This window comes from Myxine glutinosa, chromosome 1 (assembly GCF_964187855.1).
Source record: "Myxine glutinosa chromosome 1, kmMyxGlut1.1, whole genome shotgun sequence".
Taxonomy (NCBI): Eukaryota; Metazoa; Chordata; class Myxini; order Myxiniformes; family Myxinidae; genus Myxine; species Myxine glutinosa.
This window is the reverse complement of record NC_136261.1, coordinates 228,323,836-228,380,787: the sequence shown is the minus strand read 5'-3', so window position 1 is coordinate 228,380,787 and position 56,952 is coordinate 228,323,836. Positions and strand designations below refer to the sequence as shown.

General features: G+C 44.6%; 1 protein-coding gene across 12 annotated transcripts; it reads right to left on the bottom strand.

The window, feature by feature from the left end:
* Positions 1 to 14,898: 14,898 nt before the first annotated feature.
* LOC137434760 (uncharacterized) lies at positions 14,899 to 50,936 on the bottom strand. Of its 12 annotated transcripts, XM_068127901.2 has the most exons (8): positions 50,508 to 50,874; positions 48,657 to 49,175; positions 44,936 to 45,067; positions 42,995 to 43,231; positions 22,343 to 22,610; positions 21,836 to 21,914; positions 21,291 to 21,317; positions 20,870 to 20,981 (listed from the first exon to the last, which is right to left on the bottom strand). In XM_068127901.2, the coding sequence occupies exons 2-6, from the start codon at positions 49,114 to 49,116 to the stop codon at positions 21,857 to 21,859; spliced, it is 1,155 nt and encodes a 384-aa protein (XP_067984002.1). In that variant the 5' UTR covers positions 49,117 to 49,175; positions 50,508 to 50,874; the 3' UTR covers positions 20,870 to 20,981; positions 21,291 to 21,317; positions 21,836 to 21,856. The 12 variants fall into 12 exon arrangements, with proteins under 12 accessions (XP_067983979.2, XP_067983986.2, XP_067983975.2 ...); XM_078784615.1 differs by lacking the exon at positions 22,343 to 22,610 and having other exon boundaries at positions 18,086 to 20,981; positions 21,836 to 21,949; positions 50,802 to 50,927; XM_078784609.1 differs by lacking the exon at positions 22,343 to 22,610 and having other exon boundaries at positions 18,086 to 20,981; positions 21,836 to 21,949; positions 50,662 to 50,893.
* Between the last annotated feature and the right edge of the window lie 6,016 nt (positions 50,937 to 56,952).

Sequence of the window (56,952 nt, the reverse complement as noted above, 5' to 3'; positions counted from 1 at the left end):
CCTCCCTCATTTTTGATCCAATCGAGGGGAAACTTCACAGACCTGTTCAGCATGTCAGTCTACTAAAATCTCATTTTGGAATATGCGATAGGGCACGTGGTTTGGCAGATATCGTTAATTAAACGAAATAAAATAAAATAAAATGGATATCTCTTGTTTATTCTAGAGTTCTCCTCAAGCCGCACCGCGTGCCCTCAGCCTCGTCTCGCGAACGTCAAAAGCGCGACACAGCGCGCTCTTTCGGGATGGGCGGAGCCAAGCCGAGCAACATATATATACACATCGATCATTGATCGTGAACCGGAAAATATAATAAATTACTGATATTTAGCAACTCGAAAGGTTCTTTATCAACAACTTATTTTCTCGTGCTTCTGCTGACCTGTCTGCAAGGTGTATAAATCGAAGTCCCGAGTGCAAATCACAGGTGAGCCTGTCCTGAGGTAATTAGCGATTGGGAACGATTCAGAACCTGTGGGTAAATAACCCTTGGTAATTTCCCCAACAGTTTTCCGGACGACAGACTGCTGGAAGGGGACATGTATTGCAGCGCAATACTCAGAATGCTTGTTTTTCAAGATATTCCGCTCACAAGGTTCAGACATACATGGCTGCGGCCATCTTGGATTTTAACGTGGGTTGCACCCACACACCAAATTAGAATTCGGTCCTTCACTTACGCACTCACGCACGTACGCACGAACGGACGCACGCACGGATGGACACACGGACGGACGCACACACGGACGGAGGGGAAAACCATAGTCCCTCTTTCGCTCCGCGGTGCGACGGGGGACAAAAAGCTCACTTTAATCCATTCTCAATTCAAGCTGTAACACAACAAAATGTGAACTAGAGCAATGCGACTGCAACACCAAGATGCCGCCGTGTAGTCCCTACCCATTACAACGAGTAGATGCCCTTGTTGACATCCTAAAAATAAACAAGTTTGATTTCAATCCCTTCAGCTGTTCTCAAGTATCACGGTAAGGTGTTTTTACCAGACATAACAAGTTTCACATCAATCGGTGAAGCGGTTTTGGAGAAGGTTTTTTTTTTGGAAATATCGGCCTTCAAGCTAATATGGCTGCCAAACCACGTGCGATTCTGCATTAGAACAGCCATTCGGACCAAAAAGCAATCAACATGTGCAGAAAACAAGCTTTTTCGTCAAAAACGCTTCTATTCAGAAAACAGAGCTGCGATTGCATGAATAATGTTGCTTGTGTAATGCCGATTGTTTTGGTTAGAACAAGCTAAATTCCACACGATTTGATGAAACACACATGTTTCTGCATAAGTATCATTATTCGGATCAAAAAATATGCAGAAAACAAGCCCTTTGGTCAAAAGTGCTTCGATTCAGAAAACATGGCTGAGATTGCATGAATAATGTTGCTTGTGTAATGTGGATTGTTTTGGTTAGTTGTTAGAACAAGCTAAATTCCACACGATTTAATGAAACACACATGTTTCTGCATAAGTATCGTTATTCGGATCAAAAAATGGGCAGAAACCAAGCCCTTTGGTCAAAAGTGCTTCTATTCTATTTGTTCTATTTGTATTTGTTCTGGGCCCTGTGCTTTTTCTTGTCTTTTTTTTTTTTTTTTGTATACTGAATCGAGGCTCGTGAAAGAGCTAACATTTATTTCACAAACAAATCAACCAGACAAACAAAATATACAAAAAGAGGGAGCGGAAGACAAGATGGGGAGAGAAGGGGAAGCACACAAACACAACATTTGAGAGCAGGGAGAAGTGTGGGAGGGAGAGGGCTTGGGGGGAGGAGGCGTGGGAAGGGGGGGGGGGGGTGGGAGAAGTATAAAACACAAGGGGACCGAAATTAGCGGGGGTAGAAAAGATCAAGGTTTTGGATGGGGGAGGATAAGAGATGGTGGTGAACAGCTGTTTTAAAGACCTGGAGGGTGGAGGGGATTGAAGAGAGTGAGGGAGTTTGTTCCAGAGGCGGGAGAAAAGAGGAATGAAGGAATGAAGGTGAGCAGAAAGTCTTGATTTTGGCAGTTTAACCATAAGAGGGTTGCAGGCAGATCTTGTGCGACCTGTAGGAATATTTGGGGGACAGAGCCCAGAGAGGGCTGGGGGAGCAAGGCCAGAGAGGAGTCGGTAGAAGACAGAAAGACCACCAACCTGCCTGCGGTGAGTGAGTGAAAGGCCCTTGGAGTTAGCTTCATCGCGGGACATTCCAATGATTCTGAACGCTTTGGTTTCAACAGCGTGAAGACGGGCTAGTCTTCATCAATGATCTCTCTGACTCTCTTGAAAATCCTCTCTATCTCTTTGCTGATGACTCCACTCTCGGCCATTCCATTTCTCATCCCTCAGATTGGCAGTCTGCAGCCTCCTCACTCTCTGCAGACCTGGACAAAATCACAGACTGGTCAAACAAGTGGAACATGTCTTTCAATCCTGACAAATCTCACACTCTTACGATGTCTCTCCGAAAAGACAGACTGGAAAACCCTCCCATCCGCTTTCTGAACAATCCTCTCGAAGAAGTTCTGTCACTCAAGCTTTTGGGTCTCACTATCTGCTATGATCTTTCCTGGGTAAACCACATTTCAAATCTGGCCTCCAAAGCCAGTCGCCGATTCGGCATCCTCCGTCGTGCAAAGTCCTTCATTGGCACACATGAGCTCCTCACCACATACAAGGCTTTCATCCACAGCTCAATGGAATACTGTTCCCCCCTCTGGGCCGGTGCTCCTGCCTCACACCTAGCTTGGCTTCACGCTGTTGAAACCAAAGCTTTCAGAATCATTGGAATCTCCCGCGATGAAGCTACCTCCGAGGACCTTTCACTCACTCACCGCAGGCAGGTTGGTGGTCTTTCTGTCTTCTACCGACTCCTCTCCGGCCTTGTTCCCCAGCTCTCTGTGCTCTGTCCCCCAAATATTCCTACAGTTCGCACAAGATCCGCTTGCAACCCTCTTATGGTTAAACTGCCAAAATCAAGACTCTCTGCTCACCTTCACTCCTCTTTTCTCCCGCATCTGGAACAAACTCCCTCACTCTCTTCAATCCCACTCCTCCCTCCAGGTCTTTAAAACAGCTGTTCACCACCATCTCTTATCTTCCCCCATCCAAAACCTTGATCTTTTCTACCCTTGCTAATTTACCCCAGATACACTTTTTTTGAAATTCCAACTTCTTTCCTGGAAGTCCTTGTGTTTTATACGTCTCACACCCCCACCCCCTTCCCATGCCTCCTCCCCCCAAGCCCTCTCCCTCCCACTGATCTCCCGATGTCCCTGCTCTCAAATGTTGTGTTTGTGTGCTTCCCCTTCTCTCCCCATCTTGTCTACCGCTCCCCTTATTATATAGCTCCCCTTATTATATACTTTGTGTGTCTGTTTTGATTTTTTTTTGTGTGATAAATGTTAGCTCTTTCACGAGCCTCGATCCTGTAAACAAACAAAAAAAAGTGAGATGTGCATGGAAGAAGTTTTGGGAACTGAGTGACGTGCTGACAAGGAGGGGAGTGTTGTTTGAGCTGAAGGGAAAGGCGTATGCTGCATGTGTGAGAAGTGTTATGATGAGCAGCAACGCAGGCTGGAAAGGGTGGAAAGGCGAATAGTTTGGTGGATGTGTGGAGTATCGTTGAGAGAAAACAAACAATAACAGGCATTTTAAGGCCATTTTCCCTGCTAGAGCGGGGGTTAGCCTTGCGGGCCCCATGACAATCTTCTTCAAATTGCAATGGTTCCCTTTTTGAGGCAATGTTTTTATGACCGGATGCCCTTCCTTACGCCAACCCTTTTTGTCGCCTCTTACGACACGCAGGGACACGGTGTACCTATTCTAAACCAGGGTACACACCGGGTAAATCGTTGAGAGAGGAAGACAAATGATGAATTGCGAAAGATGATGGGAATAGAGCCTATTATGAATTCTGTGAAGAGAAACATGTTGAGATGGTTTGGTCATGTGTTGAGGAAGGATGAAAGTGACTGGTTGAGAAGAGTGATGGAAATGAATGTAGAAGGAAGTAGAGGACGGGGAAGACAGAGAAAGACTTGGCTAACGGTGGTGTAAGAAGAAATGCGGGCAAGGGGGTTAACAAGGGTTGTGTTCATCTTTGTTCGTCTTTCATTAATCATCCACTTTCTAAACTCCCCTCCTGCCCCTCCCCTCCTAAACTCCCCCCTTGCCCCTCCACTCCTAAACTCCCCCCTTCCCCATCCCCTCCTGAACTCCCCCCTTGCCCCTCCCCTCCAAATCCCCCCCCCTTGCCCCTACACTCCTAAACCCCCCCCTTGCCCCTCCACTCCTAAACTCCCCCCTTGCCCCTACACTCCTAAACTCCCCCCTTGCCCCTCCCCTCCTAAACTCCTCCCTCACTCCTCTCCTTCAAAACTCCCACCCAACCCCTCCCATTCAAATCTCCTCCCATGCCATTCCTCTCCAATTCTCACTCCCCCCTCCTCCTCCTCAAAGCTTCCTCCTCCCCCACTTCGTCTCCCTTCTATCTCATACCTCCACCTCCCCCAACCTTCTACTTTCCTCTGCCCCCCCCTCAAACAACCCCTCACTGTGCCTCATGCCTTCACCATCAAACCTTTCGTTCTCCTCATCCTTCCCTTTCTTGTAACTCTTCTGTAATCTCTGACACACTATCAACTGCTCTCCCTACCTCCCCCTCTCATCCTTCATCTTACCCGACCTCTCCCCTCCCCTGTCCTGTACCCGATGCTCCCCCTCTCTCTTCATTAACGGTATGGACCTCAAACATCCAGGGCCTTCGCTCAAACCTGACTGATCTCTCCATACAGGTTGCTTCTGACAATCCAGTCTTGATCTGCTTAACAGAAACTTTCCTCCTTCAAGATGTCTCTGATTCCTTAATATCTCTTCCTGGTTACTCCCTCCTCTGGTATGATAGATCTGAGCCTCATCCTGGTGGTGGGGTGGCTATCTTTATCAAAAACTCTCTTCCTCACTCTCCTTGCACTGCCCTCTCTCCACCTCACCCCCAGGAGGGGGAGGTAGGGAGACCTCTGGCTATGGCTTCCTCTCCGCTCCCACCTTTTGTTCATATGTGTTCTGTACGGTCCTCCAAACAGTGATGACTCCATTTACATTTCACTGTCTGACAACATGGACCAACTTCTATCCACTCATCCCAACTCTATCTTCCTCATATGTGGCGACTTCAACTGTCATCATGCCAGCTGGTTGGGTGTGGGTTCATCTCTCGCCAGCCATGGCACCGCAGCAAAGGACTTCTGCGACTCACTGGGATTGACACAATCTCTCAATTTCCCGACCCGGATCTCAGCCAATGGTGTATCTTCTCTTCTAGACTTGGTTATGACAAACTTCCCTGCGAATGTCTGCTGCTCTTGTTCTGCCCCAATCGGTTCTTCTGATCATGTGCTTGTTAAAGTGGACATCTCTCTGGCCATTCTCATAGAGCCTCCTCAGCGTCGCCGAGTCTGGCATTTCACTCAGGCCGACTGGCACGGTCTTCAAGCAGCCATCAATCATCTGGACTGGTCTCCCATCTCCACTGCCTCTGACATCAATTCTTCCTGGGAATTCTTCCAAAGCAAACTGCTCTCTCTCATGCACAGATTTATCCCATCTCGTCTTCAGTTGTCTTACCCTTCCTCCCGTCCATGGTACACTGAATCTTGTGGTGAGGCAGTTGCCCTGAAACAACTTGCCTTTGCCTCTTGGAAGGCTAATCCAACTGAAGGCAATCTCAGTTCCTTCCACCAAGCTCGGAACAAGTGTGTGTCTACCCTCAGGACTGCCAGGAAGCACTATCTCTCCACACTCAAGAATGAACTCTCAAACCTGTCTCCTTCCTCCAAATACTGGTGCCGTCTGGTCAAATCCGTTTCTGGTGTTTGTTCCCCCCCCATCCCCTCCCTTACCTCGAATGGCTACACAGTTGACACTGCACGTGACAAAGCCGAATGCCTCAACTCTGTGTTTGCCTCAAAATCTTGTGTCCCAAACCCATCTATCTCTGTTCCCACCTTACCCAGTCGAACCCAACTGCTCCTGGACTCTGTGTCCTTCTCTCCTGACAAGGTGGAGGAGTTTTTGTCAAACCTCAACTCTGATTCTGCAACTGGACCAGACGGCATCAGCCCACGGGTCCTAAAATCCTGCTCTGCCGCTCTATCTCACCCTCTCTCTGTTCTTTTCACCCCCGTTTTTGCTCAAGGTCATCTGACAGCATCCTGGAAATCAGCAAAAATTACCACTTTACACAAAAAAGGTGCAAAAACAGATCCTTGCAACTACAGACCAATCAGCTGCTCCCAATTATCAGCAAAGTCATGGAATCCATCATTGCTTCGGATATCAAATCCTTCATCTTCTCCAATGGCTTGATCTCCGATCATCAATTTGGATTCAGACCAGGTCATTCTACTCTGGACATGCTGCTTCTGCTGTCTCAACAATGGATGGAGGTCCTCAATGCCAAACAGGAAATCAGAGCCGTCTCCCTTGACATATCACGTGCCTTCGATACGGTCTGGCACCCAGCTCTGCTCACCAAACTCTCCTCCTATGGTATCCATGGAAATCTCCATGCATGGCTTGTGGACTTCCTCTCTGGTTGTAGTCAACGTGTGGCCCTGAATGGATTTCTCTCATCTCTCCTTCCTGTTCAGGCTGGAGTTCCCCAAGGCAGTGTGCTGGGCCCTGTGCTTTTTCTGGTCTTTATCAATGATCTCTCCGACTCTCTGGAAAATCCTCTCTATCTCTTTGCTGATGACTCCACTCTCTGCCGCTCCATTCCTCTTCCCTCAGATCGGCAGTCTGCAGCCTCCTCACTCTCTGAAGACCTGGACAAAATCACAGACTGGTCAAACAAGTGGAACATGTCTTTCAATCCTGACAAATCTCACACTTTTTTCTTTTTTTTTGTATACTGAATCGAGGCTCGTGAAAGAGCTAACATTTACTTCACAAACAAATCAACCAGACAAACAAAATATATAAAAAGCGGGAGCGGAAAACAAGATGGGGAGAGAAGGTGAAGCACACAAACACAACATTTGAGAGCAGGGAGATGTGTGGAAGGGAGAGGGCTTGGGGGGAGGAGGCATGGGAAGGGGGGGGGGGGGGTGGAGGGAGAAGTATAAAACACAAGGACACCAATGACTTCCAGGACAGAAGTTGGTATTTCAAAAAAGTGGAATTGGGGTGAAATTAGCGGGGGTAGAAAAGATCAAGGTTTTGGATGGGGGAAGATAAGAGATGGTGGTGAACAGCTGTTTTAAAGACCTGGAGGGTGGAGTGGGATTGAAGAGAGTGAGGGAGTTTGTTCCAGAGGCGGGAGAAAAGAGGAATGAAGGAGTGAAGGTGAGCAGAGAGTCTTGATTTTGGCAGTTTGACCATAAGAGGGTTGCAGGCAGATCTTGTGCGACCTGTAGGAATATTTGCGGGACAGAGCCCAGAGAGAGCTGGGGGGGCAAGGCCAGAGAGGAGTCGGTAGAAGATGGAAAGACCACCAACCTGCCTGCGGTGAGTGAGTGAGAGGCCCTTGGAGTTAGCTTCATCGCGGGAGATTCCAATGATTCTGAATGCTTTGGTTTCAACAGCGTGAAGACGAGCTAGGTGTGAGGCAGGAGCACCAGCCCAGAGGGGAGAGCAGTATTCCATTGAGCTGCGGATGAAAGCCTTGTATGTGGTGAGGAGCTCAGGTGTGCCAAGGAAGGACTTCGCACGACGGAGGATGCCCAGTCGGCGACTGGCTTTGGAGGCCAGATTTGAAATGTGGTTTTCCCAGGAAAGATCATGGCAGATAGTGAGACCCAAAAGCTTGAGTGACAGAACTTCTTGGAGAGGATTATTCAGAAAGTGGATGGGAGGGTTGTCCAGTCGGTCTTTTCGGAGAGACATCGTAAGAGTGTGAGATTTGTCAGGATTGAAAGACATGTTCCACTTGTTTGCCCAGTCTGTGATTTTGTCCAGGTCTGCAGAGAGTGAGGAGGCAGCAGACTGCCGATCTGAGGGATGAAGAATGGAGCGACAGAGAGTAGAGTCATCAGCAAAGAGATACAGAGGATTTTCAAGAGAGTCAGAGAGATCATTGATGAAGACCAGAAAAAGGACAGGGCCTAGAACACTGCCTTGTGGAACTCCAGCCTGAACAGGAAGAGGAGATGAGAGAAACCCATTCAGGGCCAGAAACTCTTACTATGTCTCTCCGAAAAGATCGACTGGACAACCCTCCCATCTACTTTCTCAACAATCCTCTCCAAGAAGTTCTGTCGCTCAAGCTTTTGGGTCTCACTATCTGCCATGATCTTTCTTGGGAAAACCACATTTCCAAGCCGGCCTCCAAAGCCAGTCGCTGACTGGGCATCCTCCGTCGTGCAAAGTCCTTCCTCGGCACACCTGAGCTCCTCACCACATACAAGGCTCTCATCCGCAGCTCAATGGAATACTGTTCTCCCCTATGGACAGGTGCTCCTGCCTCACACCGAGCTCGGCTTCACGCTGTTGAAACCAAAGCTTTCAGAATCATTGGAATCTCCCGTGATGAAGCTATCTCCGAGGGCCTTTCATTCACTCACCGCAGACAGGTAGGTGGTCTTTCTGTCTTCTACCGACTCCTCTCCGGCCTTGCTCCCCCAGCTCTCTGTGCATTGTCCCCCAAATATTCCTACAGGTCGCACAAGATCTGCCAGCAACCCTCTGATGGTTAAACTGCCGAAATCTCGGCTCTCTGCTCACCTTCACTCTTTCATTCCTCTTTTCTCCCGCCTCTGGAACAAACTCCCACACTCCCTTCAATCCCACTCCTCCCTCCAGGTCTTTAAAACAGATGTTCACCACCATCTCTTATCTTTCCCCATCCAAAACCTTGATCTTTTCTACCCCCACTAATTCACCCCAGATCCACCTTGTTTGAAATTCCAACTTCTTTCCTGGAAGTCCTGGCAGTGTCCATGTTTTATACTTCTCCCACCCCCCCCCCCCCCCCAAAGCCCTCTCCGTCCCACAGATCTCTCGATGTCCGTGCTCTCAGATGTTGTGTTTGTGTTCCTCCCCCTCTTGCCCCATCTTGTCTACCGCTCCCCATGTTATATGTTTTATGTGTCGGTTTGTCTTTCTGTGTGATTAATGTTAACTCTTTCACGAGCCTCGATCTTGTATACAAAAAAAAAAAAAAAAAAAGGGGAGATGCAGAAACTAGGGCAAAATGGAGAAGATTGTCATGGGGCCCGCAACGCTAAGCCCCACACTAGCAGGGAAAATGGCCTTAAAATGCCTTTTGTTGTTGCAGCAGAATCTCCAGAGTGGTTTTTTGCATACCTCAAACGGGTCTCAAGGTGGGCTTTGTTGAGTAATGGCTTCCTTCTTGCAACTCTACAGGCCAGACTTGTGGAGTACTTGGGATATTGTTGTCACATGCACACAGTGACCAGTCTTTGCCAAAAAGGCCTGTAGCTCTTTCAAGTTGCCATTGGCCTCTTGGTGGCCTCTCTGATCAGTGTCCTCCTTGCTTGCTCATCCAGTTTGGAGGGACCACCTGATCTAGGCAGGGTCTTGGTGGTACCATACACCCACTTCTTAATGATTGTCTTGACTGTGCTCAGAGATATTAAAAGCCTTTGAAATATTTTTATACCCATGCACTAAACTGTGCCTTTCCACAACTTTGTCCTGTAGGTCTTTTGAAAGCTCCTTGGTGCTCGTGGCTGTCTTTGCTGTGAAATGCACTACCCAGGAGAGACAACCTATTGGAACAGCTGATTTTAATCTGGAATAATCAGAATCACTACAATTTAACACAGGTGGAGGCCAATTAACTTGGTGTGTGATTTTGAAGGTGATTAGTTACATCCGAGATAATTTACAATTGCTATTATAAGGGAGAGTGGACACTTATCCAAACAAGATATTCTAGTTTTGTATTTTGAATTAATTTTCTGAAATTTGTGGAATTTGTTTTTCACTTTGAAGTTGTGGGTTACAATGTGTAAATGAGGGTGGAAAAAGTCTGATTTAATGCATTTTAATTCCAGGCAATAAGGCAACAAAAGGTGAAAATTTTGAAAGGGGTGGACTTTTTATAGACCGATCTGATAAGGACGATCGTGCCCCCTTCGCCGATAGGCGGCGCTCTTGCGTCCGCCATTATTGGGAGGCGTCCCGATCCAAACTTTAACTCCAGCTGGCTGCGCCAGCACAACTATCATCGCGATCGTACATGAAAAGTGTCCGTGATAATCGTTCTCATGTGTTTTTCTATACGTGTGGAGTGGTCGTGGACACCTGGCACCTGAAGGCACACGATACAAACCCCGTTTTCGGCGATAAGATGATGGGAATGATGACGCCAAAGGCGCCTGGCACCTGGGGGTACCCGGTTTCCACTTCCACCTGCACCAAACCTATTTTGTTAGCAACCGCATACCCTATGCTACGCCATGCCGAGCCCACTTCCGCCTTAGCCCCGAGTTTCTCGACCACTACGATAACGACTCCTCTGACCGACCTGACTAGGTGCCCATCCCTTCATCGACTCCTCCATACGGCCAGGTCTTGGCAGCCGTACCACAGCCGCCCCACATGGATTCTTCCCTCAGAGTCCACCTCTGCCCGGGCCGGCCACCTCTGGCAACTACGGCTAGGCCCTGAGTGGCTGCTGCCGAGCCCCAAGTTCCTTGATCACTAGGGTCGCGACTCGTCTGGCAGACCCGACTGGGCCTCCGTCCCTTCGCGCGGGCTGCCTCACCGGCTCCTTATCGCTTAATCGACTCTTCCATACGGCCAGGTCATGGCGGGTGTATCACTGCCGCCCCGCATGGATTCTTCCCTCCGAGTCCACCTCTGCGTGGGCCACCACACCGGCTCCTCACCGGTCGTATAGCTCGGTGGACCGGTCGTATCGTCCACGATTCCATCTTCTCCGATGAATCCAACAAACAAATATATTTTGTATCGATATTCTTTCGGCAAAGTGAACTGAGACTGGTAACTGCATGTAATCTGAACGCTGGAGAGCAAGCCAAATGAAGCGGGCGTCTATAGAGGGCGCCCGTTCATTGAACCCTCCGTCGGATCGGTCTATAGGCTCTGTGTATTTATTGTACATATATACAGTCATGTGAAAAAGTAAGTACACCCCATGTAAAGTTTTGACTTTTTCAACATACAGCTATTTGATCTTCATTTCAACAATATTGACAGATAAAGGCGATATAACATAACAAATATCATGAAACATTTACATTTTGTAGTCCATTGTATAATTTCAATAAACATAAATGCAAATTTCGCATGTGGAAAAGGTAAGTACACCCTTGGCTCTAATAGGTGGTATTGCCCCCTTTGGCAGAAACAACCTCAAGTATTCGTTTCTTATAACTGTCTACCAGTCTCTGACATCGACTGGGAGAAATTTCTGCCCACTCCTCCATGCAGAATTCTTTCAGCTGTGCGATGTTTGAGCGGTTTCTTGCATGCACAGTTCGTTTCAAATCCCCGCACAACATCTCGATGGGATTTAGAACCGGGCTTTGACTTGGCCATTCCAGAACCCTCCATTTCTTTCTTTTCAGCCATTCCTTGGTGGATTTACTGGTATGTTGAGGGTCATTGTCATGTTGCAAGGTCCACCTTCGGTTGAGCTTCAACTTTCCGACAGATGGCCTCACATTATCCTCAAGCACACTCTGGTACAATGAAGAATTCATCGTGGATTCTATGATGGTGAGCTGCCCAGGCCCTGATGCAGCAAAGCTGCCCCAAACCATAATATTTCCACCACCATGCTTTACAGTTGGTATCAGGTTCTTGTGGTCAAATGCTGTCTTTGGTTTTTGCCAAACATGTCTTCTGGTACTGTTTGCAAAATAGCTCCACCTTTGACTCATCTGTCCAGAGCACATTGTTCCAGAAGTGCTGGTCTTTGCCGAGGTGTTCATTGACAAACTTTAGTCTTGCCCTGATGTTCTTTCTGGACAGCAAAGGTTTCCTCCTGGCACACCTCCCATGTCGATCAAATTTGTGCAGCCTCTTTCTAATGGTACACTCGTGCACTTTAACATCAACAGTGGCAAGAGCTACCTGTCGGTCCCGTGATGACATTCTGGGGTTCTTAGAGACTTCTTTCAGCATCTTGCGGTCTGCTCTCGGGCTGAACTTGCTGGGGCGGCCTGGCCTGAACGAGTTGGCAGTTGTTTGGAATCTTCTCCACTTGTAGATGATCTTCCGGAGTCGAATGATTGATTTCAAATTGTTTGGAGATCTTTTTAAATCCCTTCCCAGACTCTTAGGCATCGATAACCTTCTTTCTGAAGGCCTCAGAGAGCTCTTTTGATCTTGGAATGGTGACGCCACACACTTCAACAACAAAGAGCAAACCAAACTAAATGTCTGAGGTTTGAATAAGACAGGTTCCTCCAAGATCCTCTCTAACTAGTCTAGTAGGAAGACTAGGTCCCCCTGCACCCCCCGGAGATATACTTCTAATCAGTGTTTCTAGATTGGAAAAAATGTGTAGAAAATGACTAGCTATGGCCCCAAGCTGAAAAAATGTCCCACATACCATTTTTATGCAAATTACTGCTGCCATTATCAAAAAAAGACTAGGTCCCCCTGCACCCCCCGGAGATATACTTCTAATCAGTGTTTCTAGATTGGAAAAAATGTGTATAAAATGACTAGCTATGGCCCCAAGCTGAAAAAATGTCCCACATACCATTTTTATGCAAATTACTGCTGCCATTATCAAAAAAAGACTAGGTCCCCCTGCACCCCCCGGAGATATACTGAAACTGGCAGTGACTGGTGATTGAAATGCGGTGCCTTTTTGTGTTTCAGGTCGAGGTACGTGAACTCCCCACGATCTACAGCAACCAGGAAGAGACTGATACCAGGGTGGTTCTGTACCTCCATCATGCTGCTACCATCGGATACAAGAACGCTGTAGTCAGAACACCGGACACAGACATCCTCCTGATCCTGCTCCACCATGCCCACAACATCAAGCTGACGGTGTACCTGGATACAGGGTCAGGGAAGCATCGCCAACTTGTCAACGTCTCTGAGCTGGCAGAATCCCTGGGAGAGGACTACTGTGCCACTCTCCTGGGGTACTATGTGTTCAGCGGAGAAGACTGCACCAGTGCCTTCAAAGGGAAGGGAAAAGTCGGGCCCTTGAAAAAGCTGGAGAAGAATCCCAGGTTTCACAGGGCATTCGGTGAACTGGGTGACAACTGGGATGCCAACCCTGAGGTGGAGAGGCAGTTAGAAAAATTCACCTGTGTGATGTACGGCCAGAGTCGCGAGTCATCAGTGGACATTGTCCGTGCCAAGCTGCTACGAAAAATGGTGGGAGAGGACAAGACCCTCACATCCAAGTCCAAGGTTGATCTGGCTCGCCTTCCTCCATGCCAGTCTGCCCTGAAGCCGCACATCCAGCGTGTGAACCACCGCGTAGCATTGTACAAAAGAGCCGATCAACCTATCATCGAAAAGCCAAAACCTTATGAGGAGCAAGGATGGATAAGGACTGATGAAGGACTGTTGAAACCAATGTGGTCCAGTGGTCCCATCCTACCAACCTCACTGGTGGATCTTCTGAACACAGGAGAGCACGAAGAGGAGGAGGAAGAGGAAGGAGAAGAAGAGTTTGACTCTGACGATTTCGATGAAAATGATGATGACTGACTCAGTGTAGAATCACTAATGCTAATGATGTTTATCTAAAACAAGCAAGAGAAGAGTGGTCACATTGAGTGCTAGGACTATTTTGACAGTTGTAATATTTAGAAAAATAAAACTTTGTGTTAACGTCTGTGTAGACGGACCTTAATATGAGTCTATTATTTCGTAAAACTGTGATTATTTTGTAAATAAAGCACTAATTAGCATACTAGTATACCATAGACACATGTAATCATGTTATGAATAGTTCTATCATGATCTATGCCCTTCAAAACATGGGTCTAGACACCTTCATTTTTCAATTATCTGCAATATTGGCTGAGATATGTCAAAAATCGTTTTTTTGATAATGGCAGCAGTAATTTGCATAAAAATGGTATGTGGGACATTTTTTCAGCTTGGGGCCATAGCTAGTCATTTTCTACACATTTTTTCCAATCTAGAAACACTGATTAGAAGTATATCTCCGGGGGGTGCAGGGGGACCTAGTCTTTTTTTGATAATGGCAGCAGTAATTTGCATAAAAATGGTATGTGGGACATTTTTTCAGCTTGGGGCCATAGCTAGTCATTTTCTACACATTTTTTCCAATCTAGAAACACTGATTAGAAGTATATCTCCGGGGGGTGCAGGGGGACCTAGTCTTCCTACTAGACTAAACGATGTTCTAATCATTTGCACCTGAGCTGGTGCACCTGATTCTAATTTTATGTATTTGAAGTAGTGATAAATGTAGGGGTGTACTTACTTTTTCCACATGCAAAATTTGCATTTATGTTTATTTAAATTATATAATGGACTACAAAATGTAAATGTTTCATGATATTTGTTATATTATATCACCTTTATCAATATTGTTGAAATGAAGATCAAATAGCTGTATGTTGAAAATGTCAAAATTTTACATGGGGTGTACTTACTTTTTCACGTGACCGTATATATATATATATATATATATATATATATATATATATATATATATATATATATATATATATATATATATATATATATATATATATATTGTGCGGAAAGTGAATGTTGACTCGGTGCCAGGGTTCTGGTACAGGGTCACAGACTGAACATTATTTAAAATGTTAAATTATTGGGTAGACAGCAGGCGAATATGATGTTCCCAAATGCTAGAGAACAAGCTGGCCTGTTGCAGGACGGATGAATTGGTATTTTCCGACTAGTTTACATCGGCTAACACTTAAAACCTGCTTTACAACTGAAGAGACTCAAAATTGAAACCTTTTAATTTTGACCAGCTGACCAAAGGACCAGCACAAAACCTTTTAAAGCAACTTTAAAAGACAAAATTCACATTTTGAAAATCAAATGACAACAAATTATTGAACATTGCAAAATATGTGGTTTTGCATTTCATCTTTAAATGCTCAAGTATTATGGCTGAAAAAACGTCAAAACATAAGCAGCCAAAGCAACATAAGAATACCGCAGTCCATCTTCAACTATTTGGGTCTGCTTGTATCGACGTCTGATTGTGGACCCCTTTTAGGTGGTAAGTGAGGTAGTGTTTGAGCCGGAAAGAGACACCACAGTATGGGCAGCAAAAAGGCTTCTCTCCTGTATGTAGACTTCTGTGGCGTGCCAGGTTGCTCGAATCAGAAAATGTCTTGCCGCAGACCTCACAGTGATATGGCTTCCACCCTGTGTGAATGCGCGAGTGACGGCGGAGTGACTGACTACATTTGAATTCTCGGCTGCAGTCATTGCAACGGTAGCGTAGCAATTGGTTCGGGCATCTCATTTTGTCTTGCACAAGCAAGCACCTGTTTGAGATGAAATCTGTCTGGATGTCAAATGTGCCACCCGTGGAGCTAATTCTTGGTGCATCGGTTGCGCAATCATCCAGCTCCATCGTTCTTTCATTACCTGCGATTCCACAGTCTTTTTTTCCCTGAAAAACCACTGTTGGAGACAAGAAAAAGACATCAAAGTACTTTAAATAGCTCGATTATAACATGAAAATGGTTCGCACGAGTGTTATCTTGGAAGCCCCTCAATGTGGTGCAGATGCAATATCACGAGTGGGTCATATGCAGGTGTCCTATACCCACGAATTTGGCATATTAGTTTCTTACGTTCCCGTTCACAGCCAGATTATTTTCAGAGCATCAGCTATGCTCAATGACACAAGGCAGAAAATATACGGGGTTTTTTGCCATTGCTCTTTCCAGCAGTAGTCAGAGCAGGAAATTGGGACAGGGTAATAATAATGAAAAAACAATGCCTATTCTTTTCAAAAGGAAACGAGATATTTAATACCCATCAATGGAATATCATATTGGACAATGACTTTACATCCCTCCAAAGGTAAGAACTCCTGATGCAACGCCCTGCATGCGAAACACTAGGCCGAGATTACAGTCCGGTCAGCATTGAATTTAGAGTACAACAAGCATTCTGAGTATTGCGCTGCAATACATGTCCCCTACCGGCAGTCTGTCGTCCAGAAAACTGTTGTGGAAATTACCAAAGTTCAAAGTGCCATAGCTTTGTCAAAAATGATCGAAACGTCGTGAAGTTCGAACTTGATCTGTAACTTATCATGAGGAAACCATGTACCAAGTTTGAAATCATTAGCATTAAGAGTTTAGAAAAAAAGTCCAGAAAACAGTTCTTTGTGTGACGGACAGACAGACTGACAGAAGGAGTGCAAACCTATAGTCCCCTCCGGTGTACACCGGTAGGGGACTAATTACATACGAGTACAGTGGTGAGAAAAAGTTTGTGAACCCTTTAGAATCTGCATAAGTTTGATCTAACATGTGATCGTATCTTCATCTATATCCTAATAATAGATAAAGAGAACCTGATTAAACAAATAGCACACCAAAAAAATCTATTTTTCATTTATTTATTGAGCAAAATGATCCAACATTCAATTTCTTTGTCGGCAAAAGTATGTGAATTTCTAAGTTAATCAGCTCAATTAAGGGGGTAATTGCAGTCAGGTGTTTCAATCAACGAGATGAAAATCAAGAGTAAGTTTGGGTGGACCTGCCCTATTTGAAAAACAAAACTTTGCTCGTCACCATCAAAGTCTGGTCTTCACCACACGGGTTTGTCAAAGCGTGTCATGTCCCAATCAAAAGAGATTTCTGAGGACATCAGAAAAAGAGTTGTTGATGCTAATCGGTCTGGAAAGGGTTACAAAACCATCTCTAAAGATGTTGGGCTCCACCAATCCACTGTCAGGCAGATATTGTACAAATGGACCACTGTTCTTTGTGGCCATTGTCAGGCATAGTCAGGAGCGGTCGTCCAACGAAAATCACTCCAAGAGCAAGGCGTACAATAATCCAGGTCACGAAGAACCCAGGGTAACGTCTAAGGATCTGCAGGCCTCTCGTGTATTGGCTAATGCCAGTGTTCATGAGTCCACCATCAGGAAAACACTTACCGTAACAAGAATGGTGTGCATGAGAGGATAGCAAGGAGGAAACCGCTGCTCTCCAAGAAAACATTGCCACCCATCTCCATTTTGCCAAAGACCACCTGGATGATCTAGAAGGTTATTGGAAGAATTTTCTGTGGACAGATGAGTCGAAATTGGAATTTTTTGGCTTAAATGAGAAACCTCATGTTTGGCGAAAACCAAACACTGCATTCCAACATAAGAAACTCATCCCAACCGTGAAGCATGGTGGTGGGAGTATCGTGATTTGGGGCCGCTTTGCTGCCTCAGGACCCGGATGACTTGCCATCATTGACGGAACCAAGAATTCTGGATTGCACCAGCAAATTATGAAGGAGAATGTCAGCTGAAGCTTAACAGAAAGTGGGTCGTGCAGGAAGACAACAATCCTAAACACACAAGTAAATCTACAACAAAATGGCTGAAGCAGAAGATATTTTGCATTTTGGAATGGCCCAGTCAAAGTCCAGACCTTAACCCAATTGGAATGTTGTGGACTGATCAAGGGTTCCTGATCAAGGGTTCCAGCAAGTGTTTGGTTGAAGTTATTGCTGCTCAAGGGGGTGACACCAGTTACTGAATGTAAAGATTCACATACTTTTTCTGACAAAGAAATTGAATGTTGGATCATTTTGCTCAATAAATAAATGAAAAGTAGATTTTTTATGTGCTATTTGTTTAACCAGGTTCTCTTTATCTATTATTAGGAGTTAGATTAAGATACGATCACATTTTAGGTCAAATTTGTGCAGAAATACAGAAAATTCCAAAAGGTTCACAAACTTTTTCTCACCACTTTATGCTACCTCCGAGTTATCCTAACAGCCCGTCTTGTAATAAATATCAGGAATTTGTGGAACACTGTACATTAATACTTTGAAAAAAGATTATAGCCCATTGAAAAAATTGTTTTGTTTAAAGTACAGCTTTAGTTACTATTCCAGCATATATTTTAAAACATCATCAAGGTCACAAAAATAAAAATGTGCACAATATTTATTCACACATTCATCAAAAACACAAAAGGAGTCTTAGAAGCAACATCACTTCCAACTAAACTGTACATCAGAGACATTAAAATGACATTTGTAAGCAATGTCATAAATAAAGTTGGATGAACATCAATGCCAGTGACAAATCACAAACCACATTTCAAGTACTGTCATTCGTGAGGGAACAGGTACATTTATTTTAGGTAGCCAAAGTTTCATTCTGAAAAACAAGAATACCAAACTGAAGAATAAAAAAAGTATTTTCAAACATTTCAGTTTGGGATTAAAAGCATGCAGGTATATTGCAAAAATGAACTATAACGGCACTCGGAGCATATAGTCTCGCCTTGCTCGTTAATTCTGACCAAAAATACCATCGTTAACTGAACACGCCACTATTATGGCCCATTGCTATGATGGCATGTATACCTGCATCAGCCATGCACCCTATTATGTCACATTTCAAGGCATGCGTTATGAATGTCATAAATTTAATTTCTCACTCACATTGAGTCATAGATCCGATAAATGAAGTTATATATTTTTTGGATAAAGATTTAAATTCAACCAATGGTGGTTGGAATACCACTTCACCAATGACGTCATTGTCGTTGAGCAGTTTCGGAGAAAATGATGTCCAATTATTTTTCCTTTAATCCGATATGGCTGCCATACCATGTGACTTATAATGTCAGAGTTAGCAATAAAATATTCTCCATGGGGTGTCCCTCCTATGTTAAAAGTTTAGCATCGATTGGACAAGCGGTTGTAGAGAAAAGCATTTTAAAGCGAAAATATATACACGTGGGGACACAGACAGACAGGGGCAGTACAATATTCTTGCATCCCCTTCGGGGAGAGACGAATAAATATAAAACAAAGGACCTCGTGTATTAGCTGAATGGCGAAGGCAAAGGTGTAGTAAAGGAAACTGTATTTTTTATATGTGGTGCCAGCAATCAACCAGCAGTATTAATATTATGTTAAAAAATAATGATGGCAGTAACAACTTGGCTGTTGTATTGAAAGTTACATTTAGCAAAAACCATGCATGCAAAACTGTATTATTATATCCAAAACCAAATACTGTATCAACAATCACCATGCTGATGTCTGTTGCATTGGGAGGGCCAAAGAAGTAGGAGCACTGCAACCATTGGAGATGTACAAAAGATGCTGTTCTTATAACAGCACACAGTATACATGTGGACCTTGTTTCAATAATAAATACCTATGAGTTTGCAAAACTATGATAATGGGACAGGGAGGCTGACTTAAGTGGAAGAGAAAAAATAAATGTTACTCAATTTGTGGATAGGGAGTTTAATCAAGCAAACAAAATAGAAAAAAAAAGATGAAGTGAAATAATTACAAGAGGTCTTTGCCGTTCGTGGGGGTTACGTTCATGAAAATCCCAGTGAACCAGAAATCTGTGATGTGCAAATTTAAGGGGTTCAACTTCAACATTAGAATTTGTCACCCGTTTTTGCCAAACTGTACCTTAATTAAGATGTTGCATTGTTTTTGTGCTATTCATTTTCATGAATACAGGTGTTATTAAGAACATAACATAAAGTGTTATTTTCCTGTATTAAGAACATAAATAGTTGATTTTCTTGAGTGAATAAGATCATGCAACTTACCTTTAATAATAATGATGATAAACTTGATCCAATAATGCGATGGTTTGATGTCGATGATGGTGACGATGAAGATGAGTTCATGGTGATAATGATGGAGGATTTGAGGGGGTTATTGTGTTGACAGCCCATTTTAATCAGGTGAATAAATGTGGAAGATATTTCGCCAACCCGCGACTATTTGAATGCATTGACTGCAATCCGCAACCCTTCAATCAATAAATTCAGTGTGATAGAGGCAATTCATGAAGGGGAAACTCACTAACGGAGAAGCACTCGTGTTTTGGGAAGGTCAGGAAAAAGGGGTAAAATAGGGAGATTATCCGAAATGGTTCATGAGACAGAGCATATAGCAAGCACACAGAGAACATAGCGGTGATAAGAATTAGAAGAAGAATTCAGATAAGAAAAAAAGGGTTCTGTGCTTGAATGCTATTACTATTAAAAATATATAACATTTGTATTATACACTTTCTTTTCCGATTCCCGTTTAACTTTATGAACTTGAAGTGATGTAATGACAGTGCAATGAAGAAACAATAATGGTTAATGACATCTAGAGATGTTTCCAAACGCACATTTAATTATCCAATTTGCACAAAATGGAACCAATCTCCCAAAAGAGCATCAATTACACAAGAGCAGCTACTGTTAATGTACAAAGGTATTAAATTAGATATTTTTGACCTCAAGCATGGCTTCAAACTAAAAGGTTGCTTTAACCACAGGATAATCAATTACATCGAATTTTAAAAAAACTGCTTTGACAGGTGCAACAAAAAAGACATCAGCAAACGTTAATGTCTATACATTTCTCGACAAACATTCTTGACACGATTTGGACAACTGCTGTTATTACGAGTACTACAAAACGTTTGCAAGAGACTCAACTGCCCTCCGCAATATCCGTTTCAGGAAGTTCCATTTCACAATCGTCCTGCAGAATAGAGGCTTCAGACATGTGTGTAAGGAGCCCTTTTAATCTCTTCTGCAAGGTTGATCTAGGGATATTCCAGGCCCGTGATAAATGTCTAATGCCGAACTGTCCAGTCTTGAAATCTTCCATCGCATTTTGCATGTCCTCATCCTTCCATTGCCTGATTCGTATCCCTTTACTTTTCTTCCTGCGTTGCTTTTTAGCTTGAAGCGTCAGTTGGCCACGCAGTTGCTGACGACTCCGCTTTTCCAATAGCTGTGCACTGTCACCTTTTTTCCCAATTCTAACAAATACTTTTTCACCACCTGCAAATGAAACAGATACGTCTGTAAAGTGCAAACGGAGCAAAAACATTAATATTTTATTTACTCAATCCATTGAGAGACTACACTCGATTTGTGATAGCACAGAGTAAAACTGCCAGAACATAATTCAAAACAGATTTGTAAAAACAAAAATAAAGTGCCGCAATATTTCACCAAGTTTATACAGGTAGCTTTCAATAGCATGTCTTAAAATCACAGACACCAAATGCAAAAAGGAAATTGCAATTTACATTGCAATCCGTCACAATCTATCTGATCTATTTCCCAAGCAGGGTGAAGTTTACTCACCTGCAGGGAAGGTGTGTAGCTTCATGGCTGGAAGAGACAAAAAAAAATCACAAGTAGAATTTAAGATTAATTTTTATATGATTTAAATTGAAGCTGTGAGATATTATTTGATTGTGCCTTTGTGTGCAGATTTAAGTAGGTGGTACGATATATTGCTGAGCACACATTAAGCAAATCAGAATTCAGGTTGCTTTGCATGGATCAAGAGGAAAACAAAACAAACCTCATCTAATTTAATGTGCTTTTATTGAAACACCCAGGCGCCAAAGCGCAAAGCGTAATCTACAGCTCCACCCAAAGAAAAAATCTCGATGAACAATATAATTATCATAAAATAAAAATCATATTTCTTAATTAAAAAGTGCAAACATTTAAAGATAGCTGAGAAATGTCATTCAAGTACCCAGAATGTTGAACTAAAAGCAGAAATACAAGAGAAACTGCTTTGAGCCATCATTTGATTGTATAACTAGCTTCATTTTTCAGCAATATTAAATACACAAGATTAATTCAATTCAAGATTCCGATGAAATGTTTATCACCACCTCTGTTTGGCGACCATTTTTTCATGTTAATGGAAAGGTGGCAGCTCGAAGCAAGATTTGCTGTGTCGCAAAGCACCCTCTGCAATGATACATTTTTCAAAATGGACTCGCTTCCTTTATCCCAGGCAGGGCAAGGATGGACAACAAAAAGACTGCATTGTGCATTGTACAAGCGTATAATCGCCAACACCAGAAAAAGAGCATGGCCACATGCAGACAAAAAAAAAACGGTTGCAATCACAAAAAGCCTAAAAACAACCACAAAATTTAATATTTGCTGGTGCTCAGGGCTACAACATCCATGTAGAGCATTGTGAAAATTGATTAGTAGAGATCTCCTTTGAATATCATCATATAAAATCAGACTTGATTAGCAGATGAGACAAAGCTCAGTTTGGAGGAATGAACTCAATTATTGCTCCTTCCTTCTGTAAACGATAGCAACACGAAGAGAATGCGAATAGAAGATTCTGTTGTTGGCAACATGATTGTCAGTGGTAGATGTACGTTTTTGAGTTTTTTCTCCCTCGGCGATTGATGCGGCGGAAATGTACAAGGCGATGATAGCAATGCTCGTGGACACCCACGCCGCACCCCGGGCACCAGTGGCGAGAGCGTTTGCGGCCACCGGGTATGGCACGGTTCTTCCCGCACACTTCACAGTCGCGTGCCTTGCGCTGTGGTAACGGCATCAGCACATGGCCGCTCGGTTCCGCCTCGGGAGAAAAGTCCATCTGTAGTGGTAGAGCTCCCCAGGCTTCCCTACCCGTCTCGCCTGAAAGACAAAAGATCCGCAGCTGCAGAGGGCAGGCGGGAGAATATCGTGCTTCTCTGGCTGGCCTCGTTTGGAAGTCTTCCTGCAAACAAGCTATCCTACAAATAAGATCCATCAAAGCAAGTTTTTGTTTTCCCAAAACTAAAAACTTATGCTGTGCAGCAGAATCTCTTTGTAGTAGCTATCTCGTGATGCCAATAACCAAAGGCATTTTTCCATTGACTAGTGTAGTTAGACATTTCTGCCATAAACTTAATATGAATGCCACAAGATGCTTATAATCCAATGCATTGGCCTGCAGCAATTTCATAAATCCAACATCTCAGAGATACATCTAAGAGGAAAAGATAAAAATATGCAAAAGGGACATTTCTATTTTGCTCGCATAGGTTTTTAGACTTTAAATGTGAAGCTGATATTATTCTGCACATGTTACTGTTAACAAAAGTCTACCAACATATGTGCCTAGAATTTCCTTGTTTCTACATCAAGAATTCCCTTATTTCTCACTTTTGGAGAGATCTCATGCTGCAGCTCAAAAAGAGTAGATCATTGTGTGTGGGCACCCTCCCAAAATTCTGGCTCTAATGTGTAAGGAAATCATCTCCGTAACACAAACACATCACGGTAATGAATCAACCAGCAGACAGAATTGATGATCGAATCACAGTCAAATATGCATTCACTAGAGAGGTAATAATATTATAATGCTCGAACGAAAGAAAACCTTTTGTGTATGCATTTAAAAATTTGACAGTGCCAAATTTTTATTTGTATTTTCTATTTGAAAGCTTGGTATTTGGGAGAGTCGGAAGCAAGTGATAACATAACGAATTGTTACTTGAAGTAGTTCATCTATCTATCTATAATTCCAGTAATCTCTGTGTGTATGTTTGTATGTTTGTATGTTTGTCTGTGACCGCTGTTTCTCGACAACCACGGGTCCGATATACTTTAAACTTGCCAGGTATATTGCTGGGGACCCGAGGATGTGCCTTTTCAAGGTTTCATATTAATCGGAGAAGTAGTTACCGAGCTATGTCCAAAAAACGATTCAACCAATCAGAGAGCAGCGAGCTATCACGTGTGCCGAACGTGGCGAACAGACTCTGCCTCGGACGGCACATTTGAGAGCGTATTCATTTATTTCCCGTCGGCAAACTATGTTGGCGCTATGTTGGCGTTAAACTATGTTTTAAAACTAATTAAAACTAATTTGCGATTCTTTCGCTTTGCGATGCGATTTGCGATTGCGTTAAACTCGCTCGGGCGTTAAACTATGTTTTAAAACTAATTAAAACTAATTTGCGATTCATTCGCTTTCCTGCGCATTTGTGCACGCGATGGCGATTTCTTTACCAAACTCCGCAAGCCGTTAGCTTTGGACCAAACCATTTCATGTAAATAGAGGGGGGGGGGGGGGGGATTGTCACCGTACTCGCAAGCCGTTCGCTTTGGACCAAACCATTTCATGTAAATAGAGGGGGGGGGATTGTCACCGTACTCGCAAGCCGTTCGCTTTGGACCAAACCATTTCATGTAAATAGAGGGGGGGGATTGTCACCGTACTCGCAAGCCGTTCGCTTTGGACCAAACCATTGCATGTAAATAGAGGGGGGGGATATACTTTTAGATATATATATAGTACGGGCATGCCCTAGTACTAAATAAAGAGAGATGCTTTTCTGTATCTGTCACTATTTTTCTCAGAGATGGGCAAACGGATCTTCATCAAGCTTTCAGAGGTTCATCAGTGAATGTCAGAAAATGTTTGTTGATTTGAATGTTTTAGGCAAAAAAAGTTTTTGAATATTTTTAAAATTGATTTTTTAAAATTTGCTCCATACATGGAATGCTTAAGCCTTGGTAGCCCTGACCCCATTCCTTAGTGGGTGTAGGGGAGTGCTTTTGGCCCTGACAAAAAAAATAGCAAAAATACCTTCAAAATGCCAGCATGCTTAGACCAGCACTCACCGGGCAACACCAGGTATCCCTGATAGTTATCAATAAGGGAATATATTATTTCTGTTTCCAAAACAAAAATGTTTTTGATTGTTTCATATAGCAAAAATATTTTGTTTTGATATTCTTAGCCCTTATTAATAGTGGGCGTACTATTTACTATACCAGAAGGTGAACAGGTCTTGATTACTCTTGTTAAGTCTTGATTACCTATGCCACCAAAGGTTGATGGATGTTATGTTTTCACCGCTGTCTGTCTGTTTGTTTGTGAACAAGATATCTCAAAAGGTTGTGGACGGATTTGGACGAAACTTGGTGGAGAGGTTGTGTGTGTGACAAGGACTAATCGATTCGATTTTGGTGAAGATCTGAATTTGGATTCGGATACGGGAGTTATTTAATTTTTAAGTGATTCTTCATCATTGAGAGATCGGGTGAAAAGCGACATATAACATGATATTTAAAAAAGTTATGGACGAGTTATGACTAAACTTGGTGGATGAGTTGGGATAGGTGACAATAACAAGCAGATTTGATTTTGGTTCAGGTCTAAATCCAGATCCGGCCTATCAGTGGGATACAAAACAAACGATTCAGCCTGGCGGATGTATGTGCTCTACCGAGTGCCGTTCTAATTACTCTTGTTAAGTTAGATAAAACACGTGGAGCAAAGTTTTTTCTAATATCTAATGCAACAACACTTTCAAGGATTGCAGATTTGCATGCAATAGAGGTATATTTTATTCCTATAATTCCCTTGCTCCTCTTCTCCTCCAATACCTTCATTATTGTGAAGAGTTGTTAGGGTTAGACTCGGTGCCAGAGTTCTAGTTCGGACAAGAGTGCAATTCCTTCAATTTTGATATTTATTTCTCTACACGATTATTGGGAATCACAATATCAGGCTTGGTACCCAAACTTTTTAAAAAACATTTGTCACGGTTTCTTCCTGATCATATTTACCCACAATCTCATAACAAATCGAAATTCAAAGATGCCTATGAATGATTACACCTCAACACATTTAGACTCACCCAGACGAGCATACGAGGTTAGATAGATGGATGAAAGACATGCCATATTCCTGCCAACAGTCTGAGGCCACAGCAGCAGGGTGAGGGCCAAGGTTCATTTTAAACAAATACATGATTGTGAGCATGCAATAGGAAAAAGTGAACTTGCATGAGACAAAAAGCAAAGATAACAAGCGTTATGCCTAGGTCCCCCGTTGGTGAAGTGATGTGAGTTGACAAAGTGGAAAACGCAAGGCGGCCATCTTGGATTTTGACGTGGCGACCCAATTTTCAATAGCGTTCTTCCTTATGCGTAGATACACCCACACACCAGATTAGAAGTTAGTAGTTCGTTTATTTTTCAAGATATTTCGCTCACAAGGTTCAGACATATATATGGTGGCGGCCATCTTGGATTTTGACGTGGCGACCCAATTTTAAATAGCGTTCTTCCTTATGCCTAGATACACCCACACACCAGATTAGAAGTTGGTACTTCGCTTATTTTTCAAGATATTCCGCTCACAAGGTTCAGACATATGGTGTCAGACATACATGGCGGCGGCCATCTTGGATTTTGAAGTGGCGACCCAATTTTCAATAGCGTTCTTCCTTATGCCTAGATACACCCACACACCAGATTAGAAGTTGGTACTTCGCTTATTTTTCAAGATATTCCGCTCACAAGGTTCAGACATACATGGTGTCAGACATACATGGCGGCGGCCATCTAGGATTTTGACGTGGGTTGCACCCACACACCAAATTAGAATTCGGTCCTTCGCTTATGCACGCACGTACGCACGCACGCACACACGGACAGACGGACGCACACACGGACGGAGGCGAAAACCATAGTCCCCCTTTCGCTCCGCGGTGCGACGGGGGACAATAAAGGTGATACAATATAACAAATATCATGAAACATTTACATTTTGTAGTCCATTATCTATCTATAATTCCAGTAATCTCTGTGTGTGTGTGTGTGTGTGTGTGTGTGTGTGTCTGTGTGTCTGTGTGTCTGTGTGTGTGTTTGTTTGTTTGTCTGTGACCGCTGTTTCTCGACAACAACGGGTCCGATATACTTGCAACTTGCCAGGTATATTGCTGGGGACCCGAGGATGTGCCTTTTCAAGGTTTGAAATTAATCGGACAAGTAGTTACCGAGCTATGTCCAAAAAACGATTCAACCAATCAGAGAGCAGCGAGCTATCACGTGTGCCGAACGTGGCGAACAGACTCTGCCTCGGACGGCACATTTGAGCGCGTATTCATTTATTTCACAACTATGTTGGCGCTATGTTGGCGTTAAACTAAGTTTTAAAACTAATAAAAACTAATTTGCGATTCTTTCGCTTTCCTGCGCGTTTGGGCACGCTATGGCGATTTCTTTACCAAACTCCGCAAGCCGTTCGCTTTGGACCAAACCATTTCATGTAAATAGAGGGGGGGGATTGTCACCGTACTCGCAAGCCGTTCGCTTTGGACCAAACCATTTCATGTAAATAGAGGGGGGGGGATTGTCACCGTACTCGCAAGCCGTTCGCTTTGGACCAAACCATTTCATGTAAATAGAGGGGGGGGATTGTCACCGTACTCGCAAGCCGTTCGCTTTGGACCAAACCATTTCATGTAAATAGAGGGGGGGGGATATAATTTTAGATATATATATATAGTACGGGCATGCCCTAGTATAATTTAAATAATTCCAGTAATCTCTGTGTGTATGTTTGTATGTATGTATGTATGTATGTATGTATGTTTGTCTGTGACCGCTGTTTCTCGACAACTACCGGTCCGATATACTTGAAACTTGCCAGGTATATTGCTGGGGACCCGAGGATGTGCCTTTTCAAGGTTTCATATTAATCGGAGAAGTAGTTACCGAGCTATGTCCAAAAAACGATTCAACCAATCAGAGAGCAGCGAGCTATCACGTGTGCCGAACGTGGCGAACAGACTCTGCCTCGGACGGCACATTTGAGAGCGTATTCATTTATTTCACGTTGGAAAACTATGTTGCCGTTAAACTATGTTTTAAAACTAATTAAAACTAATTTGCGATTCATCGTAACTGCGATTTGCGACCTTCCGGACAGTGAAGACTTCACTTCCAGCAGCCAATCACAGAACGCTTTGTTGCGTAGGCGTGGCCGATGTGAGAGCGAGCCGAGCCGAGCGCGTGCGCCATTACGGTTCGTAATTCGATTTCTTCCGGAGAAAATAATAATTTCTCGATTTCTTATGCGCATTATTTCTCCCAATTCAGTCAGAGCGAAGGGCGGAAGCGAAGAGCATTGTTTTTTTTGTTTACGGGCGTACGGGCGGGGTAGAGCGTACGGGTAGCGTTTTTTTTTTTTTTTGGCAAGGAACGGGCACCCACGTACGGGCATGCCCTAGTAATTTAAATAAACATAAATGCAAATTTCGCATGTGGAAAAAGTAAGTACACCCTTGGCTCTAAAAGGTGGTATTGCCCCATTTGGCAGAAACAACCTCAAGTAGGCGTTTCTTATAACTGTCTCCCAGTCTCTGACATCGACTGGGAGAAATTTTTGCCCACTCCTCCATGCAGAATTATTTCAGCTGTGCGATGTTTGAGGGGTTTCTTGCATGCACAGCTCGTTTCAAATCCCCCCACAACATCTCGATGGGATTTAGATCCGGGCTTTGACTTGGCCATTCCAGAACCCTCCATTTCTTTCTTTTCAGCCATTCCTTGGTGGATTTACTGGTATGTTTAGGGTCATTGTCATGTTGCAAGGTCCACCTTCGGTTGAGCTTCAACTTTCCGACAGATGGCCTCACATTATCCTCAAGCACCCTCTGGTACAATAAAGAATTCATAGTGGATTCCATGATGGTGAGCTGCCCCAAACCATAATATTTCCACCACCATGCTTTACAGTTGGTATCAGGTTCTTGTGGTCAAATGCAGTCTTTGGTTTTTGCCAAACATGTCTTCTGGTACTGTGGCCAAATAGCTCTACCTTTGACTCATCTGTCCAGAGCACATCGTTCCAGAAGTGCTGGTCTTTGCCTTCGTGTTCATTGGCAAACTTTAGTCTTGCCCTGATGTTCTTTCTGGACAGCAAAGGTTTCCTCCTGGCACACCTCCCATGTAGATCTAATTTGTGCAGCCTCTTTCTAATGGTAGACTCGTGCACTTTGACATCAACAGTGGCAAGAGCTACCTGTAGGACCCATGATGACATTCTGGGGTTATTAGAGACTTCTTTCAGCATCTTGTGGTCTGCTCTCAGGCTTAACTTGCGGGGGCGGCCTGGCCTGAACAAGTTGGCAGTTGTTTGGAATCTTCTCCACTTGTAGATGATCTTCTGGACAGTCGAATGATTGATTTCAAATTGTTTGGAGATCTTTTTAAATATCTTTGCAATGTAAAATCTTTACAATGGACTACAAAATGTAAATGTTTCATGATATTTTTTATATCATATCACCTTTATCTATCAATATTGTTGAAATGAAGATCAAATAGCTGTATGTTGAAATATGTTGAAGAAGTCAAAACTTTACATGGGGTGTACTTACTTTTTCACGTGATTGTATGATATATATATATTAAATACTAGCAGAACTACCCGGCATTGCCGGGCGGGGAGGGGAGGGGAGGGGAACGGGGGGGAGGGGAGGGGATTTTATTTATTTTTTTTTTTGTATACTGAATCGAGGCTCGTGAAAGAGCTAACATTTATTTCACAAACAAATCAACCAGACAAACAAAATATACAAAAAGAGGGAGCGGAAGACAAGATGGGGAGAGAAGGGGAAGCACACAACCACAACATTTGAGAGCAGGGAGAAGTGTGGGAGGGAGAGGGCTTGGGGGCAGGAGGCGTGGGAAGGGGAGGGGCAGGGGTGGGGGGGGGAGAGGTATAAAACACAAGGGGACCGAAATTAGCGGGGGTAGAAAAGATCAAGGATTTGGATGGGGGAGGATAAGAGATGGTGGTGAACAGCTGTTTTAAAGATCTGGAGGGTGGAGTGGGATTGAAGAGAGTGAGGGAGTTTGTTCCAGAGGCAGGAGAAAAGAGGATTGAAGGAGTGAAGGTGAGCAGAAAGTCTTGATTTTGGTAGTTTAACCATAAGAGGGTTGCAGGCAGATTTTGTGCGACCTGTAGAAATATTTGGGGGACAGAGCCCAGAGAGGGCTGGGGGGGCAAGGCCAGAGAGGAGTCGGTAGAAGACGGAAAGACCACCAACCTGCCTACGGTGAGTGAGTGAGAGGCCCTTGGAGTTAGCTTCATCGCGGGAGATTCCCATGATTCTGAACGCTTTGGTTTCAACAGCGTGAAGACGGGCTAGGTGTGAGGCAGGAGCACCAGACCAGAGGGGAGAGCAGTATTCCATAGAGCTGCGGATGAAAGCCTTGTATGTGGTGAGGAGCTCAGGTGTGCCAAGGAAGGACTTCGCACGACGGAGGATGCCCAGTCGGCGACTGGCTTTGGAGGCCAGATTTGAAATGTGGTTTTCCCAGGAAAGATCATGGCAAATAGTGAGACCCAAAAGCTTGAGTGACAGAACTTCTTGGAGAGGATTATTTAGAAAGTGGATGGGAGGGTTTTCCAGTCGGTCTTTTCGGAGAGACATCGTAAGAGTGTGAGATTTATCAGGATTGAAAGACATGTTCCATTTGTTTGCCCAGTCTGTGATTTTGTCCAGGTCTGCAGAGAGTGAGGAGGCTGCAGACTGCCGATCTGAGGGATGAGGAATGGAGCGACAGAGAGTAGAGTCGTCAGCAAAGAGATAGAGAGGATTTTCAAGAGAGTCAGAGAGATCATTGATGAAGAGAGGGGAGAAGAGGGGGGAGGGGGAGGGGGAGGGGGGAGGAGGGGAGGAGGGAAGAGGGAGGGGAGGAGGGAAGGGGGAGGGGAGGGGGAAGGGGGGAGGTGAAGGGGGAGGGGAGGGGGAGGGGCTGGAGGGGGAGGGGAGGGGGGAGGGGGGAGGGGGTGGGGGGAGGGGGGAGGGGGGAGGGGGGAGGGGGAGGGGGAGGGGAGGAGGGAGGGGAGGGGGAAGGGCGGAGGGGGTAAGGGGGAGGAGAAGGGGTGGAGGATGGGAGGGTGAGGGATGGGAGGGTGAGGGATGGGAGGAGGGAGGGGGAGGGGAAGGGAGGGGGGGGAGGGGAGGGGGGAGGGGAACGGGGGGGGAGGGGAGAAGAGGGGGAGAGGGGAGAAGGGTGGGGGAGGGGAGGGGGAAAAGGGAGGGGGAGGGGAGAAGGGGAGGGGGTAGGGGGAGGGGGTAGGGTGGAGGGGTAGGGTGGAGGGGGAAAGGAGGGTGAGGGGGAAGGGGGAGGGGAGGGGGAGGGGGGAGGGGGAAAGGGAGGGGGAGGGGGGAGGGGGAAAGGGAGGGGGAGGGGGGAGAGGAAAAGGGAGGGAGAGGGGGGAGGGGGAAAAGGGAGGGGGAGGGGGAAAATGGAGGGGGAGGGGAGGAGGGGAGGTGGGAGGGGGAGGGGAGAAGAGGAGGGGGTAGGGTGGAGGGGGAAGGTAAGGGGGGACGGAGGAGGGAGGGGAAGGGGGAGGGAAGGGATGGCCAGTCAACAATGACGTTGCAGTTCTCATGGTCGGAGAGCAGCACAACAATCGGACATAGTCCTGCATATTCGCAACAGCACGAAGCGGATTTTGGAGACTCACCGATCCTGTGACGTCTTCCAGTACCGGCGTTGCCGGGCGGGGGAAGGGAGACCCGTACAATCCCAACCCGTACATTCGCCCTCTCGACTCAAGCTCACTCGGACAAAAGCCTCGCACAAATTACACCGTGAAGGCCCAATGGTCATGTCTATGCCACAAATCACGGGCGCACTGAATTGAAAATATATAGAACGCTCATACTCCGTGAAAAGTGAAACCGCCGTGTCGCCATCTTGGTCAGCACGACTCGACCAACTCGCTTTGCGGATCTCGTTTTGTGCGGCAATAAACTGCTCCAATCGGTTACGGAAGGGTTGTGGAAAGACGTTTCACAGCTGTTTGAAAGACATTTAATTCATATCGCACAAAATCGATACAAAACACGATCGCATAAAAGGTGTAAAAACGTGTGACGTGTGACGGGATGGAACATCACGTGATCGCTCTGAGCGAAACGGCTCGACCAACTCGCTTCGCGGATCTCGTTTTGTGCGGCAATAAACTGCTCCAATTGGTTACGGAAGGGTTGTGGAAAGACGTTTCACAGCTGTTTCAAAGACATTTAATTCATATCGCACAAAATCGATACAAAACACGATCGCATAAAAGGTGAAAAAACGTGTGACGTGTGACGGGATGGAACATCATGTGATCGCTCTGAGCGAATCAGTCTGGCGGCGGAAATGGAACATCACGTGATCGCTCTGAGTGAATCAGCGAGCTGCTCTGGAACCGGCTGAGATTAGCGGGTACTTCGCTGAAATGCGCTGAGGTAAATATGAATAAAAAATATGGATCGTCAAATATTTTGAGTTCGGCCATGTTCGTCCCAGGCTCAATGGCCATGTCTATGTCAAATATCAAGCACGTAAGCCTCTCCATTTAGGAGTCTATCGGTAACATTGCACACACACACACACACACACACACACACACACACACACACACACACACACACACACACACACACACACACACACACACACACACACACACACACAGTGTTTTTTATATATATATATATCACTCCTCTCTGTGCAGTCGACATGAATTCTAAGCCAAGGTAAGGTAAAATGACAGACTTGTCTTCTTGTTCATGTTCCCATTCATGTTCAAAATATATTATTTGATTTAAATAAATTGTTCCTCTTTCATAAACTGACAAAACATGCAAACAGATCGACGGACAAAAACAGATTGCTTAACCCCGCCTTTCGCTTCGTGTGCGTGGGATAATAATAGCGGAATGAAACTTTTCTGAAAGTCAACTTACAGGGATATATAAAAATATATTATATCAATGGATACACATGACACCCCCATAAGAGTAATTGTTGTCCTCCTCCTTTTCCCTTTGTAAAGGATGAGGCCAATAAGAGTAAAGTGTGCCCAATTAGGGCCAGGCTAAATTGATTAAGATAAATCAGAGGAATGAGTCAGAAAATACTTTAAATTCGGCTCTGTGCCTGCAAAAAGACAAAAATGTAGAGTCGGGCAGAAAGTCAAGAAGAGAGTGTGCCTGATGCGGCAGGAGAGGAACAAGTTGAAGTGGATCAAGAGGAGTGTGTGCCCCCCGTGTTCGGCCAGCACATCAGCAAGTTTGGCTGGTGCCTCCGCTAGTGACGTTGCAGTTATTGGGTCTGATGGTGGGACTTCCCATCTCAAGAAAAGGTTTGTATTATTTCCAGTATCAGATAGTATGCTAGTAATCTCTATGTAGGGATGGCGCAGAAAAAAATGATGGTCCCATGTGCTATATACAAAAATAACTTGGAGATCTTCTCTAAAAAGTCATTTAGGCTATATATGAGAGCCTACCTGGTCTGTTCAACTGATTGTCCAGGTCATAGCAAAAGGAAAAAAAAAAAAAAAAAAAAACCCAAGATCGGTAAAACCCAGGAATTCCTCTTCTCGTTCATCATCATCACAATAATAATAATAATAATTTTCAGACGGCATATTTCCGAACTGCCTCTATCAATGGCAATGATTCTGGTACCATCCGACAGAGTTTTACTTCGTGCAGCACCTTTTGGTATTGTAATTTTAGTAGCTTGAAAGGATTCTATAAAACATATGCAAAACTATATTCCTTTGTAAAAGAATGGGAAGGGATATGAGGGGAGGGTGGGACTACGACTGTCAATCAGCCTGATGAGGGCGGGGTTGCTAGACACATTTGCTTCAGCGTCGTGTTATGTGTGACAATGTGACATTAAATAATATCAGTAGAAATATCATGCCTTGGGAAATCCCTTGTTTTTCAGTTATATTTATTTTGAAAATAAAATAATAGCGAGATACCAGTGCTCCACACGGGATGCACATGATCATGAACCCTCTCCAGTCATGATGTCAAGGTAAAAGCGAACCATGTGATCAAGAACCTTTGAGTTACAATTTCTTGGCGGCAGATTCACTACGTTGGCGCATCACGTAGGCATCTGGCATTGTATAGAATAGCCTGAACTTAATGAACAGCCTTAATAGATATTTTAATATGAAGATCCTAGTTTCCCTATGGTGCCTGGGTTGAGGATGTGGGGGAGGGAGGTGGAAGCAGAGGGCGCAAAAATGTTTTGTCCCCCCCGGGCACAAGACACCCTCATAACGCCACTGGTGAGCACGTCTATAAAGTTTGTACTACAACATTTGTAAATCTGTTGTAGAACATCATATATATTTCTAAATAAAGTAAAGAAACAAGTACAGCTACATTCAAAGAACACCATTCAAAGTACAAATAAATAAACAAGAAGACGTCATGCGGAGCACGATACTTGCAAAATATGCCCCCCCCCCCCCAAAGTTTTCCATTGATACAGCAAATTGTCCATTTCATGAAGATTAAAATTTACAATCTTGATCAAAGCTCGGGTCAACAGGATGACAAGTGACGATTTTTCAGATGAAAAATGATGATTTTGGAAGGTTGACCTTGAGTTTACCTTTGACCTTTTGACCTCAAAAATAGTTTCCATATTTAGTGACTCAATGTGCAAATGCTGTTCAATTTTCAAGTCAATCGGATGAAAATTGAGGATATTAAAAATTTGGCCTATTTGGCCTATGTTGACCTCAAAAATAGATGGTGGTTGGATTCAGTGACCATATATATAAATCCTCTTAGAAGTTCAAGTCAATCAAATGAAAATTGGTGATTTTAGAAATTTGGCCTATGTTGACCATTTGGCCTAAGTTGACCTCAAGAATACTTGGTGGTTGAATTCAGTGACCAGATATGCAAGTCCTCTTCAAATTTCAAGTCAATTGGATGAAAATTGCGGATTTTAGAAATTTGGCCTATGTTGACCTTTTGGCCTATGTTGGCCTCAAAAATACTCGGTTGAATTTAGTGACCAGATATGCAAGTCCTCTTCAAATTTCAAGTCAATCGGATGAAAATTGAGGATTGTAGAAATTTAGCAAAGTTGGTGACCTTTGGCCTATGTTGACCTTTTGACCTATTGACCCCAACAACAATAGGCTTCTTGCTTTTGACCAACTCTACTATTTGGTGAAGCTTCGTGAAGATCGGTTGAAAATTGTGACCTGTGGGCCGGTGACAAACAAACAGACAGAAAAACAGACAGACAGACAGAACCACAAACAAAACCGACCAATATACTTGAAAAATCTTCGATTTTGCAAGTAATAAACAAGAAGACGTCGTGCGGAGCACGATACTTGCAAAATATGCCCCCCCCCTCCCCAAGGAACAAAATTCCATTGATACAGCAAATTGTCCCTTTCATCAAGATTAAAATTGACAATCTTGATCAAAGCTCGGGTCAATAGGAAGAAAAGTGACGATTTTTCAGATGAAAAATGATGATTTTGGAAGGTTGACCTTGAGTTGCCCTTTGACCTTTTGACCTAAAAATAGTATGTTTCCCAATTTAGTGAGTCGATATGCAAATGCTGTTAAATTTTCACGTCAATCGGTTGAGAATTGACGGCTTTTTAGATGAAAATTGATGATTTAAAAAGAAATTGACCTCGAGTTGACCTTTGACCTTTTGACCTCAAAAATAGTATGTTTCTCAATTTATTGACTCGATATGCAAATGCTGTTCAATTTTCAAGTCAATCGGTTGAGAATTGATGGCTTTTTAGATGAAAAGTGATTTTCAAAATTAGACCTTAAGTTGACCTTTGACCTTTTGACCTCAAAAATAGTTCATTTCCCAATTTAGTGACTTGATATACAAATGCTATTCAATTTTCAAGTCAATCGGATTTAAAATGGCGATTTTAGAAATTTTGCCTTGATGACCTTTGACCTCAAAATCAATAGGCTTCTCAATTGGGACGACTTATACAACTTGGTGAAGTTTCGTGACGATTGGTTTAGAATTGTGACCTGTAGGCCGGTGACAAAGACAAACAAACAAGAAGACGTCATGCGTAGCACGATACTTGCAAAATCCGCCCTCCCCACCAAAAGTTTTCCATTGATACAGCAAATTGTCCATTTCATGAAGATTAAAATTTACAATCTTGATCAAAGCTCGGGTCAACAGGATGAAAATTGACGATTTTTCAGATGAAAAATGATTTTGGAAGGTTGACCTTTGCTCTTTTGACCTCCAAATATAGTTTGTTTCCCTATTTAGTGACTCAATGTGCAAATGCTGTTCAATTTTCAAGTCAATTCTATGAAAATTGAGGTTTTTAGAAATATGGCCTATGTTGACCTTTTGGCCTAAAGTGACCTCAAAAATACTTGGTGGTTGAATTCAGTAACCAGATATGCAAGTCCTCTTCAAATTTCAAGTCAATTAGATGAAAATTTAGGATTTTAGAATTGTGGCCTATGTTGACCTTTTGGCCTATGTTGACTTCAAATATACTTGGTGGTTGAATTCAGTGATCACTGATCAGATATGCAACTCCTCTTCAAATTTCAAGTCAATCAGATGAAAATTGAGGATTTTAGAAATTTGGCCTATGTTGACCTTTTGGACTAAGTTGACCTTTTGGCCTATGTTGACCTCAAATATACTTGGTGGTTGAGTTCAGTGACCAGATATGCAAGTCCTCTTCAAATTTCAAGTCAATTGGATGAAAATTGAGGATTTTAGAAATTTGGCCTATGTTGACCATTTGGCCTATGTTGACCTCAAAAATACTTCGTGGTTGAATTCAGTGACCAGATATGCAAGTCCTCTTCAAATTTCAAGTCAATTGGATGAAAATTGAGGATTTTAGAAATTTGGCCTATGTTGACCTTTTGGCCAATGTTGACCTGAAGAATACTTGGTGGTTGAATTCAGTGACCAGATATGCAAGTCCTCTTCAAATTTCAAGCCAATTGGACGAAAATTGAGGATTTTAGAAATTTGGCCTATGCTGACCTTTTGGCCTATGTTGACTTCAAAAATACTTGGTGGTTGAATTCAGTGACCAGATATGCAAGTGGTCTTCAAATTTTAAGTCAATCGGATGAAAATTGAGGATTTTAGAAATTTAGCAAAATTGGTGACCTTTGGCCTATGTTGACCTTTTGACCTATTGACCCCAAAAACAACAGGCTTCTTGCTTTTGACTAACTCTACCACTTGGTGAAGTTTCGTGAAGATCGGTTGAAAATTGTGACCTGTAGGCCGATGACAAACAAACAAACAGATGAAAAATCGGTCAGAGACCGAGGACTTGCCGGAATGTACTTTTTTATCGGCCATTTAGGACAAATATGGCGGCCGAACCACGTGATAGATGACGTCATCATTAACATATATTATTCCCCATGGAGAGTTCTTTACAATGAGCCATGTCTCAATTTTTTCTGTTCAGCACATTTGGAGATATAGTGGTGCACAGTTTTGCCGTTTTTCCAAGATGGCGGCCGACCACGTGACTGATGACGTCATCATTAACATATTTTATTCCCCATGGAGAGTTCTTTACAATGAGCCATGTCTCAATTTTTTCTGTTCAGCACTTTTGGAGATATAGTGGTGCAAAGTTTTGCCGTTTTTCCAAGATGGCGGCCGAACCACGTCACCGATGACGTCATCAATTGGGCACAGTCTATTCCAGGTCAAGACAAATACGTGTGCAAAGTTTGGCGATTCTACGTGCAACGGTGTGGACGTAGTGCTGCAAACAGACAGACAAACAGATGAAAAATCGGTCAGAGACCGAGGACTTGCCGGAATCTACTTTTTTATTGGCCATTGAGGACAAATATGGCGGCCGAACCACGTGACCGATGACGTCATCATTAACATATTTTATTCCCCATGGAGAGTTCTTTACAATGAGGCATGTCTCAATTTTTTCTATTCAGCACTTTTGGACACATAGAGGTGCTAAGTTTTTCGGTTTTTCCAAGATGGCGGCCGAACCACGTGACATATGACGTCATCATTAACAAATTTTATTCCCCATGGAGAGTTCTTTACAATGAGCCATGTCTCAATTTTTCCTGTTCAGCACTTTTGGAGATATAGTGGTGCAACGTTTTGCCGTTTTTCCAAGATGGCGACCGAACCACGTGACTGATGACATCATCATTTACAGATTTTATTCCCCATGGAGAGTTCTTTACAATGAGCCATGTCTCAATTTTTTCTGTTCAGTACTTTCGGAGATAAAGAGGTGCAAAGTTTTTCGGTTTTTCCAAGATGGCGGCCGAACCACGTCACCGATGACGTCATCAATTGGGCACAGTCTATTCCAGGGCAAGACCAATATGTGTGCAAAGTTTGGCGATTCTACGTGCAACGATGTAGACGCAGTGCTGCAAACAGACAGACAGACAGACAGACAGATGAAAAATCGGTCAGAGACCGAGGACTTGCCGGAATGTACTTTTTTATCGGCCATTTAGGACAAATATGGCGGCCGAACCACGTGATAGATGACGTCATCATTAACATATATTATTCCCCATGGAGAGTTCTTTACAATGAGCCATGTCTCAATTTTTTCTGTTCAGCACATTTGGAGATATAGTGGTGCACAGTTTTGCCGTTTTTCCAAGATGGCGGCCGACCACGTGACTGATGACGTCATCATTAACATATTTTATTCCCCATGTGGAGTTCTTTACAATGAGCCATGTCTCAATTTTTTCTGTTCAGCACTTTTGGCGATATAGTGGTGCAAAGTTTTGCCGTTTTTCCAAGATGGCGGCCGACCACGTGACATATGACGTCATCATTAACATATTTTATTCCCCATGGAGAGTTCTTTACAATGAGCCATGTCTCAATTTTTTCTGTTCAGTACTTTCGGAGATATAGAGGTGCAACGTTTTTCGGTTTTTCCAAGATGGCGGCCGAACCACGTCACCGATGACGTCATCAATTGGGCACAGTCTATTCCAGGGCAAGACCAATATGTGTGCAAAGTTTGGCGATTCTCCGTGCAACGGTGTAGACGCAGTGCTGCAAACAGACAGACAAACAGACAGACAGACAAACAGACAGACAAACAGATGAAAAATCGGTCAGAGACCGAGGACTTGCCGGAATGTACTTTTTTATTGGCCATTTAGGACAAATATGGCGGCCGAACCATGTGACCGATGATGTCATCATTAACATATTTTATTCCCCGTGGAGAGTTGTTTACAATGAGCCATGTCTCAATTTTTTCTATTCAGGACTTTTGGAGATGTGGAATTGCAAAGTTTTTCGGTTTTTCCAAGATGGCGGGCGAACCACGTGACAGATGACGTCATCATTAACATATTTTATTCCACATGGAGAGTTCTTTACAATGAGCCATTTCTCAATTTTTTCTATTCAGCACTTTCGGAGATATGGAGGTGCGAGGTTTTTCGGTTTTTCCAAGATGGCGGCCGAACCACGTGACTGATGACATCATCATTAACATATTTCATTCCCCATGGAGAGTTCTTTACAATGGGCCATGTCTCAATTTTTTCTATTGAGCACTTTCGGAGATATGGAGGTGCAGAGTTTTTCTGTTTTTCCAAGATGGAGGCCGAACCACGTGACCGATGACATCATCATTAACATATTTTATTCCCCATGGAGAGTTCTTTACAATGAGCCATGTCTCAATTTTTTCTATTCAGCACTTTCGGAGATATGGAGGTGCTAAGTTTTTCGGTTTTTCCAAGATGGCGGCCGAACCACGTGACATATGACGTCATCATTAACATATTTTATTCCCCATTGAGAGTTCTTTACAATGAGCCATGTCTCAATTTTTTCCATTCTGCACTTTTGGAGATATAGTGGTGCAAAGTTTTCCCATTTTTACAAGATGGCGGCCGAACCACGTGACCGATGGCGTCATCATTAACATATTTTATTCCCCATGGAGAGTTCTTTACAATGAGCCATGTCTCAATTATTTCTGTTCAGCACTTTTGGAGATATAGTGGTGCAAAGTTTTGCCGTTTTTCCAAGATGGCGGCCGACCACGTGACATATGACGTCATCATTAACATATTTTATTCCCCATGGAGAGTTCTTTACAATGAGCCATGTCTCAATTTTTTCTATTCAGCACTTTCGGAGATATGGAGGTGCTAAGTTTTTCGGTTTTTCCAAGATGGCGGCCGACCACGTGACTGATGACGTCATCATTAACATATTTTATTCCCCATGGAGAGTTCTTTACAATGAGCCATGTCTCAATTTTTTCTGTTCAGCACTTTTGGAGATATAGTGGTGCAAATTTTTGCCTTTTTTCCAAGATGGCGGCCGACCACGTGACATATGACGTCATCATTAACATATTTTATTCCCCATGGAGAGTTCTTTACAATGAGCCATGTCTCAATTTTTTCAGTACAGTACTTTCGGAGATATAGAGGTGCAAAGTTTTTCGGTTTTTCCAAGATGGCGGCCGAACCACGTCACCGATGACGTCATCAATTGGGCACAGTCTATTCCAGGGCAAGACCAATATGTGTGCAAAGTTTGGCGATTCTCCGTGCAACGGTGTAGACGCAGTGCTGCAAACAGACAGACAAACAGACAGACAAACAGACAAACAGACAAACAGACAAACAGACAAACAAACGAACAGATCAACATACTTGCCGGAAAATTTTTCCGGCAAGTAACAAACGAACAGATCAACATACTTGCCGGAAAATTTTTCCGTCAAGTAACAAACAAACGAACAGATCAACATACTTGCCGGAATCTTTTCCGGCAAGTAACAAACAGACAGACAGACAAACAAACGAACAGATCAACATACTTGCCGGAATCTTTTCCGGCAAGTAACAAACAGACAGACAAACGAACAGATCAACATACTTGCCGGAATCTTTTCCGGCAAGTAACAAACAGACAGAACTACAAACACAACCGACCAATATACTTGAAAAATCTTCGATTTTGCAAGTAACAAACAGACAGGCAGAACCACAAACACAACCGACCAATATACTTGAAAAATCTTCGATTTTGCAAGTAATAAATAACATATCCTCCAGCACGTGGCATCACCGGGGCCTCCAGTGCCCGGCAATGCCGCAGTGCAGCACATGGAGACAGAATTGGGAGGGTGTGGTGCACAATAATTGATCGATTAATTGATTAATCACGCAATTGAAAAAACAAAAAATCGTTGAATAATTAATTTCATAATGAATTGGCTAATAGCATACCTAAACCACCATTGCTTCATCCCAATCTGTAATTTTTCGAAAATGAATTAAGCAATTAATTTAAAAAAATTCAGTAATTACTTGAAAAAATTATATAGTTAATCGATATAAACAATAAATCAAAAATACCCTTTACATAAAAAGAATAATAAAAGAATATTAAAATAAAATAAAAATAATAAAAAGCCAAATCACTTTGTCAATGTCATGTACAAATATCAGCTTCCTAGCTCAAAAGGTGCCCGAAATAATGCCCAGATGAGAAATAAAATAAATAAGTACTGTACTTAATAAATCGATAATAATTCAGTAATTAATCAACAATTGATTAATCAAAAAAGAAAAAATACTGTTTTTGCCAAAGCACGTGCTCACTATTGTGCCCAAATTTCAGCTTCCTAGCTCAAAGAATGGCTGAGATATCACCTGGACAAACAAGAAAACAAACAAACAAACAAACAAGAAAGAAAATAAGAAAACATATGGATTGAAATCCGAGTACTCCCTTTTAGCGTGCGCCATCGCTGGGCCCCCTTTGGTGCCTGGCGAGGATGACATAGGAAAGGAGCGGTGTACAACAAGTAATAAAAACATTTTAATGTAAAGGGATGTAGGGATGTTACTCCAAAAAGTATGTAAACAAGGTAGGGATGATCATAAGAAATGATCATGTGAAACCATCCCGCCATCTTTCTTTGAATAATAGTTGGCCATAGAAAAGCGTGTGTGTGTGTGTGTGTGTGTGTGTGTGTGTGTGTGTGTGTGTGTGTGTGTTCGATATAACTTTGTCTTTTCTAGGGCCAACTATTATTCAAAGAAAGATGGTGGGATGGTTTCACATGATCATTTCTTGTGATCATCCCTACCTTGTTTACATACTTTTTGGAGTAACATCCCAACATCCCTTTACACTAAAAAAAAAAGAAGAAGGTTTTTATTCCTTGTCCTTGTAAGTGTTGTGTACTTAACATTGTGATGGAAGAAGTTCAATCTGAATAAATAAATTACTGTTGTTTAAGATTATTTTTTTTGTCTCATTCTTAAAGACTGGTTGATGCGATTTGGACTTTTCAATGTATAAACATCCTTTTTTTTAAACTGAATATCGTAGAAAAAATGTCAATGACGTTTAATCTAATCTTGAGAGTAGAAACCAATTTGAGTAGTATAGAGTAGAAATTAACAATATAATTAACAATAACAATATATCAAAGTTTGATCAACAACCTAATTTGAGTTCTTCTTTAGTTCCTTGAAATTCCCTTCTAAAGTTGTAAGAAGGTGATATGTACAATCGACATGTTTATTGAAGTTTCTTGGGGGGAGAGAGGGTGTGGGTAGGGGCTAGCCTAGTGTACCCAAATGATACACTTGAAAATGGCCATTCCTGACTCCAATGGCACCAATCTACATCAGATGAAGAAGAAGAACCACTTTTAGAGGCCATTTTTCCCCGCCGAGCAGGGGTTGGCCTTTTTCGGGCACCATGGTCCCCTTTTTGAAGCAATGTTTTACGGCCGGATGCCCTTCCTGCCACCAACCCTGTTAGTCGACTCTTGCGACACGCAGGGAATTACCAGTGAACTGGTGCTCAATTTGCCGACCTCGGAAGGATGACAGGCTGAGTCAACCCCCCTGGCGTTAATTCAGCGATTGACCGGGATTCAAACCCAGGATCCTAGGATCCCAAGCCGGCACCCTAACCGCTAAGCCAACACCAGGCTTAATCTACATCAGATGCTCCATCAATAATCTGTTGTGTTCAAGTTTGATGAAAACTCACTGGTCTCGACTACTACATCCAGAGCAGAAAATTTTGAAGGATATACAAGCTCAAGAACACTCGAATGTTATGAAAAAATAAAAGGTGGCTGCGTATGATGTAATACAACTTAGCTAAAAATAAAAAATACGAAAGCAATATGTCCAAGGTTTAAGTGAGAAATTAAATTGAAACAATGCGGCCTGAACAACGAAGATAGGAAACGCTTAATGTGCCGATTAATAAAAGAGGCCAAAGCTTCTACTTGTATCCAGTTGTATTAGATGTGATGTAAAGAAAAAAGCATTGGAACCGTCTTTTTGCAGGTTTGTTACCCGGCTGTGGTTAAGGATAGACAGTGAAAGCAAGCATGCAGTTGTGAGAACATTTACCTCCTCCTGAGTCTCCAAAGCTGGGCTCCGATTTGACCTTGCATGGCCACCACTGACTGCCACCAGTGATCATGCTCGAGTCACATTTATCTGGATGACTCTCCTCTTCATCTCCACCATAGCCCTCCTTTAGTTCCTCTTCCACATTTGGATCTTCCACTACCTCGTTCAACGAGTCCTCACCCTCCTTCCTCCCAGGCAGAGGTGCAGACTCAGAGCCACCAATCAACCGAACATCTATTTAGGTAGATGGAATGAAAAAAAATGAGTGCAAAGTATGGCATTCAATTTTTTTTTTTACTGGACTCAACAATCTTTTCTGTTGACAAAAAACTTCTAGACAAAAAAAGGTCAAGTGAACCACATCAATGATCATGAGAGCTGTGGTTCGGTCCTTATGCCTTATGTATGGGAAACACCAGGGTGACGGTTAAAGCTGGGTCGAGCTTTGAATTCAGCGAGACAGCTCAGAGGCGAATGCACATACCTCTTAATATCTACCACGTAATGCTAGCCAGTTCAAAGGTAAGTGTGCTACTCCTCCACCATCCTGTTGGACACAAAGCTCATTCACCAATTGATTAAAAGGGGGAAAAAAACAACCGAAAAGAAATTAGACAACTTTGTCGAACTGTTATTAAGGTCGCCAGGTCGCACTAGTTCAGCCAGTAGGTCTTGCAGGGCACTTCAGGTAAAGGGCTCGACTAGCTACCTTGAAATACGACAGGCCAATTTGCCGAGAAATACGACACAGACTAGTTGAGCCTGTGGGCTGAGGTACGCTTCAATGAAGAGGTCCAACAGGTACACAGCCAATGTTGAGGAGCAATCCTGAGCTGGCCCACAGTAAGCGCTCATCTCAGAAATAATTTCCTCTCTCTCTTTCCTAAAAATCGCCACCACTTAATCTTGAAGTTTTTTTATTTTTTTTTTGTATACAGAATCGAGGCTCGAGTAAGAGCTAAAAGGTTATTAAAGGTCATTAAATGGATGGCAACAAAAGATGGTTTTTCACCACTTGAGTAACCGCAAACCGCACCCACTACCCATACAGGGCATGCTGGCTTCATCCAAAACACACACGGAAGAGGCCATGGGTAGAGTGATGTTGTTCGCAGGGCAAAGCTTGAAGATTTTGTGCAACAGCCTCAAAGATAACCTCATTCTGAGCAACAAGTGGGCAGCTTAACACAGCCCCAATGCCAACAACCATTCGTACCTCTTTTCACCCTGGCCTGTGGAACCAACCTCACTCTTCCCTCCAGATGGTCAAAACAGCTGTTCACCACCATGTCAGATCAACCCCTTCCAAACCATGATCTTTTCTGCAAGCCCCCCACTCCCAACACCAAGCATACTTCCAAATTTTAATTTTTTCCTTTGTGACAGTTTGCTTCTGTATCCGTCTTGTCCACTCCATTTCCCTCATTTCTCCCCACTCCCATTATTTGTCCAAGTATCCCTCTATTTTGTCCTTCAACCCTGCTGTTGGTGTCCCCCCACTCTCTGCTGCTCTTTTTGTTCTCTTCCGCCCTGATCTATTCAGCATTCTAGCTCTTCTACGAGCCTCGACTTTGTACACAAAAAAACAAATGGAAAAAAAAAACAACCTCCAAGTCAAACCAACTCGAGTACGATGTAAACAACACATGAAGGCTGGCATTGGCACACATTAGGGTACTTGCTCAGATTGCTGAAAGTGGGCGCATTTAATCTTTTTATTATCAATGTGATTAAGAATTTATAGTTTTTAATTTGACGTCGACCTCCATTGAATGAAAATCAGTTTGCACAACAAATTTAAGGCAAACGCGCACATGTAGTCCAAGCTAAGGCCCTGTCAATAAGCATTTTAATATTATAGGTACTCGACTAAAAGACGGATCCACAAATTCATGATGGGGAACTCAAATGTCAAATATGTTTCAAAACACGGCCTACCGGTGGTTACGTCGTCACTCCCATAGTTCTTCCACATTGGCACAGCATCATCTTCAAAGTTAGGCCTGATGGATGTATTCAGATCTTCAACCTTGACCACCAAGGAACCCTCCTCACCAACACCAACAAATTCTACACAAAGACATGAATGACACACTAAAACATGCATCTTGGCAACAATAAACTTAAAACAGCAGCAGCGACAAACACTACCCATAAAAAGCAAAAAGAAAAACAACACAAAATGAGTATTTTAGGCATGCATTTGACCATCCTTCATATTGTTAGGGTTAGGGTCTGGGAGATAGATTAGAATGGGGGATAGATTAGGAGATAGATTAGAATAGTTATGTCATAGTAAAATAGATAGATTAGAACAGTTATTTCATGTACATGCCAGCGTAATTGTGGTGTAATTCCCATAAGTGATCAAATGTGTTAAACACTTGTTCAGAGAGATCTATCCCCTTCCCCAAACCTGGCCCAAGTGTGTGTCTAAGCCCCAACTTCCTTCCCCCCCCCCCTCCCCTTTTCCATTCATTCTTAAATCTTCCAGCCATGCATCAGTCTTTATGTGGAATTTTCCTCACTTTACAGCCAATCAGTATGGTCCACGATCGCTGGGTCAGGTCAAGGGCACGAGGCCGGCTGTCGAAACGAGGCGGGGCAAGTGAAGAAAGGTTCACGGCTGGTGTGTGGTCCAAGGTGCGCAATAATTTGGCCCGACGGGGCAAAACATGGCATAAGTGGCACATAACAGTTTGTTGTGGTTGAGGCGTCCTCATGGTTGCTGGTGTGAGCAAGAATGCTTATTGGTTGCCCAGTTTTTTTGTGGATCTTCGGAGTGGAGAGCTTGGGAGTCCCTGAGGGAAGGCGCACAGGCGTAGCAAAACAAACCCTGTACAGAACCGTTGCGTGCAAAGACAGGACCCCGAACGACCAACTGGACTGAGGCACGAACTAGAGCGATTGTGGGGAACTGGAACACGTGTGCGAGCAGAGGTTTTCTTTAATCTCCTCAATCCCCTTCTGGGTCACATGCCCCCCCCCCTCCCCCCAAGTGAATAAATAGAGTGCATTTGTAAAGCCATCATAGTACTGGGGGCATGTCATTGGTTCACAAGTTATCAAACAGAGTGACCACTATATTCGTCATGTGTGTGCGTCTGTCTGTGTGTGTGTCTGTCTGTCCGCAGCATAACTACCCGATGATATCATCCGATCTTGATGAAACTTGGGTGGGAGGTTGATATCATGATCTAGTTGTGGCCTGCCTGGAGTGGGCATATTGCGCCCATTGTGGGTGGAGCCATGCCCGAAAAAGATGTCTTTTTAGGGGGTAATCGAGTTCAAGCTACATCTTCTCCGAGGGAGTTGGTGGAATCTGACGGGTTTCGGTATTTGGTTTGGCCAATGTCATGTGTCTAGCCCCACGGAGCTCAATTTTTCATTTTCGCCCCAAGGTCAAGGTCACATTTTTCATTCTGTGCGGCCGTTCCGTTCTCCCCATGTGGCCATCCCGTTCTCCGCCTGTGTGGCCGTCCCGTTCTCCCCCTGTGCAGCCGTCCTGTTCTCCCCCTGTGCGGCCGTCCCGTTCTCCCCCTGTGCGGCCGTCCCGTTCTCCCCCTGTGCGGCCGTCCCGTTCTCCCCCTGTGCGGCCGTCCCGTTCTCCCCCTGTGCGGCCGTCCCGTTCTCCCCCTGTGCGGCCGTCCCGTTCTCCCCCTGTGCGGCCGTCCCGTTCTCCCCCTGTGCGGCCGTCCCGTTCTCCCCCTGTGCGGCCGTCCCGTTCTCCCCCTGTGCGGCCGTCCCGTTCTCCCCCTGTGCGGCCGTCCCGTTCTCCCCCTGTGCGGCCGTCCCGTTCTCCCCCTGTGCGGCCGTCCCGTTCTCCCCCTGTGCGGCCGTCCCGTTCTCCCCCTGTGCGGCCGTCCCGTTCTCCCCCTGTGCGGCCGTCCCGTTCTCCCCCTGTGCGGCCGTCCCGTTCTCCCCCTGTGCGGCCGTCCCGTTCTCCCCCTGTGCGGCCGTCCCGTTCTCCCCCTGTGCGGCCGTCCCGTTCTCCCCCTGTGTGGCCGTCCCGTTCTCCCCCTGTGTGGCCGTCCCGTTCTCCCCCTGTGCGGCTGTCCCGTTCTCCCCCTGTGTGGCCGTCCCGTTCTCCCCCTGTGTGGCCGTCCCGTTCTCCCCCTGTGTGGCCGTCCCGTTCTCCCCCTGTGCGGCTGTCCCATTCTCCCCCTGTGCGGCCGTCCCGTTCTCCCCCTGTGCGGCCGTCCCGTTCTCCCCGTGTGGCCGTCCCGTTCTCCCCCTGTGTGGCCGTCCCGTTCTCCCCCTGTGTGGCCGTCCCGTTCTCCCCCTGTGCGGCCGTCCCGTTCTCCCCCTGTGCGGCCGTCCCGTTCTCCCCCTGTGCGGCCGTCCCGTTCTCCCCCTGTGCGGCAGTCCCGTTCTCCCCCTGTGTGGCCGTCCCGTTCTCCCCCTGTGCGGCCGTCCCGTTCTCCCCCTGTGCGGCCGTCCCGTTCTCCCCCTGTGCGGCCGTCCCGTTCTCCCCCTGTGCGGCAGTCCCGTTCTCCCCCTGTGCGGCCGTCCCGTTCTCCCCCTGTGTGGCCGTCCCGTTCTCCCCCTGTGCGGCCGTCCCGTTCTCCCCACGTGGCTGTCCCGTTCTCCCCCTGTGCGGCCGTCCCGTTCTCCCCCTGTGCGGCCATCCCGTTCTCCCCCTGTGCGGCCGTCCCGTTCTCCCCCCGTGCGGCCGTCCCGTTCTCCCCCCGTGCGGCCGTCCCGTTCTCCCCCCGTGCGGCCGTCCCGTTCTCCCCCTGTGCGGCCGTCCCGTTCTCCCCCTGTGCGGCCGTCCCGTTCTCCCCCTGTGCGGCCGTCCCGTTCTCCCCCTGTGCGGCCGTCCCGTTCTCCCCGCGTGGCCGTCCCGTTCTCCCCCTGTGCGGCCGTCCCGTTCTCCCCCTGTGCGGCCGTCCCGTTCTCCCCCTGTGCGGCCGTCCCGTTCTCCCCCTGTGCGGCCGTCCCGTTCTCCCCCTGTGCGGCCGTCCCGTTCTCCCCCTGTGCGGCCGTCCCGTTCTCCCCCTGTGCGGCCGTCCCGTTCTCCCCCTGTGCGGCCGTCCCGTTCTCCCCCTGTGCGGCCGTCCTGTTCTCCCCCTGTGCGGCCGTCCCGTTCTCCCCCTGTGCGGCCGTCCTGTTCTCCCCCTGTGCGGCCGTCCCGTTCTCCCCCTGTGCGGCCGTCCCGTTCTCCCCCCGTGCGGCCGTCCCGTTCTCCCCCAAAAGCGGCCGTCCCGTTCTCCCCCCGTGCGGCCGTCCCGTTCTCCCCCCGTGCGGCCGTCCCGTTCTCCCCCCGTGCGGCCGTCCCGTTCTCCCCCCGTGCTGCCGTCCCGTTCTCCCCCTGTGCAGCTGTGCATTTTCTGTTAATATCAGCGACAATTGCTTAATACTTGTAAATATGTGGAACTTAAGTATTTATCTTTTATAGCACTTTAAACGTGATGGATTACAATACGTATGACATCATTCCTATGTCGAGGTGTCGAGGTTGAAAGTGTACATACACGTCATTAGGGAGCCCATGGAACGGTATGACGTGAATGTATGGCACAGAACAATGCAGGGGTGACAAGTAGCAACACAATATATATTTAACTAGTTCAGAGATGAGAAAATACAATGGAGAAAATACAATGGAGAAAAGACAATGGAGAAAAGACAATGGAGAAAAGACAATGCATATACGCACCATTTGTATGAACGTCTTCATTTTCATCAGGAGTGTTCGAGTGAAAAGTGTCCGTCAGCGCTCCAAATCTCTCTGCTGCCTGGAAGAGCTCCTGCCCGAGATTGCTCAATAATGCTACCATCGTCTGTAGAAGCCCCAACACTACCGGCTGTTCGGTAAGCAATTCCACGGAGGCTTCTTCGTTAGAGTTTCTGTGGCCATCACCCCTTTCCTTCTCCGAGATAACCATCTTTATGATGCGACGGAGCACCGCGTAGGGAGCGAAGGGCAGCTTTTCACGCGCGACATTGAAGAACTCCACAAGAACCTGAGCATCCTCCGTACAAGCAAGCAGGTCATCGTAGTCATTGATGCCAAGGTCTCGGTCCATGGCCTCGGCGAATCGCGGCTTCATGCCCTGGGCACCCAGCCATGCTGAAAAGTCCTGCTGTGGGTCTGCCGCCCCCACCAGCACACTCATGACGCTTCACTTATTGATGTATGGGCAACTTCTCGCAAAAAACAAGGTCGGAACAAGTGCTGTGGATACAAAACAAAAAAAGAAAGAAAGATAAACATTATTGGATGGATATAAAGTACACAAAAGTGAGATTACTGAGTACAGTATATTAAATTGGAGTTTATAAGGGAAGTAGATTTGGATCAGTGGTGCGAAAAAGGGCAAGGTGTTAAATAAATCTCACACACACACACACACACACACACACACACACACACACACACACACACACACACACACACACACACACACAAGTACACACACACACACACACACACACACACACACACACAAGTATACACACACACACAAGTATACACACACACACAAGTATACACACACACAAGTATATATACACACACACACACACACACACACACACACACACACACACACACACACACACAAGTACACACACACACACACACACAAGTATACACACACACACAAGTATACACACACACAAGTATACACACACACAAGTATACACACACACAAGTATACACACACACACACACACACACACACAATCTCGTTTTTTCATTTCTGTTCCTCACAATTCTATATCTCTCTTTTATTCACACCCACACACACACACACACACACACACACACACACACACACACACACGTACGTACACACACACACACATAAGTACGTACACACACACACACACACACACAATCTCGTTTTTTCATTTCTGTTCCTCACAATTCTATATCTCTCTTTTATTCACACCCACACACACGTACACACACACACACACACACACACACAAGTACGTACACACACACAAGTACGTACACACACACAAGTACGTACACACACACACACACACACACACACACACACACACACACACACACACACACACACGAGATCACGTGCGATTCAAAACGTTAACAACCAATGGAAGAGGATCATTTACCCGCACCGATATCACTATCAGGGTAAACGAATAGATCGAAGGTGGACAGAATCAAGGACAATAATAAGAGACGGATAATCATTATGTAACATTTTAAAATGAGGACAGACAGGTAGGCACGGCAGGACAAGGGGGGCGATAGGAGAACACGACATGGCCCACTGGGCAACACGAGGAAGTCCCCGGCACCGGCTGCACACGGTAATGAATTACACAAAGACAAACAGGTACGGGAATCAAACACAACCAACACACATTGGTCAACCTTCGGACACCGAAACATTCGTTCTTAGAGGAAAAGGATAAAAATAAAAAACGTGGAAGAAAGAGAGAGAGCGCGGGAAAAGATCGCCGAGAAGGTGGTGTGGCCTATTTCCACGGACGAGGCCTCGGGCCTCCGCGGCCACAGTTTTCCTCCATTTACCTCAATATGGCTCTTCCTTTGTGAAGAACACAATCCCGCAACAAGAGGAACCCCGATAGAGCACAGATTCCTCAGCAGCAACTAGCAAGATATATAAACACAGGGGGTGAGAGGAAAGGGGAATGTAAGAAGGAAAATAATGAAGGCCCGACACCTGCGATCGCGGCCACGCCACCAGCGCCTCCACTGGCCGGCCTGGGCCGCTCAAGAGGCCACTCCCAACAGGCCCGGCCCTCTGTGTCACTCCGCTCGTGTTCAGGCCACATCGCAGCACTGGTCCGTGTGTGTGTGCACCTTCTCTGGCGTCCGCCTCCAACACGGGTCCGTCCACCTGTGCACCTCCTCTTGGTCTCTCTGCGTTCGTCCGCCTCCAACACGGGTCCGTCCACTCCGTCCACCTGTGCACCTCCTCTTGGTCTCTCTGCTTTCGTCCGCCTCCAACACGGGTCCGTCCAAGTTTATCTTCGTTTGTATTTCAAAATATAAGAATTGGCGTTATGAAAATATTTATCTCCTTACTGCGTACTATAGGGTCTTAGGAATCGGTAGGGGATCTAAGGGTCTAAAACTAAAAGGTATAAATGGCCTTGAGGGTTAAAGGGTCTAAGCAGTCTGTAACTGTAAGGTCAATGGATCGAAGTTGGTTCAGAGGGTCTGAATGATTTAAACGGTCTAAAGGGTCTGAAAAGGTCTTAAGGGGTCTAAAAGGTCCAAAGTATCTAAATAAGGTCATTTGGTCGAAACTAAAGGATCAAAGGGTCTGAGCTGTGTAAAGGTCGAAAGGGGTCGAAGGGATCTAAAAGGTGTAAGGTCTCTAAAGATCTACATGTCTAAATCTAAATGGTACGTTCCAATAGTACATAATTAATAGACGTAGTTTAGGTCCAATAATTAATAAGTAATTCATGGACGTACTCACGGTCCAACTCACGTTGAAGAAGTAGCTACGTAATTAATAGACGTACTCACAACAAGGGTTCAACGTCCGCCTGTTTTTCGGTTTTATCTTTTAAATAAAAGTCATTGTGTGTGTGTGTGTGTGTGTGTGTGTGTGTGTGTGTGTGTGTGTGTGTGTGTGTGTGTGTAACACCAATATCACACCCAAACTACTGGGCCAATTGCCACCAAACTTGACACATCGACCAAATTGGACCTCCTATTGAAAATAGGCTGCTTGGTTTTTTATGACCGTGGCTGACGATGATATCATGATGTCAATAAAATTTTGATTCAAAATTATATTGTGGCGGTTTGTGGGCGTGGTCTCGACGTCACCCGTTCCCGTCCCCTCCCACCTGCGTTTCCATCCCAACTTGGCAAGTGTGAGACTTGTGAGAGTTGTGTTGTTTTGTCTAGGTTTTTCCTTTTTGGGGTGAGTTTCTTGCTTGTTTTGTTCTTATCTGAGTTAAACCTTTAAAACAAAAATTTATTCCACCATTTTGTGTTCCCCTGTCCAGATTTTTTTCATTTTTCTGACGGAGCCTTTCACAGTGGTTCAATATCCATGTATCAATATCTTTGGTGTGCGTACGTTCGAGACTTCACCCTGGTCAGTTCGTGTGAGGCTTGGGTCGGGGACTTCCCTCCGGAACGGCAACGTGGGATTAATGGTTTTATTTTTGTGAGTGACCTCATTGTGTTGTTCTTTTTCCGAAGCTTAAAACGTACTTTGACAACAAGTATATTGATTTGACTCTTCTGTGTCCAGATCCTGGTGGAGTGATGCAGTATATTATACCCAGGGTGTTTGTATCTGGGTGTCTGGGTGGACCCTGTTTTCTGCCCCCCCCACCCCCTCCCAGGATTGTGGAGTGATGCAGTATATGTATATTATCCCCCAGGGTGTTTGTATCCGGGAGCAGTTCTTGCTGGAGCAGAGGAGTTCTTGCTGTACATGAGCACTATCAGTTGCTCAATGCGCTGCATGTGGAGAGAATCCTCTGTCAGCTCGTGTGGATTTTCAGTCAAGCTGATCATTGTTTCAGTTACATCAGGAAAGTTCATCCAAGCATTCCATCCTGACTTCTTCCCAATGCCCAGCATGCTAGATGTAAGGTCACAACCTGTAAAGGCATGGAAGAATGGGAGTGCTTTACATTTGTCAGGTCCCAGCTGCAATGAAACTTCATGAACTGGAATATCTGTGCATGCTTTCCCACTCCCGAAACCAATCCACAGCTCGGTAAGCCCGAGGTTTTGGAATGTTGTGAAGAAGCGAACAGACAGCACGATGACATCAGAGTCAACTGTCCGGAGGAATGCCTTCTTATGGCCATCCATGACAGCATGACGCAAGTGCAGCATCATACGGCTGTGTGCCTCCTCATGGTCAGATGGAGTGATGTCAGATAGCTCGACTGTCTTGTTGGACAGCACAAGTTCCCCTTTCGTTGTCAGTAGATGGTATTCAGACGTGGAGGTTGCCTTCACGAGCTCATCAGAGAGAAACTTGAAGAGTTCGTCTTTGTTCTCACTAACTTTCAGGAATGCCTCCAAATCTTTTCCTTTAGGGATGGGGACATTCCACTGCTACGTCACACTGATAGTCACTGCTACGTCATAAGGATGCAGCATGGCACTATGACATAAAAATAAAAAGCTCTTAAAAAGTGACACGCGTAAAAAGTGGTTGTTATCGATGGACCCTTTTTGAAATTTGGCATGATGATAGGGCAGGTCATGAGATTTTCAAAAACCACTGGCTACAAGTTGGCACACCCCCTCCTGGAGGTGAGAGGCGGTTTAGTTTATTAATGATATTTCCTCTGTAACCTGTAAATTGATCTCAAATCCTGAAATACTCTTTAAAAATGGATTATCTGTACTCAAAAACATGGAAAAAGTGGTATTACACTTAGATATATGATCAGTAGAAGCTGAGATATTGTCCGTTTCGTACCTATTGGTGGCCATTTTGAATTTTGCAGCTACCGGCCATCAGGGGGGTGTGCCAACTTGTAGCCAGTGGTTTTAAAAAATTTCATGACCTGCCCTGCCATCATGCCAAATTTCAAAAAGGTGTCACAAAGTGCACGATTCTTGTGTTTTATGACATGTTCCTCCCCCGCTATATTGTTTTTTTCCCCCTGCCCCCCTCCTGGCTGGTTCTCCTACCACCCCTCCCCCTCCCCCCAATGCTGGCCCACTGGTTCCAACCAGAAGGCATCAAGGCGTCCCCTACCCTCTCCAATCCTTCCAAACCCCTCCCCACCCGACCCCATCACAACTCCTCAACCCCCCTTCCCACCCAGGTCAAAAATCCCATAGAAACCAATAGAGACCGGTCTGACATTTCTATGGGTCTCTTGGAAATCACAGTTTCTATTTATTTCTACAGGAACCAGTAGAGTTTCCAGTAGAAACCAAACCAGATTTGGTTGAAACCAATAGATGCAACTTGTCTGAAATTCATCGGTCAAACAAAATACTTGAATGATATTTTGTTACAAAGAAAATTTATCAAAGCCTGCTTGGAGTTTGCAAAAAAGCACCTCAAGGACTCTCAGACTGTGAGAAACAAGATTATGTGGACTTTCATGTGTCTTTCACTGAGGAGAGACTTCCGTCTGGCCACTCTGCCATAAAGCCCAGATCGGTGGAGTGTTGCAGTGATGGTTGTCCTTCTGGAAGTTTCTCCCATCTCCACACAGGATCTCTGGAGCTCAGCCAGAGTGACCATCGGGTTCTTGGTCACCTCTCTTACCAGGGCCCTTCTCCCCCGATTGCTCAGTTTGGCCGGGCAGCCAGCTCTAGGAAGAGTCCTGGTTGTTCCAAACTTCTTCCATTTAAGAATTATGGAGGCCACTGTGCTCTTGGGAACCTTCAATGCAGCAGAGATTTTTTGTAGGCTTCCCCAGATCTGTGCCTCGACACAATCCTGTCTCTGAGCTCTGCAGGCAGTTCCTTCGACCTCATGGTTTGGTTTTTGCTCCGATATGCATTGTCAGCTGTGAGACCTTATATAGACAGGTGTGTGCCTTTCCAAATCATGTCCAATCAATTGAATTTATCACAGGTGGACTCCAGTCAAGGTGGAGAAACATCTCAAAGATGATCAAGAGAAATGGGAGGCACCTGAGCTAAATTTCAATTGTCATAGCAAAGGGTATGAATACTTATGTCAATGTGATATTTCAGTTTTTATTTTTAATAAATTTGCAAAACTTTCTAAAATCCTGTTTTCTCTTTGTCATTATGGGGTATTGAGTGGAGATTGATGAGGGAAAAAATGAATTTAAACGATTTCAGCGTAAGGCTGCAACATAACAAAATGTGAAAAAAGTGAAGGGGTCTGAATACTTTCTGAATGCACTGTGTATGAGGTATTCTTTGCTGAACTCCCTTTACTCGTGGAACTTATGTCGGACATTGCACTGCTGTTATTTATTTATCGGATTATTATTTATTTATTTATCGGATTATTATTTACTTATTTATCGGATTATTTATTTCTCAGTTATTTATATATCGGATTAAACAGTAAGTATTTTAAAGCTGCTCCTTGTATACCCTTAATGATATCATTTTGGGTAATTTACGTGCTATTTTCGAGAAGGCCCCCAACTGGTTGACTGGTGCATACTCTCCGAGCTTATTCATCCCAACAACTTTGCCTATCTTTCAAATAACATGTCGTCCTTCACAGTTCCAAGAGTTCCCACTTTCATCATCTGTGATACAGCTTTACCTGTGGACTTGGGTTGTTCTCCATGCTTTGGTGATATGAGGACTTCACCTTCTGAGGACTTGTAAGACGTGACTGTCCAGTCGGCTTCATCTTGTGCACACCCACTGGACTAGATCCTTTCAACGGTGCTTGGTTTACTGCACAAACTGCTTGGTTGAGCAAAGTTGCCACATCGAGAACTGCATTGTTGTATGTGACGTTTAACTTTTAATTTGGGGATTCTTCGGAAAATCATTGTGTTACATTTAATTGGTATTATTGTATTAAAGTAGTCAGTCGGGATTCATTAATATCCCTTATGAAGTTACACTTCTGTCTCCTGTCATATGTTGGTTTCAGACTTGAAACACCACTAAGAGCACAGTTGTGTCTTTATTTATTTTCTGCCGTGACACACTCGGGGTTACTGGTGGACTCCCTGTGGTACCGTGAAGTCGACACGAAGTCCACACGAAACACATCCCATAGTAGTAAGCACCAACATGGTGGCCGTATGATTTTCAGGATGAAATTTTGGGTAGAGTCAGATGAACTGTCCAATCAATGATTGGAACTCGGACAGATGCACTCACTCTTGCACTTTTATAGTATAGATACTACCCTTGTCATGTAAAGCTGTCATTTGTTACCTCCTCCACCAAAGGCGGATGGAGGTTATGTTTTCACCCCTGTCTGTTTGTCTGTTTATTTGTGAACAAAATATCTCAAAAAGATGTGGACGGATTCGGACGAAATTTGGTAGAGATGTAACGTATGTGACAAGGACGAAATGATTAGATTTTGGTGAAGATCCGGATTCGGATCGGGCTACTAGAATTTCTTGAGTGATTCTTCAATATGGGAGATCGAGCCAAAAACTATATACAGCAGGATATCTCAAAAGGTTATGGACGGATTTGGACGAAACTTTGTGGACACGTTGTGTGTGTGACAAGGGAGAATCGATTCGATTTTGGTGAAGATCTGAATATGTATTCGGATATGAGAATTTATTTAAATTTTTAAGTGATTCTTCACCATTGAGTGATAGGGTAAAACCAACACAAAGCAGAAGAAAGAAGAACCACCTTTAGAGGCCATTTTTCCCTGCAGAGCAAGGGTCAGGTTCACTATGTTTTTTCGTTCAAAATTTTTGGAGATTAGCAAAACTATACATTTTGGAATATTCAGAGCATGAGGAATCCAAAAATTAATGTTTACATTTGCGTGGACACCTTTGCGAAAATGACACTCAGGACAGTGATGAAGATCTGTAAAAGCATATTCCTAAACGGTATAGACCTAGTAAATCCTCCGTATAGGACTTATAGTTCAATCTGATACTAACAAGGCTGCTTTCTTGCTTTATAAACCCATACCTATAACTTCAAAGGACTTGCAATATCATGTATTATGTAAAACAGTCATATCACAAATATAAAGACTGAAGGAGCAGTGCTCCTGCTTGAGAGGACGAAGTGACGGACAAGACACAAACTCGTCCGAGAAGATGTTTAATGTATAATTAACTCGGTAACTCTGAAAGCCCGTTTATCGGGTTCGCATACATATAATTCAAGCCAAAAAGCATACGTCAGAACCAAAGCCACGCCTCTCAGGCGAGGCACGCTTTGGTGGTCATGTGACCGACAGGTGCACGCAATTATAACCTCGGCGCCGCGGTTTGTCCGCCGGTTACGTCACCACCTGGGGCAAGGAGATTATGTTGCTGGGGTCGCTACACACGCCCCCCCCAGAATCGACTTGGTCCAGGAAGGT

Excerpts from the sequence above, each read along its gene's own strand:
- LOC137434760 (XM_078784615.1), bottom strand. The coding sequence starts at position 49,116 with ATGAGTGTGCTGGTGGGGGCGGCAGACCCACAGCAGGACTTTTCAGCA. Across the intron at positions 45,068-48,656 it reads TGAAGACGTTCATACAAATG|AATTTGTTGGTGTTGGTGAG; the intron begins GTGCGTATATGC and ends GTCTTTGTGTAG. Across the intron at positions 20,982-21,290 it reads GCTACACACCTTCCCTGCAG|GTGGTGAAAAAGTATTTGTT; the intron begins GTGAGTAAACTT and ends TTTCATTTGCAG.